We start from the raw sequence: 60,948 nt of genomic DNA on the forward strand, positions 1-60,948 counted from the left end.
TTAGCTCCCCACACAGCCTAATCACCAGTATGTGGCTTGGGCTAGCCTTTGGCTCTAGCTCTCTGAGTTGTTAGTCCCTGGTGCTGCGGGCTACAGGCAGGATTTCTAAGCAGTACAGAGTGAGGGAACTTTGGAACTCATAATCTCTTTATGTGAGGACTAATTTCAGTTGTCATCATTACCACGGGCCTAAGAGATGGCAGATCTGGCATGTCAGGAGGTGTTTCCATGGCAGCCTAGCATATGAGTCAGGGATTAGGAATGAATGTGTGCCCTTCAATGTACTGAGGCTAAGGTCACTGCATGGGCGAAATGCCTATTTGCTCCTTTTCCGTGTTGTGGCATCCATTTTCTCCTGGCTCTCAGGACTGCGACCTTAGACCAGGACTCACACATGAGTTCTCCCGTTCTCAGGTTTTGGATTCTAACCTGTTGATATGTCAGCCTTCTTGGTCTCTTTAGTTTGCAGGCTCGCATGAGATTTCCGGGCCCCTGTAATCACATAATGCGGGTCACCCCTTCTCTCCCATACCCCTGTCTGCTCGCTCTCTCTCTCTCTCTCTCTCTCTCTCTCTCTCTCTCTCTCTCTCCATGTGTATAGCATAGCCCCCACTCCTCCTTTCTCCCTGGAACACCCGATACACTGTACAAATGCAAGAAACTGTTAAGGACCTCAGGATAACTCAGACCGCCCTCTTTCCCAACAATCATGACCATAGCGATAGTCACCATAAAGACCTAGAGTTATCCAGGGTGGGGAAGTACATCTCCTTGCCACCATCAGCTCCTTCCTGAGGCCAGCACAGGTACAGGGCCTGGGACTGACCTACATCTGCATCAGAACCAGAACCACCTCCACAGCCACGTGGCAGGACAGACGAAAGCGGGAGCAGACCCATGGCTCCACCAGAAAGGCCTGTTCCTCCTGGGCTATCTAGTAGCCTACTGGCTCTGCTGAGGTCCCAGGGTCTTGTAGCTTCTCAGTGAGTGGCAGTTGACTGAATAAATGAATGCCTATTTGCTGTTACCAATTCAGTTTGTCCAGAATTACTCTCTGCTACACTGTTATTTAAGCCTTTTCTCTACTGTAGAAGAATTAGGTTTTTTGTTTGTTTGTTTGTTTGTTTGTTTGTTTTTGCCCTGTGATGGTTTTTAAGAGACCATCAATCTAGCAATATTTTGATATTCCTTCTTTGAAAGATGGGGTTCTCTCTGTCCCCTCCTCTTCAATCTGAGCAAATGAGTGGCTGCTTTGACTTACAGGATATGACACAAATGAAGCCTCTTGACTCTCTTCCTTGCTTTCCTGTGCTCCTTTTGGACCCTGCCCTCTCGGACCCGCCTAGTCATAGAGACCAGTCACATGGTCTCAGCTCCCTGCAAGAGCTTCTGGGAAGCCTGGTGCGGCTGCCTCGCATGCACGGCAGTCTGCACTATGCTATCAGCTGGATGAAGCAGGTCTCCTGGGAGAGTTGAGTAAGACTGCACATTCAGACTGTGGATGCTGCCCCAGGATCTGTGCTCATAAGCATCAGTTCCCAGGGCCATATGTGTCACTACCACTCTCTATCTACTGTGGAGGGCAACAGAGTTCACCAGCACAGGTTGAGGGACAGTTGCCTTGAGCTAAGACCCCAAAACCTCAACATTGGTTGGATACCTGGTAGCTATGACTGGGGATCTACAGGGCATGGAATGAACAAGTCATGCCCCTAGCCCCGCCCTCCAGAGGCAGAGGCAGAAGGACTGCTGGGTTTGAGGCCTGCCTGGTCTAAGTAGTATGGTCCAAACCAACCAAGGCCACCTAGTGAGGCTCTAAGTCTCAGAAAGCCAAACAGAAGACTGGGGATAGTGTTGGTAGAGTGCACTTGCCCAGCCTGCCGGAAGCCCTGGGTCAGAGCCCCAGCTCAGCTCTAGGGGGCCTTTGACTTAGGAATCTTAAGAATTGAAGGCAGAAGGAGCTGGAGCTCAAGGGTGTTCTCAGGGTAAATGGACAGCTAGTCTGCGATCCATGGTATCTCAGGGACAGAGAGAGAGAGACAGGGTGGGTGGGGGTGGGGGGGTGGGGGTAGGGGGCGCAGTGGTCTTTGTTCACACCTGGCTTAATATTACCATTGGGAGTAGATTAGGTTCCAATGCTTCTGGTACAGGAGAAACATGCTAAGTGGCCAGAAGCAACTTTTACTTCAAGGAACCAGGGAAGCCATTTGCAGAACATGACACCTGGCTCCCTATGATGCTTCCAAAAGGCGAGGCAGCAGGAAAAGGCGCTTCCAGAAGAAGCCTGTGAGAAAGAGCAAGGCAGAGACAGATGGGACCAGCAAATGGCTTACATGGAACACTAAATAAACCGAGGCAGGGGGGTGGGGGTGGGGGGGTGGGGGCGGGCGCTCGTAGGAAGCAACAAGGGAGACTTGTGTGCTGATGAGTAACGTCGCTTCATTCTGTCACACTGGGAGCCAGCACTGGCTGTGGATAGCAATCTTCCTGATACTGCCCCTTCGTTCTGACTGAGTGCTGTAGGGCTCGGGGAGGCAGCTTCTGTTTTACAGATGATACAAGAGGAGACGTGCTCACAGATAACTGTCTCTGTGTCACAGACTAAACAATTCCTTCTGCAAATCAGTGGGAAGAGCCAGCAGCTCTTCAGTGTCTCCACTCAGCTAACCAGCTTTTCTTTAACTTGAGCAATGAGCAAGGCTCTCCTTGCAGCCAGGGGTGAGCAACGCAGGTGTGGGTGCTTCTAGATAACAGATTTTTTTTTTTTTTTTTACCAGAGTCTCACTCTGTAGCTCAGGCTAGTTTGGAACTCACAATGTAGCACAGGTTGGTTTCCAATTCATGGTAATCCTCCTGCTTCAGAAACACAGGTGTAGCCAAGACATCTCTGTTATAGGTGACAGTCCTCAGGGCTGCTGAGTAAAGTCCTCTTTATTGATTTCATGATAACTTTGCAGACATGTATGCACACCCATACACCCCCCACCCCCATACACACACACACATACTCACACACACACATACACATACCTACTCATCCAAGAGTGTAGTTTAAGCTCCTGAGCCAACTGAAACAGACAGTAACTGAGGTGATTCATCACTGCTCTCCACTGCCTCGCGTCGGTCCCGACTGCATTGAGGAGAACATGAGTGCTGCCATCTGAAAACCTGAGCTGCCATCTTCCTTCGGAAATCAAAAGGCAAATTACCTCCCTTTTATTAATCACCTCTTTCCTTACAAGATCTCACCTTTTGTTTTTCTGTACTTTACAAGGAAAAGGTGTGTTTTTCTGCCTTGTGTGGAGCTGGCAGGAAAAGAACCCTTTGATTTCTAAGTAAGATGGCAAGTCCTGTGTGTGCAGAGGAGGCTTCGGTAGGCTGGGGACCGTACCTCTAGGTTCAAGCCTTCCCCAAGCGCTCGGATCGGGAGGATTGCACTGAAACTTTAAACATTTTCAGCAATACCTAGAATATGTATAATTTATAAGCCACACACCGTTGGCTGTCAAATAGGCGATTGATCTGACTCGGATCTTGTTAATTATCTTCCACATACATTACTCCTTAACAGATCTGCAGTATACTGCGTATCAATATTAATAAGATTATAAAACACTATTGATAATTAGGAACAGAAAGAGCCCCAGCCTTTGATTCTGGCTGTTACAAATGCCCCCACTCTCCCCAGATTAGCAAGCGGCCACTTTCATTTAATAATATCAGATGAGAACGTCTGTGTCCTAAAGTGGGTTATTAGGAGGCAGCTAAGACTCCCGCCCGTGTGCAAGGGGCTGCTGGGAAATGAACATGGCAGCATCCCTGATGGGGAGAAATCTGTGTCTCTTGTCCACAGGAGGCCTAATGGGGTGGGTGAGGCTTAAGGGGGAGCCGAGCTCACTTTGATCAGCCAAATTCTTCATTTTCTTTGTCCGGACTAATCAGAGTGGTTTGGTTTTGCGGGATATTCACCAGACTGGCATTTTATCTCAATTTCTTCCATTGGATGAAAGGGGTCCCTGTTGGGAAGCCAGGGAAAGGGGCCTAGCGAGACTCAGGGCGGCTCTCAAGCACGTCCCATCTCGATGGCACTTTATTTTCTATTTTCCCTCTTTGCAAGAGCCTCCTCTTTTATGTTTTTGTTGGGTTCACAAACTCATTAACATCAAACAGGCAGATCTGCCACTAACTAGGAGAACACAAGCGATTTCACATATAAATAGAAAGCACGGGAGCCAAAGCTGGGTGCTAGGGCCAGGCTTCCTCCCCGAGGTCTCACCTGGCTGAGGGAGCAGAAGGGGGGCCTCGGGGCCTCCAGTGACCAGGCTGGGTGTACATGGCATGTACTAGGGTGTTCGGAACTACAGAATGCCCGGTTTGCTTGTAGTTTTCCTACTTTAACTTGACCCAAACTGTTCTAACAAGATTGCTCCTTGCAACAGTCCAGTGGCGTTAGACACAGTCCCACCTCTCAGCAACAGCTTCTCTCTAGCAAGATGGCTGCCATAGTGTCCATTGGTGCAGGGGAGAAGCGGGGGGTGGGGTGGGGTGCAGGGGAAGGAGGGACTGAGGCAGCATCTCCTTCAGAAGTATACATAGAAGACAGGAGCTTTTCTCTCCCAGAGGTTCCAAACTGGCTGTGTCTCTTCAGTCCTTAGTGTGTTATCTGCCTGTACCTCAACCAGCACTGTTGCACGGCAATGACTAGAGAGAAGGACAATAGGGTGAAAGACCCGGAGGGATGTGCCAGGGAGGGCAGAAGCAGTGGGAAAGACCCATAAAGCCACACTTGTGACAGGGGCCAGTGGCATCAACCTTTTCTAAGTTCTCTCGTTCACCTCCACGTTTGGGATTGTTCTCTTTCTTAGTAAATTGTCCCTATCTCTGCCACTCTCCATGTGGCCCCACTCTAGGTGTCCCCAGACACCTCCGTGCCTGCAACACGGGAGCAGAGCCAGTGTAACTGCTGCAGGCGGAGCTGGGAGAAGAGAGATGTATCTCTACAGCTTCAGACGGAGAGAAAGCATCCTGAGGAGGAAGGCACAGGGCTCTACCATCCGTGCACTCTTTGTAGGGCCCTGCCCTGTAGCTGCCCTTGCATCTAGTCTCCTGACAGTCTCCTCCTGAGTGCTCTGTTTTGGCTGCTTGCATTCTTAGCTCCTGTGATCTTCAAACAGTGCCCTAGAATATACTATCTGGGGTCCCATCTTAAAGGTGCACAGGGAACTACTGAAAGGTTCCTCCCTCCTTACCTGGAAGCTTGCGGCACTTGGCGCTTCGCAGCTGGTTAGCACAGCAGCATCCTCTGCTAACTTCAGTTGGCACATTCATTTATTGGCAGCCACAGAGAGAAAGTGTCTATTCCTAAACGTCTCGTATATTTTTCTCGTTGTCCACTTGGTAAGTTTTGCTCTTTCGTCCAGCACGGAGTTATGCCACACACTTTGGCCTGGAATTCGCAATGCACCTACGTCAGCCTCCTCTGTGCAAGTGAGGGCTACCATACCTGCGCATAACAAGGGTGCAAGTTGATCTTTCTTTTAAAAAAAATCAGCATGGGCACAAGAAGGATCTAGAACACAAAGACAGAGGACGCTGTGACGCCAGGCAGTGTTGCTGGCAGTGCTGCAGCGATGTTTGTGGCCAGTTGGACCTCCTCAGAAATCAAGCAAGGGGGAAATGGGGTAAGTTCTAAAATGCACACCTTTGGGAGCTGGTAGCATTAGCTCAGTGGTCCTGGGGATTGAAACTAGGGCCTACCGCCAGGCGGACAAGCACTCTGCCACTGAGCTAAAAGCCGAGCTCTCTTTTTCACTAACATGCCCCAGTGAGCGTTGAATTAGCAGTCCTCTTGCTTTGGCCTCCAGGGTGGCTGGGAAAGCAGTGTCTGTCAAGGACTCAGGTGGCCCCCAAGGGTAACCCTGGTTCTCCCTCACTCTTCCTTTGTGACTGTTTGCACCCTCTCTAACAGTTTTCAATCTCTGCCTTTCCTCTGATAAGTGGGTTCGGTATCCAAGGAGCTTATAGTGGCATTAAGTAAATAAATATTCAAATGAAGAGGGAGAAGAGGCAAGGTCTTCCTTACAGTAGAATTCCATGTAAGTCTCAATCTTCAGGGAGATGTGTAAATAGAGTTAGTATTTGGGAATCACCACAGTTGTCATTGTCAACCTCAATTCATGTTAGATTTAGTGAGCAGAGGCCGGCAAAGTGCTTGCCTAGCATGCATGAGGCCCTGGCTTCCATCTTAGCGCTGTGTAAACTCTGGTGGTGCACGTGTGAGGTACCAGGGCTGTGATCTGAGTGTGGAGGCGCACACGTGCAGTGTCAGCACTCAGAAGATAAAAGTAGGAGGGTCAGAAGTTCTAGGTCATCCTTGCCAACGTAATGAGTTCAAGGGTAGCCTGGCCTATGTGACATCCTTTCTTAGGTATGTAAGTAAAAGAAAGTAAAAAAAAAAAAAAAGAGCAGCAGAGTAAAAGTGTAATGAAAAGTGGCTGCTCGTACAGGTACAGGCGGGGAGACTTTTCCTACCACTTACTCATTTATCAGTGCAACGGGAAGACCGGTGGCTTTGCAGAGAAGAGAGCTGGCAAACACTGCTGGCATCAAATAATCAAAGTTGACATTCCACGTAATGGCATCCATTGACGTCATGTACCACTCAGTCTGTTCTCTGAAAAGGGCATGGTGATAGTCTTGCCCCAAACATGTAACCTGAACCTAATCTTGAGGGAACATCGGGCAAATCCAAGTGGAAACTTATTCTTTGAATTGCCAACTGGCCAGCACTCCCTCTTCAAATTGTCTCAAGGAAGCTAAAGATGTTGTCTAGTCCAAACTCAAGATCCCCTAAAGTAGCCTTCAGAGTCCCGGATGACTGATGTGGCCTTGAACTCTCTACAGAGCCAAAGATAACCTTGAACTCCTGATCCTATTGTCTCCACCTCCCGAGTGCCAGGATTACAGGTGTGAGCTTCCACAGCCTGTCCATAGGTGTTGGGGCTCAAGCCCGGAGTCTCATGTGTGCTGACCAGCACTCTGCCAACTGAGATACAACTTCAGTCTAGCTTGTTTTTGGGTTTTGATTATATTGGGATTGTGTAAAATGTTAGTGTTTAGGTTGGGGCTGGTTGAAGGATGTAAGAGGATTATTTTGCAATTTTTCTGTAAATCTAAATGTCTTTCCGATGAAAAGCTTACAAACATCTAAGTGGAGTAGTAGTAATAGATGTCCCTCAGAGCGTTCCAAAGGAGGCAAGCTTAGACTGTGTCCAGCTGTATTCCCAGAGCAGCGGCCTGGACCTGCACTCCTTCGGGAGAATGTTATAATCTGTTCTGTGCAGGTAGGATGCCAGGGACGAACGCATGCTAGCCTACAGTCTGTATTCTAAGGCCGAAGCCCTTGCTGAAGCCAGGGCAGACACTGGTGGAAGAACTGCAGCGTGTCCGCAAGCAGCCCAGGGATGAGTGAGCCGTTCCTTGAAGAGAGTTCTAGGGTTCCCCAAGTTATTGGCAAGGGGGAGAGAGTTGTGTTAGTTGACTGGAATTCTTTACTTACTGGAAGAGACCCCAAATAAGGAAACTTGAATGCCTTGGAGGTTGTAAATGGCAGAATGCTTGTGCAGTGTCCTATCTAGTCCTCAATGTGCAGCCTTCTTCCTCCTCTCCCTCCGCCTCCTCCTCTTCCTCCTCCTTCTCCTCATCTTCCTTTTCTTTTTCTTCTTCTTCTTCTTCTTCTTCTTCTTCTTCTTCTTCTTCTTCTTCTTCTTCTTCTTCTTCTTCTTCTTCTTCTTCTTCTAGACAGGGTTTCTCTATGTAGCCTTGGCTGTCATGGATTCACTTTGTAGACCAGACTGGCCTCAAACTCACAGAGATCCCCCTGCCTCTGCCTCCCGAGTGCTGGGATTAAAGGCGTGTGCCACCACGCCCAGTTTCTCAGCCTGTTTCCTATATTCTCTTTCTCAGGGAGAATGTGCATAGAGTTTGTTGTTGTTGATTTCCTGTTCTGACAGGAAGTCGGAAGACAACCTGTAAGAGTCAGTTCTCTCTTTCTACCCTGTGGGTTCTGGGGATTGAACTAGGATCCTTAGGCTTAGTAACAACTTCCCACTGAAAAGAAGACGGAGCTCAGCTCAGACAGGCTGCAACAATGCAGATGCCCTGGTGCCTTAGCAGAGAGGCCAGTCAGTAACATTCGTGGGATCTGCAGTTTTTCTTCCTTGCTCTCTAGGAGGTATTGGCTCTATCTGCAGTCTGGTTTCCAAACTGATAAAGCACTAAGAAGATGACTATCAATAGCAAATAATGCTTTTTATGTCAGATTTTGGAGTGGATGGAAAGAGGGTATTTTATTTTTGCTCCGCTTGAGCCATCCTGAACCAACTTATTCAACTATAGGCTCCTAAGTCCCCATACTAAACCAACTGCTGTGATCAGAGCAAAGTCCTAGGCAATTTGTCTTAGAATTTCACTATCTCAGTCCACTGATAGGAAAGGAAAGGATGCCCCATGATGTTATACAAGTCTCTTTCTCTTTCTGTTTTACTTCTTATCAGCTCTTCAGTTCATTTTCTACATATTCAACCTGCTATGAGCCCCCGCTGTAAGTGCCCGCGCTCCCCGTTTTTCCACTGTCAAACTACTCACCGTGCTTGGTGAGAAGCTTCCTCCTTAGTCTAAGGTCCATGAGTACAAAGTGTCCACCCTGCTCTGAATCATAAAGACTGTGCTGTAGCCAGGATTCAGTAAACAGTCTTTCTATGTTGACCAATGGCCCTGAAACGTACATGATTTCTTTACCAATGCTGGGACCATAACCCCCACTTCATGTATGAACAAATGGAGGCTCAGAATGGTTGAAATGTTGTGAAGGACCAAATCTGATGCTTGAGCCTCTGTTCTCACTGTAGGAAGTGTGTCCCCTTCTATTATCGCCCTGTCCATAGAGGACGAGAGATCTGCAGGCTGAGGACATGGCACTGTCCCAGGTAGACTTTGGGTGCAGCAGCGATGGGAGCCTGAGGTCTTCATCACCGTGGGAAAATGCTTCCTTCTGTCCAGGCTAACTCTCCCCTAACGCCCACCATTTCCCATCTTATAGAATAAGATGCCACTGTCAAGAATGCTAAAAGACAAAGGGTTCAGAAGGAAGGTGGCTTTGGCATTTTGGAAGTGATAGTACCATGAATCCAGCCTGTCCCATAGAAAGGTGTGCTTCATTCAGTCTTCAGGACAACCCAGGAGAGGGAGAGAGAGTGCGCTTTTCCCTTTTGAAGAAGGTAAGGATCAAAAACACTGAATGCCTTGTCTAGGACACAGCAGTTTTAAACACACACTGACTTGAATCCAGGAAGCCTCAGCTTGAGTCCATGGTCTCAGTCAGAAAGCCATAAATTAGCCGGGTGTGGCCTTGCACACCTGTCATCCCAGTACTCGAGAAGCTGAGGCAGGAGGGTTATAAAACAAGGCCGTGTTTCAAAAATGAAAATGAAAAAGAAAAGAAAGAGGAAGGGGCGGTGGCAGCTGCAGCCGTAACTCACCAGGACCAGGTGATGTGATGCTATAATCTCAGCCAGTCAGAAAGTGAGCTTGAGGTCAGTCTGGGCAACCTAGTGAGACTTCATCTCAAGAGAGAACTAACAGTGCTAGTGACACAGCTCAGTGGTAGGGTTCAGACTAGCGTAGGGGGAGGCCCTGTGTTCACTCCTTAGTACATCATGGGCCATGTGGGAAGGTGGTGGTGGTGGTGGTGGTGGGGTGTGTATGTGTGTGTGTGTGTGTGTGTGTGTGTGTGTGTGTGTGTGTGTTGGAACAGACTGACTATAAGCCATAGGATAAGAGCAGTAAAGTGAGAAGAAGCATTATCCTGTCTCTGCTACCCTCTCTGGCCTATCACTGGGAAACAAGTGAAAACACACTGTGGTTTGTGTGGGTTTTGTCATAAAATAAAACTTTACCTTTTTGGACTGTCCATCTCCGCAGTGCATGTTTACGAAGGACTTTCTATAGCTATGCAGAATACTACATTGTTCCCGAGGGAAGCACTAAGATCAACTCAAAGAGCTTTGTGTGGAAAGTGTGGGGGAGAGGTCTTGGGAGAGCCCCCGTATGATACATCTTGCACCAGATGCGGAGGAAGCCAGGAGCTCAGATCTCCCTACGACTCCTGCTCTCGCCATCCTCACTTGCAGCTCTTCCTTCCCTCCGCTGACCTCTGACCTCCGACATGGGAAGACTACTGCCCGGATGGATCGAGAAGCAAACAGCTCTCAGGGGAGCAGACAGCATTGATGCTACGGGCCACCGGCAAGCTTCTGAGCCAGAAGGTGACCTTTCGGAGGGGTGAGGCTGAACTCAGGGATGATGGGAGACAAGGGAGAGCACAGGAGATGGCTGTAAGACGGGAAATCAGACCCTTCACCAGAAGAAAGGTAGATGCTGGGAAGGAGGCTAGCCTGGGCTGTAACAAATCTTGTTTCGGGGCTGGAGAGATGACTCAGAGGTTAAGAGCACTGACTGCTCATCCAGAGGCCCTGAGTTCAATTCCCAGCAACCACATGGTGGCTCACAACAATCTAAAATGTGATCTGGTGCCCTGTTCTGGCCTGCAGGTGTACATGCAGACAGACCACTGTATACACAATAAATTTAGAAAGAAAGACAGACAGAAATCTTGTTTCACAGGACTGGTGCACATATGAACCTACAGAGACTGTGACAGCATGCATAGGACTGGCACAGCTTCAAACCGAGCACAGAGAAGGGGAGGTGAACACAAAGTCCTGCCCTAGCCAAGAAGCTATTTGCAACTGATGCCTGAGAGAAGAAAAACCAGTTACCTCCAACAGAAAACCAATGTGTTCATCAACTATGCTCCACCGCAGACCCCACGTCCAGGAGTAGCTGGCAGTTCAAAACAGATTCCATTTTGTTGTGGGGGGGGGGCTTTTTGTTTCATTTTGGTATTTCTTGTTGTTTTTTGTTTTCTTCATTTTTGTTTTGTTTTGTTTTGAGAGAAAAGAAAACATGAAGTTGGTAGGGGTGTGGGGAGGATCTGGGAGAAGTTGAGGGAGGGGAAGAAGACAATTAAAATATAATTTATGAGGCTGGAGAGATGGCTCAGAGGTTAAGAGCACTGGCTGTTCTTTTAAGGGTCCTGAGTTCAATTCCCAGCAACCACATGATAGCTCACAACCATCTATAATGAGATCTGGTGCTCTCTTCTAGTGTACAGGCACACATGCAGGCAGAACACTGAATATGTAATAAATAAATAAATATTTAAATATATTATGAAAACAGTTTAATATAAAAATAAAATTAAAGCTGGGATCAGCGGCACAAGCCTCTAATTCCAACACTCAGGGAGGCAGAGGCAGGCGGATCTCTGTGAGTTTGAAGCCAGCCCGGTCTACAAAGCAAGTCTAGGCCAGCCAAGGGTACACAGAGAAACCCTGTCTCGAAAAACCAAAAATAAATAAATAAATAAAGTCTAAAAAAGAGAGAGAATTCCTTTTTCAAAACGAAAACTGTTCACCATCACTCTTGGCCATATCGTAAGGCCATGGCCAGCCTGGGCTACACCTAGCCTGGGCTACACCTAGCCCACCAGCCACAGTCTTTGTCAGAGACCCCAGTTCAGTGCTTGACAACACAAGTGTCCGAAGCACAAGTCGGCTGGGATTCTCCACCAGTAGAGAGTCAGCCTCTGGGCTGTGACATAATTACCGTAATTGCCAATCCTAACGCAATTCACCGCCACAAGCAGAAACAGAACACGTTCTATCCAGTAGAAGACTTGTCTGCTCCAAAGCGTTTGCACCAACACAGTGTGTGCTTTGGAAGGAACTCCTAGAACCCCTTAGGTTTAAGCAAATCCAATAAGCGAAAAGCTGACTTTAGACAAAAAGCCTAATTCAGGGGAATTATCCACTTTGCAAAACAATGCTTCCCTTTACCAAAGCATTGCCCTGTGGAACTTCCTTCCACATGAAGCCCTGGCTAGCATGTTTATCACATGAGCTCCTTCTATGAGCACAGTGATAAACTCATTGCTTTTAGGAAGGCTTGGGAAAGGTTTACAGACCAGCACAGGAGCTCTGTTGTCAGCAACATGGCTTCCTTGACAGGTCCCAGCAGCTCCTCCCGTTTCTAGACACGTGTCTCTGCAGCCTCAGGGAGATGGCTGTGGGGCAGGGCTACCATTATGGATTTCATAAGAGGAAGGTAAATCCTGGCTCCTGAGTGACTCATCCAAGGTCACCAGCGAGTCAGGGGGCAGGCCCAGGCCTTCGCTGCTCTAACAGCTGGGCCCAGGAACTGGGTGTTTTTAAAAGCTTGGAGGTTCCTCCCTCCTACTTAATTTCTCTCTTCTTGAATGTGAGCTAGGCTCAGTGACTTGCTTCTAACACAGAGAAAAATGGAAATATAGTTACTTGCAGGTGGCGACACACAAGTAACACCATCACTATGACTAGTATCATGGGTCTATCACCAGGGATAAAACCAGTTGAGAGCTAGGGAGGTGGTGCAATTATAAAGTGTTCTCCTCGCAAGCACCAGGACCTGAGTTCAAGCCTGCACCCAGGTGGAAAAGCTTGACGCGGTGCTGTGTGCTTGCAATGCCAGTGCTTGGGGGCAGCTAACTTAACCTACTCAGGGGGCTCAGGCCAGTGAGAGACCCTGATTCAGAGACAGGACGGGTGTTGCCTGAGGAGTGACACCTGTTCTAGTTTGCTGTGTGTGTTGCTGAGATAAACACCACATCTAAGAGCAACCTGGGGAAGGAAAGGATTGATCTGAAGTGCAGGTTATGGTTCAACCCCAGGGAAGGCGGGAACTTTGGAAGCAGGAAGTGGGGCAAGGACTATAAAGAAATATTGCTTCCTGACTTGTTTGTCATGGCTTGTTCAGCCTGCTCTCTCATACAACAGAGGCCCACCTGCCTAGCGGTGCTACCTCTCATGGTGGGCTAGGATGCCCCACAGATATGCCCACAGGTCAATCTGTTGGAAACAATTCCTCAACTGAGATTTGCTCTTCCCCATGTGAAGTTTGTGTCAACTCAACCAAAACTAGCCTGAACAGAATCTGAAGTAGTTCTCCAAATTACACACACACACACACACACACACACACACACACACACACACACACACACCCATGAAGCTGTGTGTGCATGTGCTTCAGTGCATGTGCACACACACACACAGGCACTGGACAGACTGATACCAAGTGCCAAGAAAATGCACATCAGCTCTGTGATGTTTAGCAACTGCCATGCCTTAGTTTAATTATGAGAAATAAGAGACATCACAATTGGGTGCCACGCTACAAAACACCTGACAACTACTCTACAAAAGCTATTAGGGTCATGAAAGACCAAGAGACTGTCACAGACTGGGGAAACTGAGGCGATGAGAACTAAATGGCAATGAAGTCTTGGATGGGGCTCTTGGAATTACAGAGGGATATTCGTGGAGAAACACGGGAGATGGAAATGTGTTTTTTGCCAAATATGCTTTTGGAAACTTTTATAAATTTTATTATTAAGACATTGGAGATAAAAACATACCGCACACCAAAATTAATCAGAGCCAAGGTCCATATATTTTAATAAACTTTTTGGTTTTTGGTTTTTGATTTTTTGAGACAGGGTTTCTCTGTGTAGCCTTGGCTGTCCTAGGCTCACTTTGTAGACCAGGCTGGCCTCAAACTCACAGTGATCCACCTGCCTCTGCTTCCCAAGTGCTGGGATTAAAGGCGTGCGCCACCAATGGCCGACTCAATAAACTTTTATACAGTTAGAAAAGCGAATTCTTCTTTTGGCAAATGAACTGTGGCTAGAGCTGATGGGCAGGTGAGAACTCCCCCACTGTCTTCATAGCTCTTGGTACATCTGGAAATATCTCCAGAAAATTGCCTTGCTTCTGAAGCTGACACAGGCACTTCTGTTCTTGTTATTTGGGAAGTCGGGGTAGCAGTGTGGCTGGGGGAACGTTTGGCCAGTCTGGGCGGCATCTTTTGTGAGGGAACCTGTCTCATTTCCCAGATTCCACAGAATACAACATGACCCAGCTTCCTGCCAGTCTGTAAAGGTAAAGACTGGGGTTTGTCATAGGGGCTTCACCAGAGAGCTGGCCTACAAAGCCTGCGACAGAGAGGAATCCAGGCTATGGGGAGCTTGTACACAAAGCCTGGCTAGCTTCCAAAAATGGTTGACAGAACTTTGGAAATCTCATGACTGAAGAGTATAAAGTTAATCAGTTATAACCCACAAACCTGATACCTAATACATACTCTGGCCAAAATGTGAGGAAGGAATGTAAGGAGTGTGTGTAGGAGGTGGCTGTTTCTTGCTGACGCTAACAATCTCCAGGTATGACCATCACAACTTCTCTCCAAGTACAGAGACTCTGCCCTGCCCATTGACGGTCACGATGGCATCTCTCATTGAAAAGTGGCTAGCCTCTTGATTTGCTTTGATCCCTTGGATATGGCAGGTGGAGGTGTTCTGCCAGTACTGCATCTAGACTTTCAGAGTTCTGGTAGCTTCTGCAATCCCTCTTAAACCCAGTTTGACAGATGTGATTCTGGTAGTCCTTAGATGGGAAGTCAGTCATTAAGAAGCCTAAGAGCTGCAGGAGAGGCCACATAGAAAAGAATGAAGTTTAAAGCAATGTTATGACTCAAATGGACCTAACAGACATCTATAAAACATTTCACCCAGACATGAAGGATACAGCTTCATCTCAGCACCACATGGAACCTTCTCCAAAACTGACTATATAATCAGTCACAAACGAAGCCTCAACAGATAAAAGGAGTTTAAAATACCCCTTGTATCTTATCAGACACCATGGATTAAAGCTGGAGCTAAGCAACAACAGAAACAACAGAAAGCCTAAAGACTCACAGAAACTCAACAACTCTTTACTCACTGACCACTGGGTCAGGGAAGAAATAATGAAAGAAATTAAAGACTTTCTAGAATTCAAAGTGAAGGCACAACATACCTAAACTTATGGAACACAATGAAAGCAGTGATAGGAGGAAAGTTCACAGCACTGACTGCCTTCATAAAGAAATTGGAGAGATCACATACTAGCCACCTCACAGTACATCTGAAAGCTCTAGAACAAAAAGAAGCAGAGGAGTAGACAGCAGGAAATAATCAAACTCAGGGCTGAAACCAACAAATTAGAAACAAAGAGAACAATACAAAGAATCAACAAAACAAAGAGCTGGTTCTTTGAGAAAAATCAACAAGATAGGCAAACCCTTAGCCAAACTAACTGAAGGGCAGAGAGAGATAATATCCAAATTAACAAAGTCAGAAATGAAGAGAGGGCATAACAACAGACAATGAGGTCTTACTTCAAAAGCCTATATCTCACAAAACTGGAAAATCTAAATGAAATGGGCAATTTTTCTTGTTAGATTTGATTTGCCAAAGTTAAAACAAGATCAGGTTAACAGTCTAAATAGTTCTATAGCCCCTAAGGAAATAGAAGAAGTCTTTAAAAGTCTCCCAACCAAAAAAAGCCATGGCCAGATAGTTTTAGTTCAGAATCCTACCAGACTTTTAAAGAAGAGCTAACACCAATACTCCTCAAACTATTCCACAAAATAGAAACTGAAGGAACATTATTAAACACAATCTATGAAGCTACAGTCTCCTTAATACCTAAGCCACACAAAGACCCAACAAAGAAAGAGAATTTTAGACCAATCTCCCTTATGAACATTGATGCAAAAATACTCAATAAAATACTCGAAAACTGAACCCAAGAACACATCAAAAATATCATCTGCCAAGATCAAGTAGGTTCATCCCAGGGATACAGGGATGGTTCAACATATAAAAATCCATCAATGTAATCTACCATATAAACAAATTGAAGTGAAAAAAGCATGATCATCTCATTAGATGCTGAAAAAGCCTTGGACAAAATGCAACATCCCTTCATGGTAAAAGTCTTGAAAAGATCAAGGATACAAGGCTCATACCTAAATATAATAAAGGCTATATACAGCAAGCCTATAGCTAAATGGAGAGAAACTTAAAGCAATTCCACTAAAATCAAGGACACGACAAAGCTGTCTACTCTCTTCATACCTATTCAACATAGTATTTGAAGTCCTAGATAGTGGAATAAGACAACTAAAGGATATAAAGAGAATAAAAATCAGAAAGGAAGAAGCCAAAGTATTGCTATTTGCAGATATGATAGTATACATACGTGACCCCCCAAATTCTACTAGGGAACCCCTATAATTGATAAATACCTTAAGGAAAGGGGCTGGATACAAAATCTGTGTGTGTGTGTCCTTCCTTTATATAAATGATAAACAGGCTGAGAAAGAAACTAGGGAAACAACACCATTCACAATAGCTATAAATAATCTAAAGTATCTTGGTGTAACTTTAACCGAGCAAGAGAAAGACCTGCATGTCAAGAACTTCAAGTCTCTGAAGAAAGAAATTAAAGAAGATTCCAGAAGCTGGAAAGATGTGCCATGCTCATAGATCAGTAAGATTTACATAGTAAAGATGGCCATCTTACCAAAAGCGATCTACAGATACAATTGCAATTCCCATCAAAATTCCAACACAGTTCTTTACAGACCCTGAAAGAGAAATGTTCAAATTCATATGGAAAAATAAAAAACCCAGGAGAGCAAAAGCAATCCTGTACAATAAAAGAACTTCTGGAGGTATCTCCATCCCTGATTTTAAGCTGTACTACAAAGCAACAGTAATAAAAGCCACATAGTACTGGCATAAAAACAGACAGGTTTATCAATGTAATAGAACCAAAGAACCAGAAATAAATCTACACACCTATGGACATTGATTTTTTTTTTTACAAAGAAGCCAAACTATACAATGGAAAAAAGACAGCATCTTCAACAAATAGTGCTGGTCTAACTGGATGTCTACCTATAGAAGAATGCAAATAGGTACATATCTACCATCCTGCACAAAACTCAAGTCCAAGTGGACCAAAGACCTTAACATAAAAACAGAAACACTACATCTTTTAGAAGAGAAAGTGGGGAAGAGCCTTCAGCTCATTGGCACAGGAGACAACTTCCTGAACAGAATGCCAACAGCTCAGGCTCTAAAATCAACAATTAATAAATGGGACCCCATGAAACTGAAAAGGCAAAGGACACTGTCAACAGAACAAAATGACAGCCTACAGACTGGGGAAAGATCTTCACCAACTCTACATCTGACAGAGGGCTTATATCCAAAATATATAAGGAACTCGGGAAATTAAACACCAACAAACCAGATAATCCAATTTAAAATGGGGCACAGAGCTAAACAGAATTCTCAACAGAGGAATCTCAAATGGCTGAAAAGCAGTTAAAGAAATATTCAACATTCTTAATCATCAGGGAAATAAAAATCAAGACCACTCTGAGATTCCATCTTACACCTGTCAGAATGGCTAAGATCAAAAACTCAAATGACAGCACATGCTGGTGAGGATGTGGAGAAAGGGGAACACCCCTCCATTGACTGTGGGAGTGCAAACTTGTACAACCATGTTGGAAACCAATCTGGCACCCTCTTAGAAAAATTGGAATAGTTCTACCTCAATAGTCAGGTATACTGCTCCTGGGCATATACCCAAAAGATGCTCTACCATACCACAAGGACATTTGCTCAATTATTTACTTGTAATAACCAGAAAATGGAAACAACCCAGATGTCTCTCAACTGAAGACTGGATAAAGAAAATGTAGCACATTTACACAATGGAATACTACTCAGCTATTAAAAACAAGGAAGTCATGAAATTTGCAGACAAATAAATGGAACTAGAAAAGATGATTCTGAGTGAAGTAACTTAGACCCAGAAAGACACACATGGTATGTACTCACATACAAGCAGATTTTAGCCATGTAGCACCAAATAACCTTGCTACATTTCACAGACCTCCAAGAAGCTAAGTAATAAAGAGGGCCTAAGAGAGGATGCTTGGATCTCATTCAGAAGGAGAAATAGAATAGACAGCATAAGTGGATGAAGAAAGGGAACAGGGTAGCAGAGAGAGGGAGGAGGGAAATAAGGGTGGGGATCAGACGTAGGGAGAGTAGGGAGGGGATGTGAGATGCCTTGGAGAGAGAAGAGAAACCAGAGGTGGGGGCATCACTGAGACAAGCTGACTGCCTATGACAGGGCAGGCTCCTGGGAGGATGTGGGGTGACTCTAGCTAAGATTGATGCTAGAGACTGAAGAGGCCACCTTCTAGTAGGCAGGACTTTTTCTAGTGGAGGGAAGGGAGCACTAGCCCACCCACAAGAACTTGGCCCAAAACTTACCCAGCCTACAAGATGTGCGGGGATAAAGTTATAGCAGAGATCGAAAGGATGTCCAACCAATGCCTGGCCACCCCATGAGAGAGAGCCCACCCCTGACGCTATTAACAATACCGTGCTATGATTGCAGATGGGAGCCTGGCATAGCTGACTTCTGAGAGGCTCCACTCAGCGGACGCTGAGACTCACAGCCAAACATTAGGCAGAGCTCGGGGACTCTTGTGGAAAGTAGAGAGAAGGGTTGAAGGAATCGGAGGAGACAAGACTCCACAAGGAGTCCCTGGGGGGGGGGGCATCCAGAGACTGAGGCACCAACCAGGGACCGTGCATTGACTGGACCTAGGCCCCCTTCACATATGTAACCAATGGACAACTTTGTCTTCATGTGGGTCCCTTAGTGTGGGGAACAGGGACTGTGTCTGACCTGGACTCCGTTGCCTGGGTTTTTATCACTTCCCTCTGGTGGGGGTGCCTTGCCGGGCCTCAGTGAGAGAGAACATACTCAGTCCTGATGTGACTTGATGTGCCGGGGTGGGAGGGGGGGGCCTCCCCTTTTCTGATGAATAGAGGAAGGAGATGGGGGAAGAGAAGGGAGGGTGGGACCGGAAGGAGAGGAGGGAGGGGGCCATGATCAGGAAGTAAAGTGAGTTTTTAAAAACTGAAGTTTCATGTGAGCACATGAAGGCTGGAAACTTTGGCCTCTCTGGCCCAGCTCAGCGCCCGGGTGGCTCTGTTTTTATCAAAATGACAGAGACAAGCACAGCAGAAGCAGCATTCTGCTAACCGTGATAAGTCCACACAGGAAGTAGGAATAAAACTTTGGGTTGATTTGTTACACAGCATTGATAGCCAAGCCACTCACTGGCCGGCCCTTCTCTGCCACTCGGCATTTTATGCAAACGCATATGAATTTCAGTTCTTTAGCCTTAAGTCCAAATAAGGCCAAAATGTATTTCGGTTATGGGAAATAGTTGCACAATGTTTCAGGTGTATATTAAATAAGGGCTTGGAAGTCACTCATGTGCACTGCCTAGAAGACCTCTATGATGTATTCTCTACCTTCCGTCCCCCTGATCTCACCTCAGTACTCACTGAACATGATGGGCACCGGCCGCTGCAAGACCTGTGTTTCTGTTCTTGTCTGTGCCTGGCATGTTCTTTTTATTTAAAAAAAAAAATTATTTTTAAAAAGATTTTTGTTTGTATTCAAGTGAATGCATGCGTGTGTCTCTGTGTGTGCCATGTGTATCAAGGTGCCTGAAGAGGCCAGGAGAGGGCACTGGGTCCCCTGGAGCTACAGTTGGAGGTGGTTGTGAGTTGCCTGACACGGGTGCTGAGAACTGAACTCAGGTCCTCTAGTAGAGCAACAAGTGCCCTTACCCACTAGGTTTTCTTTGCAGCTTCTAGAATGTTCTTGTAGATATTTCTACACATCTTTTCTTGAGACAGGGGTTCTTTATGTAACAGACCTGGCTGTCCTGGACTCACTTTGTAGACCAGACTGGCCTCGAACTCACAGAGATGCACCTGCCTCTGCCTCCTGAATGCTGGGACTAAAGAGGTGCACCACCACGCCCGGCATTTCTACACATCTTCATCAGGTGTACTCTGAATATTGTTTTGTCAATACGCCTTTTCTGGCCTAACTTTTAATTGCTAGTCTCTCCTTACATGGCCCTCTGTGTCCTTTGTCTTGCTAATTTTTCTTCTTTTCCCTTACTAGTTTGCATATGGTGTGTCATCGTCATTGTATTTGGGCTCATTTTTTCATCTATAGATACTTACCTCCAGGGAGGCAGAGTTTTACTTAAAAACCTGATATAACTCTAGGTCTTGGAATTGGAGTAGCAGAGTTGTCATGCACAGACTCTTTGTTAAGTGACTGAGCGAGCGAGTTATCTGAGGCTGACGTGACATGAATGGTTCCTTCCACTGACAAAGTGTGAGATGAGAAGAGTGTCTCCAGCTTCTAGACAGGAAGTCAGAGCAGTGTTTCGGGCTGTGCAGGCTACACGCTCTCCATCATAGCCAACCAGCTCCGCCATCATGGCAGAAGTGCAACCACTGACAAGATGGACATATGCTTGGCTGTGTGCGTAAAATTATCGCTAGTCACTGAAATTTGAATCTTGTATCACAACATTGCTTCACCTTTCAGGCATTTTTCACCACTCTCAAATGTAAAACCTAGGGGCTGGAGAGACGGCTCGGTGATTAAAAGCCATTGTTGCTACCGCAGAGGACCCCAATTCAGTTTTCAGCACCCACAACTGTTCATAACTCCAGTTTCAGAGAATCTGTTGCTTTCTTCTGACCTCTGTAGGTGCTGCGCAAGTGCACACACGTGCGCGTGTGCACACACACACACACACACACACAAGGCAAAACACTCATATACATAAAATATAAGTAAATTAATCTTTCAAAAATATATACAAAACCCATGGCGGGGAATTTCTCAGTGGTTAAGAACACTTGCTGCTCTTTTACAAGGACTCAGGTTTGCCTGCCAGCGTTGGCACGGACTCACCACCATCTGTCAGTTCAGTTCCATGGACTCTGACTCTCTCTTCTGATGTCTTCAGGCACAAGACATGCACACAGTGCACATACATACATGCAGACAAAAATATGCATACACATAAAATAGAAATAAATAAATCTTGAAATAGGTGTAAAATATACTAGCCTGTAGGTCATATAGGAATCTATGGTGAAACCTTTGACTTATGGGCTGCAGTTAGTGGGACACTGCTCTTGTGATCTCCAAGTGGCTCGAAGTGTGGGAGAGCAACTCAATTTGCAGGCAAACAGTCAGAACACTATTCATTTTTTAAAAGAAGTATTATTCATAATATGACTACATGAATATTCATAATGATTTCTGCATTCTAGACACTTCATAGTCAGTGTGACCGGGTGAGAAGGTGTCTGGCAGCGTCTAAAGGGAAGAAACCAAGTGCTGAGGGCATTAACCAACCTCGTTTGCTCCCGTAAGAGAGGTGATGGGTGTGGGCAGGAGCAGTGGCATCGCCGCCCAGATGGCACAGGAGTCAGTCTGACCAGGTGCTCACACAGTTAACTCCTTGCATGAACCAATGAGCTCTGCTGGGCCTCTTGGCTGCAGTATGCACTCAGCCCCGCAGTACGCACCCCAGACCCGCAGTACACACCCCAGCCCTGCAGTATGCACCCAGCCCCGCAGTACACACCCCAGCCCCGCAGTACGCACCCCAGCCCCGCAGTACGCACCCAGCCCCGCAGTACGCACCCCAGCCCCGCAGTACGCACCCCAGCCCCGCAGTACGCACCCAGCCCCGCAGTACGCACCCCAGCCCCGCAGTACGCACCCAGCCCTGCAGTAAGCACCCCAGCCCCGCAGTACAACCCCAGCCTCTCAGGATGCACCTCAGCCCCGCAGTACGTACCCTAGGCTTGCAGTATGCACCCAGGCCCGCAGTACGCACCCAGCCCCGCAGTAAGCACCCCAGCCCCGCAGTACGACCCCAGCCTCTCAGGATGCACCTCAGCCCCGCAGTACGTACCCTAGGCCTGCAGTATGCACCCAGGCCCGCAGTACGCACCCAGCCCGGTAGTACGCAACCCAGCCCCGCATAGCTGTTGCATTCTTCAAGTTCACCATAGAACCACAGCGTGGAGGCAATGTGTGTACTTGTGAAGACTCAGCTCCCACGAGAAGCCTAGTGACCTACTGTCAGTAAGATGGACACCAGGAAAAGCTCAAGTTCAAAGCCAGAGAAGTGGAGGGCCAGGCTGTGAGACTAGGCCTGGTTCAAGCGGAGAAGGCGCTGGTGCAGGTGGGAAGAGCGCTCATGGACCCCACCTTTCTCCACTTCTGTTCTCCTCAGGCTAAGGCACACTGGGGAGGGCATTCCCCTTTGCTGACTCCAGCAATTCCACTATCAGTGTCACCTGCAAACACCCTAATAGACATAACCAAAACTAAGGTTACCTAGCTACCTGGGCATCCTATGGCCCAGTCACACTGACCATTAAAGTTACCTACCACAGCTGTCTTATGTCAACAGGAAAGGAGTGTGCGGTGTGTGTGTGTGTGTGTGTGTGTGTGTGTGTGTGTGTGTAATACAGACACGCTTAGAATAGGACCAGTTTAAACCCATCACTTTTCTGACTACAAAGCAGGTGAGTCACTCTAGTAGTCAAAATACAAGGCAGTGCTAACATCCACAGATGCATGCTCATGCCCTCCGAGCACACACTCAGCCTCTGGATACAATGCTCACACCCGTGAATTCACACACTCAGCGTTTGCTTTGTTTCATTTTTGTGGTGCTTGTGACAAATGTGATTTTAGTTAAGCAAAAGTTCCTCATTTAGAGTTCTTGAACTACCCAAAATTTATTTTTAAAAACTGGAGTTGAGCTAAACCAATAGCTCAGCAGTCAAGAGCACTGGCTTCACTGGGCACCTTGGTGTGAACTCAGGAGGCAGAGGCAGGTGGATCTCCGTGAGTTCAGGGCCAGCCTGGTTTACAAAGTGAGTCCAGGACAGCCAGGGCTACACAGAGAAACCCTGCCTCAAAAAACAAAACAAAACAACAAACAAACAAACAAACAAAAAATAAAAAATAAGAGAGAAAAAAAGTAAAGAAAAAAAAAAAAAAGAGTATTGGCTCCTCTTGTGGAGAAGCTGGGTTTGATTCCCAGCACTTCACAGCTGTCAATAACAGAAGTTCCAGGGCATCTGATGCCCTCTTCTGGCCTCTACAGGCACCAGGCATGCCCAGACATATGTATAGGTAAGGCACCCTTAAGCATAAAATAAATAAACACACACACACACACACACACACACACACACACACACACACTTATAGTAACAAAAAAACCTTCTCTGATTTACTGTTAATGGTGTCTTTTAAAAAGATTTATTTACTTTTTATAAGTTAAAAAAGATTTAATTTTTAATTTTTGATTATGTTTATGAGCAAATGTCATGTGTATGTACAAGTGAGTGCAGTACCTGCAGAGGCCAGAAGAGGGTGTCAGATTCCAAGTGAGGTTGCAGGCAATTGAGAGATGCCTGACCTGGGTGCTGTGAACTGAGCCATCTCTCAGCCCCTATTTATTTACATATTTGTATGTGTCTGGGTGCGTTGTATACATGCATACAGGAGCCCACAGAAGCCAGAGGATCCCTGGGGTCTCCCAGATTTCAAAATAAAGGCTAACACCATATCAGGCACAACTTTTGAAGTGTGGGTTTTTCCCCTGCTGTGCTAATCCCAGACACATCTTTCCCGACTAATAAATATGCACCTACAGGGAGCTCTCGATCATTTGTAGATAAAGCTTTATCGAATACCACTTTCTAGGTGATGCCTGTTTACTCTTACTTTTATCTTTGAGTTACAAGTTATAATGTTACCAAAATAAACAGTACTTAACCAGACATATTATGTCTTTTTTTTTTTTTTATTACTGTTCGTTGGCTAAATTACTGTTGGTAGAATTCTTGGGGTACTGACATACTTAAGACCTTTTATTCATGATTCCCAGACCAGCTTTTATTCACAGTGTGCCAAAGCCAAGCCAAGCATGGCATGAGGGCATGTTGTCCTAAACCTCCCGGGTACCGAGTGCGAGCGTTCTTAATAGTCTTTGTGAGTCTGAGAGACAGAAAAGTATATCTTGCCAATTTGACTTGCATTCTCTTGATCACCAGGGAGGTTAAATACTTTTGAAAATATTGGTTGATCAACCTTGCAGATTTATTTTTAACTCTGTTACATGGGATTTCAAAAGCATTAGAGTAGCAAAAAATTCATTAGCTGCCACCCAGCCTCAATATTTACTAAGTCATGGCCAACCTTGTTTCACTTACAGCCCCTACATCTCACTCATAAACAGAAACACATCAGCATATCTTAAGACAAATCCCAGGCACCATGCCCAGTGCATATTTTATTTCGAGGCCTTCATTGGTTTGTCATGCAGCTAAGGCTGGCCTCGATCTCCTGGTCCTCTGGCCTCAGTTTGCTGAAGGTCAGGAATATAGACATGTGCCCATATGGCACTTCAGCATGTGTGTTTTTTAAAAACTCACAATGTTACCAAGCTTGAAATATAACAATGATGTATCCAAGTGCCACAGGAGTCCTGTCAATGTTCGTGTGTCTGTCCCCCTCCCTTTTTGGTGTGAGGGACTGAGGCGAGGGTCCAGGCCTTTGTCATCGTGTGTTCTGCTATGGAGCTACGCCTCTAGCCCACACTTTCCGTTTTCCTGTTCACAGCTGACTTACTTGAATTAGAATCTTCACAAAGCCCACACATTTGCACATGGTTGCTGTATGTCTCTAATCCCCCCTCTTCTTTCTTTTGTAATGAGGTGAAATTCATCTACAACGTCCTTGCTTGCTTGGACTTGCTTGGACAGGGTCTTCCTTTATATGCCAGGTTTGTCTGGAACTCAGGCCTCATGCCTCCACTGGGCAACTACTTTCTCACTGGCTCCATCCTAATCCCCGTGTTTTTAAGTCAGGGTTTCACATCTGGTTATGATGTCGGCCTAGACATTGTGATGCTCCTGCCTCGGCCTCCTGAGCAACGCGAGTGCAGGCATGTGGCACCACACACAACTCTAACAATCATTCTAAGAGATATGATCCGGTGACTAGCTTGTTTACAACTCTGTGAAGATACTACTGTTCTCTAGTTTGAAAACTTGGCCAGTGCTGCTTACCAGCTTGCTCCCATGGCTTGCTTGTCTGTTTTCTTTTCTTCCTTCCTTCTTCCATTTGTTTTTAAAGATGGAGGTCTCTTTGTCTTAGAATTCATTATGTTCAGACACCAGATTGGCCTTGAACCCACAGAGATCCAACTGCCTCTGCTTCCCACGTGTTGTGGTTAAAGATGTGTGCTGCCAATTCCCAGAGTTCCCTGGCTTGCTAAGTGGGCTTTCTTATAGAACCCAAGACTACTGCCCAGGGACTGCCCCACCTGCAATAGGCTGGGTCCTCCCACATCAATCGCCAATTAAGAAAATGTCCCACAGCCAGATCTCAGCGATTGGGGTAGGACAATTGGGGTTCCCTTCTCTCAGATGACTCTATTCTGTGTCCCGTTGCCATAAAATTAGCAAGCACTCACATCTTTTTCTACCATGCTCACGTTATTTTGATTGAGTTTTAACATTTCTAATTTATTTTGTGCGCATTTATGTGGGCACACAAATGCCATGGCACGCATCTAAACTAAGATCCCTGGATGTACAGGGCCTCTCAGCTCAGCTGCCCAGTGGAACCTGGCTCACGACAGTGTTCCGTAGCCAAAGGAGAAAGTTGACAAGACCAGCTTGGGTTAAGTGGCTTGGCAGAGCGGTGCTAAGACTTCTCCAGCCATCTGCCCTCACAGGGCTCTGTGTTAGGAAGGGGCTACAGAAAGATTTGGGGGTTGGAGAAATTGGGAAATGAATGGTACCTGTCATGCGGGCACTCAGTGGGAGCTGAGGGACTGAATGGTACCTGTCATGCGGGCACTCAGTGGGAGCTGAGGGACACCATCCCCTTTTGTTTTTACTTACCCACAAGGGCCATCCTGTTTAGGTGCTGGGCTCTTTTCCTATTGTCCATGCTTATACTATTTTTATATGGACAATTTTGTATCTTTAAAAAAACTTAGATTTTATGCGCATGAATGACTGCCTGAAAGTATATATGTGTACCAGGTGTGGGCCTGCTGCCTGTAGAGAGGCCACAAAAGGGCATCAGATACCCTAGTTCTGTAGTTCCAGATGTTTGTGTGTGCTAGGAATGGAATCCTAGTACTCTTAACCCTGAGCCATCTCCCCAGCCCCCTTAATAAAGCCAGGGCAGGGCTCCCCTCCAGGTGCTTATCTCTGTGCTCTCACAATAGCCGGCAGCCTCCTACAGGATTTTCCACTCTGGGTTTTGTTTCCTCTAGTGTTTGAGGATGATGAACTTTGCCCTCCTCTTTTCCAGGAACATATAAAACACGTCTTCTTACCGCCTATTGGCTGGAACTTGGTACACGACCATGCTTAGCTGCAAGGGAGTCTAGGAAATTAAGGAAGATGGTGGAAAGGATGAACGACATCAAGGAACAGCTTCAAAGTCTCTCATGTACCTAAACAATTCTGTCAGGATCTCACCTTTGTCAACAAACTTTAAAATACTTGAATTCTAAAGGCATATACTTTCATCGTAAAAACGTAGACGCATATAAAGAATAATATAAAAAAATCTTCTCCATCGCCACCATCCATACCCCTTCCCAGAGCTAAGGTCAAGTAGCCACTTGGTATGTTTCCTCCAGATTGTGAATATGTTCCCATAAGTGTACATACACAAACACATACTAACAGTCCCTTGTAAGAGCAAGTTTACATATATGCATTTCCAACTAAAAAATATACAGTATAACCATTTATTTTTCATTAGCAATTTGATTTATTTTACAATCTATAATAGATACTTAATATCAATACATAGTATCATTTAATGATATGGATAAATCTTTGCTGACAGACTGTTTAGAAACTACCATGGTATAAAATTTGACCTTTGGAGAGTCGATAAGTTCTCAGCTTTCAATAGACACAAAACAGTAAGTCCAGCCATTGACAATTGTGTGACCAAATCATCTGCTTCCACATGGGATTAAAAGAAGTACCTCATCTTTCTCAGAAAGGGATCTGGTTAATAATCAAATCAATTACAATTGTTTAGCACATCCCTTAAAAGTCAGTGATTGTCTTCTTCCTATATTCCTGGAAGAGAGTAGGCCAGGGTCCACGTCCCCAAACACCAGGAGAAGCCAAAGCCCAGAGTTGGGAATCCTATCGGAGGCTTCTGGCTACGTCTGGGAGCAGGCTGAAGTGCAGCCGCCGTGCTGCTAACTTATCCTTGGTCCATCCATCCATCTGCCCATCTAATCATCATCCATCCATCCATCCATCCATCCATCCATCCATCTGTTCATTCATCCTCCTATCCACCTCTCCACCCATCTGCACATCCATCCATCCATCCATCCATCCATCCATCCATCCATCCATCACCCTCATGCATGTATCTATCCATCCATCCACCCAATAGCCATCCAGTCAAAGACACTCAGTTTAATGAGCGTTTATCTGATGACAAATAGAGCAGGGGTAAACAGTGACAGCAGGAGGACCACACATAAACAAGCCTCCACACAATGAGATAATACAGTGTAAACTGATTTTTTTCCAATAATCTGTCAAAGGTCCCCAGTCCCAATCCCACCTCCCACCTTGTGAGTCAGAAATTAAAACACATACATTAATCCCATCTAAAAACCCCAAATAGGTCTCTGCTTCAAGTGGTAATAAATATTTCATGCCCAATTGTGTGGTGTTCCTAGCTGTGTTTATTAAATAGTTTCTCATAATTTCACTTATTCATTTTAATAGGTCAGGCCTTGGCTGTGATTTAAACAGACCACTGAGGAAACAGCCGTGGTTAAACATTGTAACAATATGGATTATTAATTTAATTGGCCGGCTATTACTTGTTTGGACTCTGAGCTAACACATTTAGTTCAGTCTCTAGTGGCCCATAAACCGCAAAGGTCGTGACTTTAACATTTAGAAGAATGGGGGAAAGGCGGTGAGACTGAGATTAGGAGGAAAACTTAGGAGCAGTGGGGGAAGGCAGCGTGGGGAGGCAGCGGACTTGCTGCAGGCAGGGCAGGGCAAAGGGGATTCGTTTGTCAGCTCATTAAAGCCTCTTCGGCAGCCACTGCCCCGGTTGGCAACTGCCAGGAGCTGGGATCTCCATGGGATTTCTGAAAGGGGCAGATCCTTAGCTATGATGATGAGATACCCCACCCAGCAAGGCCTTGTGAGCTCGTGGCAGGCCCGTGCCTTGTAAAAGCACGTGACTGGGGCAAGGAGTTCTCAGGGTAGCCCTGTACAGAGCCTCCCAAACCTTACCCTGCCAAGCAAGGAGTCCTTCCAGAGGGCAAATGGCCCCCCTGGCCTCTCTAGACACCACCTAATGTCTACGGCATCCCAGAGACTCTGGGATCTACATGACATCAACTCAATCCGGAGGTCCACGGCCTGTGAAGAGCCAAAGCTCAGCCCGGAGGGTCTGCGGTTGTCTACGCACCCCTTGACTCTCCTGGCTTCAGAGTCCTGCTTCAGCTAAATTGATTCAATAGAGGGATGAACTTCAAATCCTTCTGAAGGATCTGGGGAGATGGCTTGGTGGGGAAAGTGCTTGCTATGCAGGCATGAAGACCAGAGTTTGGATTTCTAGCACCCACATAAAAGCTGGGCACAACAACGCCCAACTGTATGTACTCCCAGGGCTAGCTTAAGGATGAGGAACGAACGCAGGCACTTGCTGGCCAGGCAATAGATAATAATAATAATAATAATAGTAATAATAATAATAATAATAATAATAATAATAATAATAATAGTAATAATAATAATAATAATAATAATAATAATAATAATAATAATAATAATAATTAAAGATCAGAAAACCACAGGCTACACATGCGTACTGCCCACCATCCCAAAATTAAAACAAACAAACAAACAAACCTGAGTTGGCACAAAAACTCACTCCAGCCCTTTCCTCAACTCTATCAGAAGCCTCATTCCCATTAAGCATATCTGAGAGTTGGGGGGTACTGGGTGGGAGGCCCCGTAGGAAACTGGAAGAGGCTGCACCAGTACGTAGTTCAAAGGTCAGAAAAGGAAGTTCACGGTCCCTGCAGGTGACTCCAGGGGCTGAGGGTGTTTGGTGGCCTGGTGTTCAGGATTCCCCTGGTCAGTGGCATCCGCTGGCTCTTACCTCTGCTTTTGGTCTTGGTCACCTCAAACAGCTGTTCTCAATCAGGACCTGTGAGTCAATCCGAGAGTTCTGTGGAGTCTGTGAACTTGGCGGTGGGGGGGGGGGAGGAAATTACATCTTGAATTTTTATTTGGCAACCTCCACCTGAATTTTAGTGTTTCCTTCTCATATGAGTGTAGGAAACAAACCACAGCAGTGTCACTTGTCCCTAGGGCTTTGTCACCATGAGAGTCTGTTTTATACGACTGTGTAGTCTGGAAGATCTGGAAAGATCATGTGTCTCCCTTGGCTTTATTCAGTTCCTGCTAGTTCTAGATTGCAGCCTTAACCTTCCTCCTTGTCAGACGCTTTCCTGACTGAACTTCCTAACTCTGGAGAAACTTCAGACTGAGGAGACCAGCCATCAGAAAGTACTGCTGAGTTCCCACAACTGAGGGGACACTAGAAACCTTGGAGGATTCATGTGTAGGATCCTTATGCAGCAAGCTGTGAGTTTTAAAAAAGCATTTTTTTGCCAGGCGTGGTGGCACATGCCTTTAATCCCAGCACTCAGAAGGCAGAGGCAGGCGGATCACTGTGAGGTCGAGGTCAACCTGGTCTACAAAGTGAGTCCAGGACAGTGAAGGCTACACAGAGAAACCCTGTCTCGAAAAACAAAAACAAAAAAAGCGCATTTTCAATAATTCATCTTTATGACTCAGACATCTCAACTGTAGGAAGCACTAACTTAAAACCCATCAGCTGAGTGGCTAGCATGTCCTGTGTGCAGCTCTTTCTGCCTTTGCTACGTGAAGTTCCAGGGCTGGGATTGTAGCTCACTGCTGGAAGAGTGCTTGCAGGAAGCCCTGCACTCATGCCTCAGCACCACACAAGCGGGCATGGCAGCAAACATCTGCCATTCCAGAAGGCAGGAAGTAGAGGACTGAGGCTCAGGAAGTCTTGGCTACTCGGTGAATTCAAGGCCAACCTGAAATACATAAGACTGTATCAAATTAAAAAGTAAAATGTGAAATTTCAGCTGGGCATGGTAGTGTCCTAGCACTTGGAGGCTATGGCATGAAATCAGAGAACTGAAAGCCACCCTAGGCTCCATAGCAAGATTCTATGTCAAAACAGTAAAACAGGGCAAAAACCTGAGTGCTCTGGTTTTATCTCTGGTGCTGTGTTAAAACACCCCGCTGAAAAGCAAGTTAGGGAAGAAAAGATTCACTTGGTTTATGATGCCAGGTAATAGTGTGGGGAGGTCAAGTCAAGGATTTGGAGCCGTTGGTAACATCCACGGTCAAGAGCAGGGACTGATCAGTTAGCTCTTTCTATTCTCACACGGTCCAGGGCCCAGGTCCAGGGATGGTGTCACCCACTCAGGCCGGGTCGTCTGGAATCAACTAAAGCAGATAAGACTAAACCTCAAAGACATGTCCGTTGGCCACACTCATCTAGACACTTGCCCCTTCCCAGACGATTGTACATTGAGCCATGTTTGTTGACACTTAACACTAACCATCAGGGGCTGGAGAAATGGCTCTGTGGCTCATTTTTCTGGAGGAGTCAGGTTAGGTTCCTAGCACCCAGGTGGTGGCTCACAACTCTCTCTAAGTCTAGCCCCAGGGATCCAATGCCCTCTTCTGGGCTCTGAGGGTGCTGCACATTCAAGGTGTACATTTATACACACAGACAAAGCACTCATACACAAAAATAAGATTTATAAAAAACAACCCTGACCATTCTACCTACCAACCAATTCGCCAATAAACAAAGAAACTGAAGATAAATGCATGGCTTGTCATTTAAGTGAGTTTATAAAACAACACATAAACCACTCCATCATAATAAAACATTTTGACATCAGCATTCTAATAATTAGCTTCCTTTTGTGCCTGCGTTTGGTGTTTGTCCACTTAGTATTAATCTGAGAAGGAGTCCCCAGTCTTCCCTGAGGGAGTGATTAGATTGTGCAGAGCAGTTCAACTTCACTCAGCCTACCTCAGCGTTGCCAGACTCTGGCCTTCCTCTGAGAAGGCTCCAGCTTGCAGTGTGTGGCATTCGCCTAAGCCCTTGTCACAGGTTCCTCAGTGGTCCAGCCCCATGCAGATGAGGAAAAAGGAGGACACAGAGATGGCAGAACTTTGCTCTTTGTATTTAGAAGCACAGGGCCAGCCATCGTGTAGCAGAAAGCAATCATCACATTGGCCAAAGCATGCCAAGAGATGGGGGGAGGGACCCCCCATAGAGGGGGAAACTGTGTTCACTTCCCTCCTGCCTCGAGGCTTCATGACTTTCACAGCTCTTACAGTCACAGCAGAGAGTAAAGCAGAGAGACACAGCAGCCCCAGAAGTGGCAACCACTGAAGTGTGACTCAGGTAGAATTTGTCTGCAAAGCCAACGTGTGGCCAGCGGCTGCTACATGTTGTCCGTTGAATCAATGGACAAATGAGGGACCAGCCAGTGGCGCTCAACTTTATGTGTCAATTACCTGGGCTAAGGGATCTCAGCTAGGTGCTAAAACACTCCCAGGCATGCCTGTGAGAGAGATCCGTGTTTGCACTGGGAGACTGAGAGGAGATGGCCGTCACCTGCGTGGTGGGCAGGAGGAAGAGTGAGTCTACTCCTCTGAGCTGAGGCGTCTGTCTTTTCTCTCCTGCTCTAAAGCAGGTCCTTGCTGTTGAGCTAGAGCAGTGGCTCCCTGGGTGAAGTTCCAGCTGCACGATGATGAGGCCCAGAGTCCAGCTTCCTGTTCCTACAGCGCAGCACACACCTGCAATTAGTGTTTCTGCCGTGAAGTCTAAGGGTCAGAGGGGCTGGCGTGTGCAACGGCAAACAAGAAACTTTTGTTCAAGGAGGAAGTTGAGGACTGACACCAGTTGTCCTCTGCCTTCCATGTGCATCCAGTGGGATTTAAATCCTGCACTCCTAAGTCACTGACACCCCCCCCCGACACACACATACACATACACACAAGTGAGAGTGCACACTCAGATCCTTTTTTTAAAAAAAGAAGGACATAAAAAGAAAATTATTGTTATTGGTCCCCCTGGGCCTTTGGGTTCAGACCTGACCTCCCATCATCCCCTGGTCTCGGGCCCTTGGGTTTGGATGTCCCTGACTCTCCAGCTCACAAGCGACAGATCCTAAGACCTCCACGACCGTGAACCTGTCCTGTAGTGGGAGTTTTGGTTTCTTTAAAAACTCAGTTATGTTATGGAAACATGGTTTTGTTCTAATCCCAGGTGTGGGATATGGGGCTGATTCAGACTGTCCGCAGCAGCTGACTTTTTGCCTTGTGTGGGCTCTGAGAAGAGTGTGATCTTTGCCTGTTGCAGATAATTTAGTTCTGGGGACTTAGAGAGAGAAAAAAATGCCGGAGCGCAGACAGGAACAGCAGTGCTCGGAGGGAGAAGACTACTGTTGCTCCTCTAGGCTGCTCGTGGTTGCTGTTGGTCCAGTTTGATGAGAAGAAGTTGCGGACATCCCGAAATGAAGATTGGACGTGCTCCAAGGAACTCAACGACCCTACTGTAGGAAGTAATCAAAAGAGATCTCTGCCCCCTCTTCCCTCTTACCTTTCTCTCCGAAGGTTGAGGTGTTGGGGTGTTGGGAAGGATTATGGAGAAGGGAGGTAGAAATACAAGAAACCAAATGAAATAGATAAAAATACACAATCCCCAATAGCCAATATCTATATGTTATGTGACTTTTTGGTCAACAGACTGTAGAGACAACCTAAAAAATTGTATTGCCTGGTGATGTCATCATCACTGTCATCATCATCATCATCTTATCTTGCTCAGTAGTTCTGGTGTTTACATAACCCTAAAATCATCTAACATTGCATTACTTAGTACATGACTACCCACACATGCACATACTACTATACACATGTGCACATGACTGTACACACACACAACTATACATACACACATGACTGTTCACATATACACAACTGTACATGCACGGCTTTACATACAAGCACATGACTATGTACACATAACTGTCCACATGCACATGATTGTCCACACATATGACTCAGGGTTGCGTGCGAGTGCACAGACACACACACACACACACACACACACACAACTGTATACACACACACAGCTGTGGATTTACATCAGTGACTAAGAAGAAGCCAACATTGGGATCAATGATCTGTAAGCAGCTTTAACCCTAAGTTCAGAGACTCTGACTCTCTTGACATACATGTATAGATGAAATATGATTCCAACAAGCATTGCAAATAGCATGGAGAAGAAAAAGACACTGACAGAGAGTGCATTTGTTCCACATGGATCTTGGGGACTGAACTCAGATTGACAGGCTCAGCTGCAAGTACCTTCACCCACTGAACCATCTCTCTGGCCCAAGGAACATGGCATTTTATAACCCGAACATGTGTGCTTGCCCCTTGCTCTGCCCTCTGCGTGCTGTCCACACCCCTGGCCCCATGTAGAGACCCTCCAGCAGTGTCCTGACTCCCTGGATAGGGATGCACAGTGGGAAGGGGCGGAGCTTCCAGCCCAGCTGGGGTTGAGGTTGGAGGAGAAGGCACTCTGGAATGGAAGGCTGCTTATCCGCATTTTATATGAAAAGTGCTTTGCAGGCAGCTTGTGCACGAACATAGACTCCAAAACAAATTCTAGATGTAGGAAGTGCTCACAGACTCCTCTGAGGAAGCCAGGCAGGCCCGACTTATTCCCCTAACATTCACATCCGTAGCATGCTAAGTATGAGTGTGACTGTGTCTCTGGGACAGCCAAGTACATTAGTTGCTCCTCTTGTTGCTATGACCAAATACTTTCCTCCTGAGACAGGAAGGCTTTATTTTGGCCCACAGCTGGAGAGGGCCACAGTCCATCAAGGTGAGAAGGCTGCTGTGACACTGGCAGTGGGATCTGGCAGCAAAGCTTGCTTACGTCGTGGTAGCCAATCAGAAAACAGAAAGCCCAGGGCAGAATCAGAGCAGGCAGTAACTCTCTGGCCTTTCTCCTAAGGCCGTACAGCTGATGGCTAAGCTCCATGTCCAAAAGACTCTACGACTGCCCCAAACAACATCAGCTGGCGAACACATGTGCCAGCAGTGGGCATTACACATTGAGCTGCACCGGCAATCTTCACAGATGCTTCCTTGAGGTTCTTTATCCTTCCAGAAAGAATTAGAGAAGTATGTAAAAGATAAGCCATTCCCAAGAGCATGGCTTTCCACACTGTCTCTTCAACCTCCTTTGATGGGATATAGAGATGGATGGATGCATGGATGGATAGATAGATGGATGGTTGGATAGACAGACAGATAGATGGATGGATGGATAGACAGACGGATGGATGGATGGATGGATGGATGGATGGATGGATGGATCATGGTTAGATAGACAGACAGACAGATAGATGGATGGATGGATGGATGTCCGGACAGACGGACAGACAGACAGACAGACAGGTGGATGGATGGATGATTGGATGATTGGATAGAGAGATAGAGAGAGAGAGAGACAGACAAACAGATGGATGGATGGATACATACATACATACACACATACATACATCTATAGCTAGATGATACAGACATAAACATAGATATATGCACATGGAAGGCATGGTGGCTATGAGAACAAGGGAGAACCAACGAATTGTTAAGTTTCCTGTACACTCAGAAAGGAAGGTACAAAGTGACTAAGGAGGGAGACCCCATGTGGCCCGGAGGACCAGGGCTGCTCAGCCACTTGTTGATACTCTCTCAGCAAAAGTTCTTTCTCTCTGTAGGCTGCAGGTTTTGTGGCAGTTGCCAAATGCCTTGGCATGAAGGGCAATCTCCGTTTCCTATGGCACTGTTGGCATGGCCTTGCCCATTCCACCAAGGACAGGCTGCAGAAAGACTCTGGTTTTGGACATCTCCAGGTGTTTATTTGGTTTTTCTTAGTTCTTGTTTTTTAATTGGTTTCAGATGTGAGTACCCAATAGAGGCCCTGAATAAATAAAACAGATCATAAAATATGGCCAAGCAAAATGGGCAGGAGTAATCCCAGGGTGCATGGAAATGTACTTCCAGAAAGGCTCATAAATAATGAGGTGGAAACAGTAGTCTATTTTCTCTTTAATGGAAAGCCAATTAGGAACTCTCGCTGGACTGGCGGGAAGGAGCCAGGTTCCTTTGTTCTGTAATGAGCAGGTGGGGGAAGGGAAAGCCACTCAGCTTGCCAGAACAGGGCAGGGAAAATGCGCTGGTCACTGGCCCCCATAGAATGATGGAATAGGACAGGGCTTGCGACCTCATGCCCGCCGCTTCGACCAGGACTGTCTTCAAGGCCAAGCTGCGTTTGAACAATGCACTAGCGGAATGCCCACAGCATGGAGATTCCCTGTGCAGGCCCAGGATCTGGCTCCTGCCCCAGCCTTAGGAGGCCCCTGATGATGTCACTGCTCATCCCTGAGCAAAAGGCAGACCATCAGGATCCGATGAGCCTTCTGCCTATGGTCTGTTGCTGTCTCCTCATCATCTCAGACCCTGTCTTCTCCAAACAGGCCAGCGCCTCATGGCACTTCCTTGCAGGACACTGCAGACCAAGGCAGAGCAGCCCAGGGGTCCCCTGGGCTACAGAGGAGGGGTTTCTTTGCAGAGTCCTTTAGCTGTTGGTGACATAAACCAGTTTTTTTCATTTCAGTCACCTCCTGTGCCATAGCCTCCCTAGTGACTATAGATGAAGGAAGGTTAAGGTGGCCTCTCCTATCACTGGACATGCATGTGCCTTAGTAGGTGTTCAGGGTCAGGGAACAGGAAGGCAGAGGTGGTTTCTTTGTTTCTCTGTGTAGCCCTGGCTGTCCTAGACTCCATCGGTAAAAGAGGCTGAACTGGAACACATAGAGTCCTCCCAAGTGCTGTGCCTCCCAAGTCCCAAGATTAAAGGTGCGTCACCACACCTGGCAATATTTCTTTTTTTTTTTTTCCTTCTCCACCTTTGTCTCAGTCACTTTTCCTGCACACATGCTCGCAACATGTGTGTGTAAAGGTCAGAGGGCAACCTCTGCTTGTTCCTCTTCTTCCAACATGTGGGTTCACTGAACCCCTGTCATCAGGCTCTTGGTCTGCTAAAGCCATCTCTTCAGCCCTTCAAGTTTCACCAACCTTAGGTGTAGACGCCTTCACTGCGGCTGTCTACAGTGGCCAGGTTGGCTGAGTGAACTTGCTTCCTGCTTGATTGATATCAATGAATATCAGTGGTACCCTTAGTAGTTACTGTGACAGGAAGACACTGTGGTACCCACCTTTGGACTGCTCCTGGGGGTTCCCATGAAGCCCACCGTGGACTTGAGCATGTCACTGCTTAGCTCCCATCAGGACGTCAGCTTGGTGCCTGTTGGAACTGTGCTCCTTGGAGATGGGCTCAGTGGGATTCTAACAAAGAACTAGCTGTCAACCGAGTTCAGCCATGTTGGCTCTAGGCTGGTGTTGCTCAGGGTGGAGAAGACGAAGGAAGCCTGGTGTTGGGATGTCTGCTGTGGCTTTCTCGGGGAGCTGAGGGTTATGACTGATTGCCAAGGGAAACGCGACACCAGGGGAAATAAGGCTTTTGCCTGTATCCTTCTCAATCCGACTTGGCTGTGTTTTTACCAACAGGAGCCCGAGGACTGCGTGGTAAGAGTTACAGCTGCAGAACCATCCCTCCTGAGACATTTTGGGCAAATTTCTGGGATGGAGAGGGCCTGGGTTTTTTTATCACTGATGTGGGCCAAGCACTGCCATGCTTCTGTGAGACCTCAAAGAAGTCTTTGCAAAGCAGAGAGACCCAGAGGAAGATGAGGCCTGGGATGTTTGCCACCCATGGAACATGCATTTCCCAGGTCACTTTCTCAGCGGGACAAAGAGAGCATGGAGTGAGCAATTTGTGAAGCACACAACAGGCTAAGCCGGTGATGCTGCATCCATGTGCTTCGTCCCCGATTCTCCATGATTCAGGTGCAGAACGTGGGGCTCAGAGAGGAGGTCAGAGCCTGCTGTGGGACCCTGCATCCCATATGGTCGGATGTGTGCAAGCACCAGAAACCTACTGCTAAAGCCCCAAGACAGCCAAGCAAGGCAGCTGTGCAAGGGCATGGCTGAGATCAGTGTGGGGCTTGAAGTTAGCGGGAGCACATGGGGTTGTGTTGGCCACGTCAATGCGCTTAACCTGTCACTTCTCTCAAAACTTACTCTCCAGGTTAGTTGTGTCTCAGTTAATAGAGTGGCTGCCCAGCAAGCTTTAGGACTGGGGTTGGAACCCTCACACTGGATAAAGTCAGGAGATAGTAGGTCATTCTTGGCTCCATAGTGAGTTCATGTCCAGATGAGCCGCATGAGATTAAAAACAAAACAAAACAAACAACAACAACAACACAATTGCCCTCTTGGCAAGAGAGAGTCCCTGGCTTGGGCTGGTTTCCTCGTCAGACCTTGACCATGATGGCCATGGTGCTTTTGGGTGGAAGAGGACTCTTTGCTTATAGGCCTATAAGCAGAGTAGATGTCCGTTGGTCAAATCAGTTGGGAGACCAGAGGACACAACTGGATTCAAAAGCCCATCTGGTGGATGCTGTTGGTCACACAGCACCCTCCACCCCCAGGAGCCGTGGCTTCTCTGTCCACGCCTGTGGCTTCCTCTTTAGTTACCCCATGATGCTGGCATCACTAGGGAAGGGTTGGTGCCTGCCTGGGAGGAGAGAAAGGGGAAGTGAAAGACACATAGAGACAATTTAAGAGCCAGCCAGTGCCATGGAGAAGTGTGACAGGTCTGTGGCTTTCCCAGCGTGGGAAAATGACAGAACACCAGGAAGATTTGTGGGGGAAGAGGTCAGAGACCAAACATAAAGAAGAATTAAAGATGTAAGAAGTGTCAGAGTCATCTTTAAAAGCAGCCAACTGGGGTGAAAGTTCAGCAGGAGACAGCTCATACAGCACAAGGCTCTGAAGCCAGTGGCCTGTGATGAAGTTTATTTATTGGTTCATTTTAATATTTCTTTTTTTCTTTTGTGAGAAAGAATCTCACTAGGTATCACTGACTGGCCTGGAACTTGCTATGTAGCCCAGGCTGGCCCCAAACTCACAGAGATATTCCTGTCTCTGCCTCCCGAGTGCTGGGATTAAAGGCATGTGCCTCTCACCCAGAAGTCAGGGCTGCATGGTGCATATTTTTTTAAAAGAGATATACTTTGTGATAAAAAAAAAAAGTATGTGAGACAATAAAACATTTAATCAATGAAAAGGTTAAGCTGGGAGTTGAAGAGTTAAAAGAAGGGGATGAAATACAACTAAAGACCTATGTTGGGAAGTTTGAATTTAACTTAGAGCTCCCTGGAAGCTACGACAAAAGGGAAAGAGGAAACATGAAGATAGGTTTTATAATTTTCATTGCTTCATAAGTGAATCTGTAAGTCAGAACACATGAATTTCTCTCGGTTGTTTTAGTTGGCCATCAAACAGCCCGTGGAGAGATTCCCCACTATAATTTACCGAGTGTAAGGAGTGTAGCTTGAGTTCTCTGTTGTGGTCATGTGACTGTGTAGAGTGAAGAGGTTCCCGTGGAGCCGCTCCTCGGGCTTGGGAAGGAACGTTCCCCCCAGTTGGCTGCTTTTAAAGATGACTCTGACACTTCCTACATCTTTAACTCTTCTTTATGTTTGGTAGTACTTACCACTGCCCCGCGTCATGGCCGAGTGATGGGTGCACACACACACACACACACACACACACACACACAACTAGGCCTTCAGGGAACCCGCTGCCATAGCTCTGCTAAAATCCTGGGACTTTTTGACTGACCCACAGTCTCTCCTGAGGGCGTTTCATTAGAATCTCTGAATAAACAAGGAGTGATTTTACCTGCTGCTAGTTTCTGTTTGCAAACTCAGTCTGTTGAAAGGGGAGGGGGGGAGGGGAAGCCTGGCCAGTGCCTGTGGGGAGCAGCCTGTGCTCAGGAGCCTAAAGGGTGAGGCTGAGTCACCAGAAGGCTCTCAGGTGGATGGACTCTGTTCGCTTGTTTTGGTATTTCTTCAGAGAGTTGTGAGAACAGACATCAGTTCTGAGGGGCATGAAAGCAGGCTGGCTCCCTGGCTTTGTAAGCTGAGCTGTGGGCGTGGCAGTGCTCTGGTAAGGGACCTCTTCACGTTAAAAATGTTAACCATCAGGGACAGAAAGATGCCGGAGGCCCCTCCCCGTGAGTAAAAGTCCCAGCTGTGGTAGAAGGACAGAGCCAGTCCTGTGCACGCACACACACCTGCCACACATACACACTCACTCACATACACATAAATTAAAAAGAAAAAAAAAAAGGAAAGAAGAAGAAGACCCCACAGGGGGCTAGGACTACCCGCTGCTCTCCCAGAGGACCAGAGTTCAGTTCCCAGCACCCACACCACGTGGCACAACATTATCCATAACTGCAACTCTGGGGATCCAAACCTTCTGCGCTCCTCATGGAACCTACACTGACATACCCACTCACAAGCACACGTGCACACACACAATTAGAAACAAGAAAACAAACCTTTAAAAAAAATCCACACCATAAAACACCAACAATTAGGTGCCAAATCCAACTGCGGAGCCACTGACCAGAAGGGACCCTGTAAGAGTGGTATTTTCTTTCCTCTTTCTTTTTCCTTTTTCCTTCTTTTTTCTTTTTCCTTCTTTTTAAAAAAGTGAATATACAGTTTTATTTTACATTCAAACTTCGTTAAGACATGTGCAATATGGCAATTTTACTGGAGTTTTAACCCTATTTAGGATGATTGCCTACTGGAGCTTAGCAACAGGGCCCAGTTCATGCTTAACACTAACTAAATATTTTATTTGAATAAATACAATACCAACAAAATGCATTCAAATATTTTCTTTAAAAAACCACTTTTAAAGGCCTTTCTAATCAGCCTAATGACAAACACAATGAAGACAGATGTGTTGGCTTAACATAATTGGCTGGTTTTATACAGCACTTACATCTTTTAGTTCACAAGTATATTATTAAATGCTAGAGAACATCTAATATAGCTTTTAACATAACTAGTAAGTGAATTTCTAAGAAAAAATATTTACAGACCTTTATACATCTTTTAGACCCACCCCCAATAGTCTAGCTTTATCCTAACATTAGGATAAAGCCAATACATTTCCCCACAAAAGCTCAGGACTAAAGTTGCTGTGCTATCAGAATCATCCGTTATGAACATTGAGACAAGATTCAAATATTCTCAAAGAAGCACAGTGCATGCTGTGATTGCCTGGTCAGCAACAGTGAGCACTGCATCCAAAACCATCTCACTCCAGGAATTAGATAAGGTCAGCCACATTCCTGGGCATCTCCTCCACTGTAGTAGGGTAGAAAGTCTCAATGTCACAAAGAATCTTCGTTTTCCTCAGCAACAAAGTTTATAACCACACCTTTCCTCTCAAATCCACCAAAACAATGGTGTTTTCAGGATTGGTAGGTAGGCCATAGTTTATAGCTAAGAACACTTGTTACACACCAGTCCCATGAGCCAACAAGTCAGTAGTGATGAGAACACGGTTTGACCCTGATGGGAATTCCTTCATGATGACATCTTTTTCCTTCTGGGCCATGTCACCATGCAGAGCATTAACTGTGATGTCCCTGGCATGTATTTTCTCATGAGCCAGTCCACCATGCACCTAGGACTGAGAGAAACAACTGCTTGTGGGATAGTCAAAGTCTCATACAAGTCACAAAGTGGATCCAACTTCCACTCCTCTTGCCCAACATTTATACAAAATTGTTTGATTCCTTCAAGGGTCACTTCCTCCTTCACCAGAATTTGAATGGGAGCTCTCATAAATTTCTTAGTTGCTTCTAACACATCGGTTGGCGTTGTGGCAGAAAGCAACACCTCTCATAGAGTTGACCCTTAAGCCTTCTGCTCAATATTTCATCTGCTCCATCCAAGACAGACATTTTGATCCATTTTGGAGAGAGGTATGTTCTGTTTAGCATATCAAACACTCTCCCCAGTGTCCGGTGCTGAGTGGGTTTTTGGATCAAGTCTGGTGGCTCCAAGGATTATAACACCAGAGAAGATGGCTGTCCAGAGGGAACGGACCTGGATGGTGCCATTGAGAGCAACTGGAATGAAATGGTTGATGGCTTTGATGATATGAATTTAAAAGAGTCTCTTCTTTGAGGCTTCTACAGCTATGGTTTTGAGAAGCCTTCGGCTATTCAGCAAAGAGCTATTATTGCTTGTATTAAAGGGTACATCGTGTTCGCTCAAGCTCAGTCAGGCACTGGCCAGACAGCCACGTTTGCTATTTCCGTTCTGCAAATGGAGATTGAGTTCAAGGAGATCCAAGAACTGAGAACTGCTCAACAGATCCAAAAGGTAATGTTGGCTCTTATCGATGATATGGGAGCAACTTGTCATGCCTGCATTGGAGAAACAAATGTTCAAAACACAATGCAGAAGCTGCAGGCTGAGGTCCTGTTGCTGTTGGTACACCAAGAATGGCGTTTTCATTAGCTTCACAGAAAGTCTGCCTTTGGTCTGGGAAGATGGCTCACATCATAGCGTGCTCACTGTGCAAGTGTGAGAACTTGAGTTCTATCCCCAGAGAGCATGCGTGAAAGCTGAGCAGCAGGGTAAGCAGTCCCAGTGCCCAGCCCTAGTGAGCTCCAGATTAGAGAGAGACTTTGTGTCAAAGCAAAACAAGATGAATGGCATCCTAAAGTTGATCTCTACATGCACGTGTGCATGAATGAGCCAGAGCCTGTGTATACACTTGTATATACACACACACAAATTCACATAGAGGGAGAGATATATACACACACAGATACACAGAGAGAGATACATAGACAGATACACACAGAGAGATACACAGACAGCTACACACACAGTGATACACACACACACACACACACACACACACACACACACACACACACACACTCCTCTGTGATGGGGAGCAGGGACTAACTGGCATCCATAGTACTTTTCTGGGAATCCTGGTGCCCGATGGATGAGGCGTTTACCACACCCCATTTCCGTGCCCCCTGGTCCCAGATCTTTGCCCTCACCAACATAATTCCTCTTTGCTCTGTATTAAGAATTGAACTTCAGGCTTCTTTTTTTCCCCAAAGGGTCCTATGACTCACATAGTTTGAAAACCACTAGTTAGACAAACCACGCCATACCAGGCTTTTTGTTGTAAGGATTCGTCTTACTTCTGAGGGCCCCGGGTGACCTGCTGACCTGGGGTGTCTCCAAAGCTACGTAATAATAGGCCAGGCTCTAATCTGAAGAGACTTCACTGTATTTGTAGAGAGCTTTGAAATGTTCTGGGAAAAAAAAGCTGATCAGATGTGCAAGGCATTATATTCAGGGAGAGACAAACCCTCCCAACGCTTTATAAAGTGGATTAAACCAGTTTCTAAGGACTGCAGTCTGTGTGATCTTAATCCTGCGCTTATTCCTGGCTGGCCACCTTCCTCTTTGTTTCCCAGGCCTTCCTGGCCAGGGCTGAGATGCCTTCTCCCTGCCAGCACCTGGGGAGAGCTGAGGGCACTCCTGCCTTGCCCCCACCTCCCCCAGGGTACATTTCATTCTCACAGGCTCCCATCAATCTGATGGAGGATGACCTGGGCAAACGATGGTGATTCTGCCACTGTGCACTTGGTAACTCTGACCCACTGGGGCATCACATGGGAAAGTTGTGGCTCACAAGTCCAGAACAGTGGTCAGAGTTTATAGACATCTACACTCCTGCCAGTCTCTCTCAGCTAAAGCTCATTTAAAGAGACAGACATACACTTGGCTCTCTATTAGAGGGCCATGCCATGCCTGCTCAGCCTGCCCCACCCATGGGCCACTGGCAGACAGACTGGATTCCCTATTGTTAGAAGATGGGTTCTAAAGAAGATCCAGCCCAGGTGTAGAGTAATCACTGCTCAGTAGAGTAAAGAGTGGCCATAATCATCTAGCCAAATCTCAGGACTGCCCTATGCCTCAGGACTCAGGCACATCATGTGTGGAAACAAGCTAGAAGCTTCTGCAGTAAGTCCAAGTCCTGAACTACCACCATCACTGCACTATCATCCCTGAACTACCATCACTGCACTATCATCTCTGAACTACCATCACTGCACTATCATCTCTGAACTACCATCACTGCACTATCATCCCTGAACTACCATCACTGCACTATCATCCCTGAACTACCATCACTGCACTATCATCCCTGAACTACCATCACTGCACTCTCATCCCTGAACTACCATCACTGCACTATCATCTCTGAACTACCATCACTGCACTCTCATCCCTGAACTACCATCACTGCACTATCATCTCTGAACTACCATCACTGCACTCTCATCCCTGAACTACCATCACTGCACTATCATCTCTGAACTACCATCACTGCACTATCATCCCTGAACTACCATCACTGCACTCTCATCCCTGAACTACCATCACTGCACTGTCATCCCTGAACTACCATCACTGTACTATCATCCTTGAACTACCATCACTGCACTATCATCCCTGAACTATCATCACTGCACTATCATCCCTGAACTACCATCACTGCACTATCATCCCTGAACTACCATCACTGCACTATCATCCCTGAACTACCATCACTGCACTATCATCCCTGAACTACCATCACTGCACTATCATCCCTGCACTATCATCCCTGAACTACCATCACTGTACTATCATCCCTGAACTACCATCACTGCACTGTCATCCCTGAACTATCATCACTGCACTATCATCCCTGAACTACCATCACTGTACTATCATCCCTGAACTACCATCACTGCACTGTCATCCCTGAACTATCATCACTGCACTATCATCGCTGAACTACCATCACTGCACTATCATCCCTGAACTACCATCACTGCACTGTCATCCCTGAACTATCATCACTGCACTATCATCCCTGAACTACCATCACTGTACTATCATCCCTGAACTACCATCACTGCACTGTCATCCCTGAACTACCATCACTGCACTATCATCCCTGAACTACCATCACTGCACTATCATCCCTGAACTACCATCACTGCACTGTCATCCCTGAACTACCATCACTGCACTGTCATCCCTGAACTACCATCACTGCACTATCATCCCTGAACTACCATCACTGTACTATCATCCCTGAACTACCATCACTGCACTATCATCACTGAACTACCATCACTGCACTATCATCCCTGAACTACCATCACTGCACTATCATCACTGAACTACCATCACTGCACTATCATCCCTGAACTACCATCACTGTACTATCATCCCTGAACTACCATCACTGCACTATCATCACTGAACTACCATCACTGCACTATCATCCCTGAACTACCATCACTGCACTGTCATCCTTGAACTACCATCACTGCACTATCATCCCTGAACTACCATCACTGCACTATCATCCCTGAACTACCATCACTGCACTGTCATCACTGAACTACCATCACTGCACTATCATCCCTGAACTACCATCACTGCACTGTCATCACTGAACTACCATCACTGCACTATCATCCCTGAACTATCATCACTGCACTATCATCCCTGAACTATCATCACTGTACTATCATCCCTGAACTACCATCACTGTACTATCATCCCTGAACTACCATCACTGCACTATCATCCCTGAACTACCATCACTGCACTGTCATCACTGAACTACCATCACTGCACTATCATCCCTGAACTACCATCACTGTACTATCATCCTTGAACTACCATCACTGCACTATCATCCCTGAACTACCATCACTGCACTCTCATCCCTGAACTACCATCACTGTACTATCATCCTTGAACTACCATCACTGCACTATCATCCCTGAACTACCATCACTGCACTCTCATCCCTGAACTACCATCACTGCACTGTCATCCCTGAACTATCATCACTGCACTATCATCCCTGAACTACCATCACTGCACTATCATCCCTGAACTACCATCACTGCACTCTCATCCCTGAACTACCATCACTGCACTCTCATCCCTGAACTACCATCACTGCACTCTCATCCCTGAACTACCATCACTGCACTGTCATCATTACTTTGTCTTCACTGCACTATCATCAGTGGTCAGTCATCACTACACTGTACTATCAGTTGGTGGTGAGGATGTGCTTATCCACTGTGTGTGCATTTCGTGTGTGTGTGTGTGTGTGTGTGTGTGTGTGTGTGTGTGTGTGTTTCTGTGGAATGTTGTATAGATGTGTGGGGGTATGTTTAGGTATGGAGGCCAGACATTGATGTCTGGACGACATCTTCAATCCTCTGTATGTTATCCTTGAGACAGTTCTCACTAAGCCTGGAGCTCACTGCTATGGCTAGACAGACTGTGAGCCCCTGAAGTCTCCTCTTCTCACTTTCCCAGTGCTGGGCGTCTAGGCATATGTCACTAACCCAAGCTACTGGCCACTGATGAGAAGGATACCTTGTGCTTTCATTTTCAGCTGAGCCATCTCCCCAGCCCTAAGGTGTGCTGCATCTGTGTATACTTCCTTCTCTCTACTTACCTTTAATGTGTCCACAGACTCACTCAAAACTATATAACCTTTAGGACAAGCACATTATGCCAACCAGTACTTGGGGCCTTGAAGATTGCCTAGTCACAGGGTCAGGTGGGGACCACAGCTCTGTGTTTCTGTCTTTACAGGGGGAGCTGCCCTCAGACCACCGACTTTCATTAAAGAGGATCACCAACCTTGCAGAAGCCGGTGACATGTTGTTTACCCTTCAGAACTCATCTCCTGGCTTCTGTTCCCCAGGCCTCTCTGTACACTCCAGAAACTAGCATTCGTTTTTCTCTCACAGGTGTTCTCTGGGCTTGGCGTGCATTTTTGTTCCTGAACTTATCACAGAGACCATGGCCGTCTTTTTCCTCCCTGATTTCCCTTGCTGGCTGTGGTCAGGGAGCTTAACACATTCATATAAAATTGAATAACTGAGTTGTTTATTGAGTGATGTAGTAGTTTGTGTGACATTACCCATAGAAAATGTGTAATATCCTCGAACTACAGTGATCTACAGTCTCTGGCACCAAAAAAATGATTGTATCTGTTTCTGGCTTATTTCTCATGAGGCCCCATATATTGAAAGTCTCCCCAAAGCCCTCCCTTCTCTTCAGGGTCTGACCAAGGTCATTTGTGCAAATTCTTGTCCCTTCACATTTGTTTCCTGAGAATTCGTGTTCTTTCCTGCTCACTGATTTACCTGGGACCCTTGAGAGATGTGTGAGATGGAGAAACTCAAAGGGAAGCAGCTGGGCTGGGGCTCTTTCCCAGAGGCTCCTTGGCTCCTGAATACATTTGCCTCAGTCACTGGCAGTTATCAGCTCTGCATGGAAGAAATGCAAGTGGAAGTCATGGAGGGACTACACAATGTCCCTACAGACAGTGAGTCCTGGTACACACATACACACACATATGCATGCATGTACACACCCCTGCAGTGATTCTTACCTGAAGACTAAGTCACACTTCAAAAGAGCTTGCTGTGTCCCTCTATAGTCACCAAATGGCAAAATGTGTAACTTTCTCCACAAGGCCCCCCTCCCCACCTCAGATGAAAGAGCCTGGTTGCCGCCACCACAGAGCAGCCTCTCTTATGTATGCCTTCTGAGCAAATGGAAGCATTTGTTCTTCCTGCTTGTCCTAACCTCACTCCCTCCTTGACATCTTGAAGGATTAGACTCTTGGTCACACAGGCAAGTTTATTAATTTTGTCACCACTGTGACCAAATACCCAACAAGAACAATTTAAGGAGAGGAAAGGTTTGCCTTGGCTGACGGTTAGCTCTACGGCTTGCGGGCCTGCGGTGGAGGCAGAAGGGCGTCGTGGCAGAAGGGCACTGTGGGAACAGATAGAGACCCCCTCTATTAGGAGCTCACCTCTCCCAGCTGTGGCCCTTCCCATAAGTCTTCACTACCTCTCAACACTGGGCTACTGGCTGTGATAAAGCGTCTGCCTCGACCACATGAGGGGTATTTGGTAGTTAAATCCAAACACCTGAAGCTTTCCTATCCTGCTTGTTTGTTTTGGATGAGGAGTTTGGTTGTCATGGCAGCCACGCCTTTGCGTCTCCTGTGACTGAGGTAGGGTTCTGTGTCTGCTGTTGCCACCGTTGTACTTGCTCAATCCTTAATGCCCAGTTGCAAGGGTTCTTGATGAAAGGAGACTAAAGATCAATGGAAATGCTTGTGTGGGACTAATTAATTAATTACACCTGGCTACACAAAGGGCTGGTTGGGTGGGTACTCTTAGCTTTGCGCCACAGGTAGCTGATGTACTGAGGAGGGGAGGGCTGGACCAAGAGACCAAGAAGAGCGTGAAGGAAGGGGAGACAAGCCATCTATGTCAGGCCGAAGCTGTGTACAGAACGCTTCAATTATCTTCCATTGTGTAGAGGGAGGAGGAGGACGAGGAGGAGGAGGAGGAGGAAGAGGAGGAGGTGGAGGAGGAGGAGGAGGACGGGGAGAAGGAAGGGGAGGAGGAGGAGGGGGGAGGAGGAGGGGGAGGAGGGAGAAGAGGGGGAGGAGGGGGAGGAGGAGGGGGAGGAGGATTAAGGGGAGGAGGAGGGGGAGGAGAAAGGGGAGGAGGACGGAGAGGAGGAGGAGGGGGAGGAGGAGGGGGAGGAGGAGGAGGAGGAGGAGGAGGGGGAGGAGGAGGGGGAGGAGGAGGAGGGGGAGGAGGAGGGGGAGGAGGAGAGGAGGAGGAGGGGGAGGAAAAGAAAGAAAGACCCAACAGACATGTGCTTTTTGTGATTCATCCCCCCGGACTGAGCTCAGCTGGAGGTTCTCCCACTCTCCCTCGTGTCCCATCTAACATCAAGGCGGTAGCTTTATTCCTGTGTGTGGTGCCTCAGCTGCAAGATGTATTTCTCCAGGACTGAGACTCAGCACCCAGCTGAACGTGTGCCGGAGCCTGTGGTTCTGAGAGGTGACAGCTAGATACCAAGGTGTGTTACATTAAGTGTTTGTCCCTAGCCTGGTCAATAGAGTGTGTTGTGATAATTAAAACAGAATGGACCCTCACACTGCCAGATCTCCAGATGAGGCCTTGACCTGCTCACTGTAATCATCATCTTCCTCTTCCTTTTCTCCCCACCAGCTTCCCCTCCTCTTCCTCCTCCTCCTCCTTTTTTTTTTTTTTTTTTTTGTTGTTGTTGTTTGTTTTGTGTTTTTTTGAGACAGGGTTTCTCTATGTAGCTTTGGTTGTCCTAAACTTGCTTTGTAGACCAGGCTGGCCTCGAACTCACAGAGATCTGTCTACATCTACCTCACTGATTGCAGGTGTGCAGCACTGCACCTAGCTTTTTCTTCCTTTTTTGAGACAGGGTCTCTCTACATTCCCTGGCTGTCCTGGAACTCACTGTGTAGACCAGCTTGGCCTCAAACTTCCAGAGACCTGCTTGCTGCTGCTTGCTAAGTGCTGGGATCAAGGATGTGCACCACCACACTCAACTCTGTTCTCTCTCCCTCTTTCTTTCCTTCCCCATTTTCTCCAGGCTGGCTGCCTTCCCTGGCGTCCAGGCCTCTTCCTGCAGTCCCTCCAACCTCTCCCTTTCACCATCTTCCACAGTGACCCACACCGTCCTGCCGGCTTCTCAAAGGCATCCATGTGACTTCTATTGGGCTTACTCAGACAGCTCAGGGGAATCTTTTTTTTTTTTTCTTCAAGATTTTAATTTAATCCTAACTTCAGATTTCCTCTTACCATCAGAGGTCACACAATGGGCCATTAACACTGTCTACCAAACCAAGGAGAGAGAGAGGTGGCTAGCCCAGCTTTGAAAAACCCCACCTAGGCTTCCAGAGAAGACAGCCACAGGGATCTAGAGAAATTAGAGAAGCCTTGGGTGGGGTTCTAGCATAGGGACAATAGTAGGTGGGGACTCACAGCAAACGGCATTGTCACCATTCATTCCTGTGCCTTGGGGCTGCTGTCTAACGGACTTCCGACTTCCTGGTTGGTTGGGAGGAGAGCAGGCGACCTCAGAGAATCAGTGTGGCCAGGGGACCTTGCCTAGTGAGCACTTGTCTCTTGGGGGAGACAGAACAAGGCTTCCAAGCCCTGGTCACCGCTGATAAAGGCTGACCTGAACGCTTCCTTTATACAGAAGACAAGGAACAAGTTTTCGGTTTTTTCAAATACAAAGTAATGAAAGAGAAGCCCAGTCCCACCTTCCAGGTCTCCCAGTGAGACGGGTCACCTGCTGTCCCCCAGAACAGAGGCCACCGAGGTTCTCCTTCAGTGTCCCAGAACTGTACCGTCACTGTAATGACCACTAGCCACTGTGGCTGCTGTAGTTAATTAACTGGGTAGGATGTCATGTCCAGGCTGGCCTGCAACTCACCAAGGAGAGCCTTGAACGTCCTCGCCACGCTGCTCCACGTCTCAGATGTGCTGTTACACCCAGCTGTGTGACATCTCTGGCTCTCTAACTTGTGTGCCTGTGAGTTCCTACTCCTTAGGCCAGAAGCTGTTCATTTCCCGAAGATGTCACTTGCCAGGGCCCACCCAGAACAGGGGAGCACTGACAGAAAGCAGATGTTTGGCAACAGGATTCATGTCTCAACACCCAGGAAAGACTGCAGAGGAAATGGAAGGTGCCTCACCTGCTGGAAGGTAAACCCCCGACAAGGCAAGCTCCCATCATCCCTGGCCCAGCCTAAAGCTCTTAGATCAGATCTGCTCAGTCTCTGCCGAGCAGCCCCACCCTGAGTTTGTCTGTCATTCTGTCCAGGGTAGAAGTGCCTCCCCTTCGCACTCTAACCCAGTGCTCTGGAGGCTAAAAGCTGACACTCTAAGCAGGTTGTAGGAGAGGGACACCACACACTCTGTTGCTGGGTCATTTCCTAGGAAGAGGGACACTGAAACTCAAGTTCACTTGGGAAGTATCTTGCCAGAGAGGGGCACTGATGACATCAAACACGGGCTCCTGATGGAGAGTCCACAGTTAGGTGAAACAGTGTTTCCCAGCCTTGGACTCTGCTCTCTCCAGCAGCCTTCAACACACTGAACCAATCAATGGGGAAAGTCTGCTGGGCTTCATCCAGTCAGTCTGGCTTGATTTAGGGGCACCACCTCCCTCCCGCCCCCCCCCCACGCGAATAAACAAGATTTCTCTGTATAGCCTTGGCTGTCCTGGAGTCGCTTTGTAGACCAGGCTGGCCACCGTGCAAAGCTTGGGACAAAGACCTCAGTTAAGGTTGGTCCATGCCTTCGGATCTTGACCACGCTGTGTTTTGATCTAGCAAGGTGGGTGGGCAGGCTTTCAGCCCCTTCCTCTTCAAGCCATGCCCCCTTGGCCCTGGAGGACCCCTTGAAGTATTCACTGGACCAGCCTTCCAGGGCACTCAGCAAATCTGCCCACTTCCCTTCTGCAGGGATGAAAGTGAACTTGTCATAGTCCTGAACGGACATATTTTAGGGCTGACTCAGAGCCCTCTAGAGTGTTAGTGGGACCAAGTGAAACTGCAGCAGGAAGAGGAACAGAAGGAGCTGACTTCCTGAGACGCAACCTCAGAGTACATTTTAAGCAGAAACACTTACTTGGGTGGTTCCTCCTGCTTTAGAAAAAAAAAAAACAGAATAAAAGCCTCATGGTCACTGCAGTGCCATTAAAGATGGCAGCTCAAGGCAGCCTGTCTGAGTCTCAAGCTGTGCTGTACAGTTTTGTTTCTGTAAAGCCTGTTTCTCAGTTAGGAAGCGAGTGACAAAGGAGTTTTGGGAAATGTGGAGGGAGGAGATTTATGCATCCATGTTGTTCCCCCTTCTGCTTTGGATGACCTCATAGCATCTAAAGACAAGGACCAGGCTTCCAGCTCTGGGTTCAAGTTCAGCCATAGTGGGAGAGTTCAGTAAGACGAAGACCTTGCAGTTCATTGCTTTCGGAGAGGGAGGATGGAGAAAAATGGAAGAAAGGGGGAAGGGAGGAAAAGGGGGGGGGTGTAGAAGGAAAAGAGAGGGGGGTGCAGAACCAAGCAGTATCAAAGTATCAAGCAGGAAGTGGCTGTAAGTGGGGCCTCATCTACTGTCTGTACCTTCCATCTGTCCTGGTGCAGCTTTAGGCAGGAGTCCATTAGCGAGAGGCACTGCTGAGGGGACTTGTGGATGAGGAGAACGGCGGTCTTGACAGCGTGGGCAAAGCTTGATCTTTTGAGAATGAGTGCTGTGAGGCAGGAGGCTTCGGCAACCAGTGGAATTGCTGAGTCATTTGCAGTGTTGGGGGAAAGATCCTCCAATCCCTCAGCTCCAGAAGCTGCCCAGCGGGAAGCCCGGCCCTCACTCATCCTCCACCGTCCACTGCCCTTCCCACCCCAGCGCCTACAGTAGCTTCATTTCATGACCCGCTCTCCTTACAGCTGTATTCCAGCGGTACTTGGAGAGCAGGAAAGAGCCTTGGCAGCATTACTCTCTGTGAAAGATGGATTTCCACTGTCTTCGCTCGTCCCGCTTTTCATTTTACCTCAGCGGTCCATCTCCAGAATGCAGGCACGGAAGCATCACAGAGTTTGGAGCTGGGGAAGTCTTTGTAAACACACGTGGGCTCTTTGCACTTTATTGATGCCAACAACTGAGGTCCAGAAAAATGACTGAGGCCAGTGTGTCACTGGAGCTGAGTTTAGAAGCCAGGTCCTATGGCCTAGCCTAGTTCCTTGGGGGTCTTGCATGGAGCACTCCGGAAGTGAGCTGAGTGCTTTGGTAGTGCTGGTGGCAGCATAGACATCTGGCTGCAAAGAAGCCAAGGCGAGGGGAGCATCTGGCCTGTCTGAGTGCAGTAGGTCTCTCAACAATATGAGAACATGGAAGCCATATTGCCCTGGTCTTAACCTTATAATGAAAACCCTATCACTTTCCCATGTGGAAACAGACCCGTTGTCTTCAACATTTGTTTTTATATCCAGTTGCTGAAAAACATTGCCACAGAACTAAATTTAATGGTGTCACTTTCTCATGTAAGTTTCCTCTTGTTTCCACGGTGTTGAGGTCGTAAGCTGCACCCATCCAGGGTGCCAGTGGCAAGCAGAAAGGACACGGGGGACGACAAGATCACCAGGGAGGAAGAAGAACCAACTTGGAGGCGGTAAATGCTGCCCAGGCTGCTGGCACACCTGGGACCTGACTCACATCGTCCCATTGCCGGATGCTGAGCCTCTGTCCGGAAAGACATTTCCAGCTGTCCTTCCCTTCTCAAGAGCCTGCTGCCCTGAGAGCCGGTGACTTACAAGTCCCCTGTGCTCAGCTGACCACGTAGGGGGCCACTTTGCTTGAACAGGTGAGAAGGCAGTGATCTCTCAGTAGGAAGTGAGGGAGGGACACAGTCCTGCTAAGTACAGACCAGCTGCTAAGGGCTCCTGGGAGCTACTCAGATCCTGGCATCGTGGACATGGTGAGGACTGACCAGCAAACACAAGCAAGCTGTATTTCTCCTGAGCCGGCTGCAACAGACAGTCACCATCCCCATCCCCTGTGGCCAGCAGAGATTCAAAGCCAAGAGAAAGCTTTACCATAGAGCATCAGGCGAGGCCTGACCAGAGGCCACTGGTGGGGGTGGGGCGGGGTGATGGACCACGGGAGAGCTAGCTACATGGGACTGGGTATGCGCTGGTCATCCTAAATTGGAAGTATTGACAAACGTCAGGAAAGCTATGAGTGATTAATCAAGGTCTGGGTGTATGGGGCCCATTGTCATGGAGGGTTTTGCCTGGTTTCCTGGGTTGTCACTAGAGGTGGCTATCTGGCCTCCCACCGGTCTCATTTCCTAGGCTGTAGACAGGAGGTTGCTGTAGGTTGTGGGTCAGCAGCTGTTTTGAAGTGAGACTCACAGAGAAGAGCCCCTCACACATCCCCACTCATGAGGGGCTCAGCAGGAGCTGTGCATAACCCAGTGCCCTCAAGACAGAGGAGGTGTGCACCGGAGGAACACCTGCCCCCAGCACAGAGGAGGTGTGCACTGGAGGAACACCTGCCCCCAGCACAGAGGAGGCGTGCACCGGAGGAATACCTGCCCCCAGCACAGAGGAGGTGTGCACCAGAACACCTGCCCCTAGCACAGAGGAGGTGTGCACTGGAGGAACACCTGCCCCCAGCACAGAGGAGGTGTGCACTGGAGGAACACCTGCCCCCAGCACAGAGGAGGTGTGCACCAGAACACCTGCCCCCAGCACAGAGGAGGTGTGCACAGGAGGAACATCTGCCCCCGGCACAGAGGAGGTGTGCACCAGAACACCTGCCCCCAGCACAGAGGAGGTGTGCACCAGAACACCTGCCCCCAGCACAGAGGAGGTGTGCACCGGAGGAACACCTGCCCCCAGCACAGATAAGGTGTGCACCGGAGGAACACCTGCCCCCAGCACAGAGGAGGTGTGCACCGGAGGAATACCTGCCCCCAGCACAGAGGAGGTGTGCACCAGAACACCTGACCCCAGCACAGAGGAGGTGTGCACAGGAGGAACACCTGCCCCGGCACAGAGGAGGTGTGCACCAGAACACCTGCCCCCAGCACAGATAAGGTGTGCACCGGAGGAACACCTGCCCCCAGCACAGATAAGGTGTGCACCGGAGGAACACCTACCCCCAGCACAGAGGAGGTGTGCACCGGAGGAATACCTGCCCCCAGCACAGAGGAGGTGTGCACCAGAACACCTAACCCCAGCACAGAGGAGGTGTGCACAGGAGGAACACCTGCCCCGGCACAGAGGAGGTGTGCACCAGAGGAATACCTGCCCCCGGCATAGAGGAGGTGTGCACTGGAGGAACACCTGCCCCGGCACAGAGGAGGTGTGCACAGGAGCACCTGCTGCACATGTGCCAGTGGCTCAGGAAGATCCCAGAGCCCCAGCCACTCCGTTCTTCTGCCCGCAGCATTACTGTGCCTGTTCTCACCTTGCTCTGGATGCCCCCCTATACCCACATGTAAAGAGTCTCTAAGTTTCCACCCCGTCTCTTCCCTTGTTATTATGGGAGTAGCGGGGCCCCAGGGAGGGGCTCTCAGCATAGTTCTTGACACACTACACAGAAATGAGTCATGGAAGAAAAGTCTGGATTTAGTGTCATTTCCAATGATAATTCTTTTCTTCAGTATCATGAGTACATTTTTAATAATTTGGTTTTAGACACATTCTCAATACATACCAGCCACTCTTGCGCTGTACCTCCGCACCAACCTTGCCAGACCCCATCTTCCCCTCCTCACAATTCCCTCTCTCTCTTAGGTTCATGGCTGTTCATACTGTTTTGTGGCCCACCGAGATTAATCAGGGCTGTCTGTGTGGAGGTGAGTCTGGGAGAGACAGTAGTTCCCCCTTTCCCGGAGTCTGTCAAGAGCCAGGATAGCTCAGAGGTAAAGATATGGCTCTGTGAGCCCTCTGTCTTCCTTATGGACTGGGTGCTCTTTGTGTGGGCCTTGTCCAGGTAAGCAGAGTTTTTGTGAGCTAATATTTAGAATAGCTGTACTAAGTACCGAGAAGAGCACGGCCCAGATGCGTTGGCTGGCTGGGTTCTGCAATAAGCTCTTGCTCTATAGCTTGTACCCTGACCTCCGTCTCCCAAGTGCTGAGGTTGCAGGCTCGAGCCACCATTGTTGGCCATTTTTTAATTTTTAATTTTTTTGGTGTCTGTCTGCTTAACTCAGGGTATTTCTATGGAGTCCAGGCCAAGCACAAATGACATTTTCCCTCCTCAGCCTCCTAAGTGTTGGGCTTATGGGTGTGTGTTACCAGGCCTGGCAGGCACACTGAGCCCTTCCTTAGCGTTTAAAGTATTTCGATAACTCAGTTTTGCTTTGAACAGGAAGTGTGTGCTGGAAGTTGTCCTGTTGCACAGAAGGCTTTGCTCCTGGGTCCCTAAGACTCCCTGGTAACCATCAAAGGACCAAAGGTCCTGTTCCAGGGCCTTCCTGGCTGTAGACTAGGAGAGCATGGAGTGGTCTGGTTTGTATGGGCTTAGCGGTGTGTGTGTGTGTGTGTGTGTGTGTGTGTGTGTGTGTGTGTGTGTGTGTGTGTGTGTTTACTCCAGGCCAGGGCTGTGTCTATCCCCTTGAGGGTAGTGGAAGCAGGCCAGGCAGAGAGTAAGGCCGCATGGGCACAGCCAGAATATTACTAGAGGTGTGGCTAGCAATCTCTTAGCATCTTTGAGGTAAGCAGTTAGGGCTTACAGCTATAACGAGTCCTAGGGTGCTGGCCTTAATTTCCCTGAGGACAGAGCACTGGGTGCCCCACTTGGAGGATAAATGGGGGTCAGATTCACTCTTCTGGCCCTGGCCTGAATGGACTCCCTAACCTCCACCAGCTGCAGGTGGCTTCTCTCTTTTTTTCCCTACCTCCAGCCTCAGGTAGCCGTGGTTTATCATGATGCTCAAGCCATCCAAATGCAGATGGCTGAGCTGGCCCTGCTCCTTCAAAGACATTTAAGGTAGGAGAATGGTGAGTTCAAGACCAGCCTGGGCTCCACAGTGAACCCTGCTTTTAAAAAAAGGATGGAGTCGGGAGATGGCATAGTCAGTCAAGCAAGAGGATCTGAATTCAAGGCCCAGGACTGATATAAAGAAGCCAAGCACAGTGGTCGTGCTACATCCCTGGTATGGAGGAGAAAGAGACAGCTAATCCCTGGGGCCAGATGGCAGCAAACCTAGCTGAACTAGTGATTCCAGGTCAGTGAGAGATCTTGTCTCAAAATCAGGCTGGAGGGCTGGAGAGATGGCTCAGCCATTAAGAGTACTTGTTGCTCTTGTGGAAGAAGCCAGGGTTAGGTTCCAACACCCACACAGTGGTTCCTAACCATCCATAACTTCCGTTCCAGGGGACATTTTGACCTCTGTGGGCACACATGTGGTGCACAGGCATACATGCATGTAAAACACTCAGTCACATAAAAGTAAAATCAATATACCTAAAAACCAAAACAAGGTGGAGAGTGGTTCAAAAGAGAGCCAGTGTTGACCTCTGACCTCTACATACACATGCACACTATGTCCCTATACACAAATGAACATGCATATATGTGCAACACACACACACACACATGCACGCATGAGTGCGCAAATATAAAGTACAAGTATATTGAGAGTTCCCAGTTTCCCAAGTTTTACCTCAGCACCACCTGGGGCTGGGAATTATCGACATGTCTCCATGGACCACGCTGAGACAGCACTGCTTGCCCTGTGTCCTCGATACTCAGCAAGCACCCCTGGGCAAGCCAGGCTGACTGCAGCTTTCCAACACAAGGGCTCCCATTTTGCACACCAGCAAACAGGCTCAGAGAGCCAAGCCCCAGACTCCTGAGGTGAGTGTGTCCCCCAGTCAGCCTAGCTGTGGACCTGATTCACAGGAGAAGAGCCCACCTGTGAACTGGGGAGCTGAGGATTGCTCAGGACCCTCTTGAGTGAAACATAACAAAGGGTGGTAGGCCTTCCCTCCTTCCCAGGTTCTGGATTACTTCCGTCTGGTAGCAACAGTTCTGGATGGGCTATTCACCTGGAGATACTGACAGCTGAGACATCTCAGACTCGAGAAATTATGTGTCCACACATGATACCCCATAGGTCCCCTACCCACTTTGATGTTCCATCTCTCTAGAGTCAACTGCAGTGTGTGTGTGTGTGTGTGTGTGTGTGTGTGTGTGTGTGTGTGTGTGTGTGTGTGCATATTGGTGCACATATCAGCTAGCCCAGGGATCTACAGGTCTCTACCTCCCTAGCACTGGGATTACTAGGGTTGTGATACTGTGTGTCACGACAGGGCCTTTTGTTTTATTTTACATGGGTTCTGGGGATTGGAGTCAGGTCCTAAGGCTTGCAGCAGCAGGCTTTTTACTGGGGAAACCATCTCCCCAGAACTCAGCATTCCGTTTTTGCGGCTGAAACCTGACTTGCGTTTTCAGTCACTGGATGAAAAGATAGATGCTTACCCATGGCCTAATTCCAATACTGGAGCTTGTGCTTATGTCACCTACTGAGATGGGACACATTGTCACAACAGAGAGCTGAGAATAGGAGGGGGGGGGGAAGTGGGGTGTGTTGCCCAAGTTCCGTCGTATCATCACACAGCAGGGAGGGAAGGGCGTGAGGCACGAGACCGAGACCAGGGCTGGGCCTCGGAGATCGCCCCCGGATCTATTCTTGGTTCCGCAATGAGCTTGCTGTGTTCCCTTGGATAGATCAGTTCCTCTCTAACGCCCAGTTTCCTCATTTTCTACAAGCAAATGCAGAATCTTCAAGGCTTTCCCTTTCAGTTCTGAAGAGCCCGCAGCTCTAGCGGGCACGCGGGCCTTGTGTGAAGAAGTCTTGGTTTCATTTCGTAACTTGGGCCCCTCAGTGCTTCCCAGCTAGGGCTGGGAACCGGACCAAGATTCATTGACAAATGAAGGTGAGTTTCAGGGAGGTGGCTGTCACAAACCTCTGACGGGAGAAGGACAGTGCTGGGGAAACCCCAGTTTCTTTACTCTACCGAGGTGGCGCAGCATTTGCGCTTCCTTCAGACGAAGGCTCCAGCCTTTGCCGGCTCCCATGTCATTAGCTGCTGGTTTTGATCAATGTCAATAGCATAAGCAACAAATAAGAAGTCCGTTTGCTGGCAATTTCAGTCATTTGTGGCATTTAATTAGCATAATTGACCCAAACTGGAACTTTTACTTCCACCTGAATTTAAAAATACATCCCCACTCACCCTGAGCACATCTGAGAATTTTTTTTAATGAGGTTTTAACTAAAGCCCAATATCAAAACACTATATAATACTTTTATCTCATTGAAGACATTTGATGCTTATTAAAATATTACTGCTTTAAGGCTTATTTTGATTTTTTTTTTACCCAAGAGTGTGTGCAGAGCTTCGCTACTCAGATAATAACAAAGAAACCTCAAACATGAAAAAAACACATGAAAGGTAATATGTTCCCCATTAGTCCCAGTATCATTTCCCCAGGATTACTGCTTTCCAAATATAGCATTAGCTTAAAAATAAAAGGCCGTTTACAGTAATGGGACACTTGGTACTACTCTGGAGCATGTGGGCTCTCCAAGGGCCTTGTACAACGGCTTCATTAAGCAGGAACTGCAGGGGGGGAAAGGCTGGCTTAAAAAAAAAAAGAACCCTAGCGTGTCTCCTCAAAGGCCCCCAGATAGGCCACCACCCTGACCCAGGGCCCGTGTCTAACAAGCTCTTAATTCTGCTTTCAGAACTGCTTTTTCACGCGTTGTTTCTTCCAGAGATGAAAACCTTTTCGAAGTTGACAAGCCATCAATTGGGTGCCACCCGGGAAGAGAAGCCACGGTGTGCAGCTCTGCATTCTAGCCTCACAGGCAGGAGAAGACGGGACTGCCATCCACGGCCAATGGGTCGTCCTGGGTTTGGGAGGTCTTTTTTTTTTGTTTAATCCTGAGAGCCAGCCAGCTGAGGAACAGTCAGAGCTGGGAGACGTAGGGCCATGCTGACCAGCTTGTCTTAGTGAACACGAACCAGCATTTGTTTGGCTTGGAGAGGATTCCTGAAGCCTGTGTGTAGCTGCATTTATCGAGGGACAAAGTAGGCATGTACACAGAAGGGCCACTCTGATTTCCTTCCATGGACTGGCCTATGCGAAGCCCCTACAGGAAACTTCCAGTCAGCTGAGGACCCGTGAAGAGGCTCACCTGGTCTGTTTGCTATCTGTTTTGGTTTGTAGACCCCTTCTGATTTGGGGAGCTGGCCTCCTGGAACTCACTAAACACCCAGTTTTGAGAGGTTCCACACAGTGAGGGAGCAAGTGTCTAGCCTGAAGGGGAGAGACATGCTCCCCTTGGTTTCAAATCCCCAACCGGATGCCAGCCATACCTCAGCTGTCAGCAGGGAGGGGGAGGTCCAGAGGGGGAAGGGAAGGGAAGAGCAGGGTAACAAGAGCTTGTGTTTATCACTCCAGGCTTTCTGTTCTCCCCAGAGGCCGATGGCACCATGCACTGGGAGGGGGTCACCTCACTAGGCCTGGCATGGGGGTGTTGTCACTAAGCCCATTTGAGGAAGCAAGCTACCCCACTCTTGTTAGCCTTGGACTTCACTGGCTGGCACGAATGGCTAATTACTCATGTTCCTGGCCCTGGTTGGGGCCAAGAGGGTGCATCTCCCTTGAGGTGAGAGACAGAGTTTAGTGCCCCCATGTCTGGAATACTCTTGATGTCCAGGTTCTGGCCAGGTGTCACATGGATTTAATCTCTCATCCGTCCTCACCGGATTGCTGGACTCTGGCAATCCATGCGTGAGTGACTTGCAGAGAAGTGAGTGAACAGAGGTTGAGGGAGAGAGCCACCTGCAGAGGCCCCAGCAGCTGAGTGCATCGCAGGTGGCTAGTGGATCGCAGGTGGCTAGTGGATCGCAGGTGGCTAGTGGATCGCAGGTGGCTAGTGGATCGCAGGTGGCTAGTGGATCGCAGGTGGCTAGTGGATCGCAGGTGGCTAGTGGATCGCAGGTGGCTAGTGGATCGCAGGTGGCTAGTGGTGTGCTAGCGCCCTGGCCTGAGTGCTGGACCATGCCACTTGTTAGGAGCTCACAGTCCTGTGCTATCAACTGGATCAAAGTCTCTCATAAGACAGAACATGGAACAATGTTTCTTTCAGAATCATTGCTTTTTATAGTGTTACTATTTCTCTGGGAGATGAAGACTGACATTCTGGGGACCTCTCATGGCACAGGCTTGAGTGGAGCCCTTTGCCCTCAGGGACTTACCGTGCAGCCCCAGGCAGGACTCCCTTCCTCCAGGGCTCACACATTTTAAAAGATTCAGAGCCGGATACTTGCCAAAGGAATCTTCACCTACAGAAGAGAAAAGAGGCAAAGCTATGGCCAAGGTCCAGAAACAGAGCTTCAGCCTTGAGTTTGGAATGGCTCTATGACCTGGCCCTCTGTTCATTCCCAGCTCCAGTGTGCACATTGGATGTTTTTTTTTTTTTTCAACTTGACACAAGCTAGGAAAAGGGAATGTCACTTGAGAAAATATCTCCATCAGATTGGCCTGTAGGCAAGTTCATGGGGGGCATATTCTTGATAAATGACTGATTTATCACAGCCCACTGTGAGCAGTGCCACTCTGGGTTGTGTAAGAAAGCAGGTTCAGCAAGCCATGACAAGCAAACACTGAGCCAAGTAAGCACTATTCTTCTATAGTTCCTGCCTTGCGTTCCTGCCTTGGCTTCCCTGACTGATGCACTCAAAGCCAAATAAAGCCTTCTCTGCACAGACTGCTTTTGGTCATGCTGTTTATCACAGCAGTAAAAAGCAAATGAGGAACGGGACACTCAGGGGAATGTGGGAGCCTGTGTCCTGGAGCTGGAATGGCATTTGGGGAGCAGAAACAGCTTCTGTGAAAAAGTGGGAGGACCCTGCAGGGGAGAGAGTAGCCACCTAGCCAATGATGTGGCTGACAGGACACAGGAAGGAAGTAGATAGCCTCCTCAAGCCCTTTCCCCGAAATGAGAGGTTGTGGAGGCTTCGGGTAGGAGAGGATCCCAAGGAGGTAAAAGAGCCTGGCTCAATGACTGATGTCTGTCAGGAGTATATCGGGAGAAGAGGCGGCTTCCTGCCACATGCTCGTCAGTGCTGGCATAAAGTGTGCTTAAAGGACAGCAACATGTTACCTCTGCCTCTCATGTCACACCTGGACACTCTCACTCACGCAGGATCACCTGGTGCTGATACTGTAGATCAGCATCTATTCCCTGGGACCCGTCAACTGTCGAGGTATCGCTGACACTGAAAAGGGAGGACCGGTCTGGCAATGT

General features: G+C 47.7%; 1 pseudogene across 1 annotated transcript; it reads right to left on the reverse strand.

Annotated features, from left to right (window-relative positions):
* Positions 1-40,101: 40,101 nt before the first annotated feature.
* LOC311592062 (eukaryotic initiation factor 4A-II-like) lies at positions 40,102-41,207 on the reverse strand (annotated as a pseudogene). Its single transcript has one exon. The product of its transcript is annotated as a eukaryotic initiation factor 4A-II-like (transcript).
* Between the last annotated feature and the right edge of the window lie 19,741 nt (positions 41,208-60,948).

The sequence above is a fragment of the Acomys minous genome (assembly GCF_964271855.1).
Source record: "Acomys minous genome assembly, chromosome: 2".
NCBI classification, from domain to species: domain Eukaryota; kingdom Metazoa; phylum Chordata; class Mammalia; order Rodentia; family Muridae; genus Acomys; species Acomys minous.